A 72,089-nucleotide genomic window follows, 5' to 3' on the forward strand; every position below is an offset into this window, starting at 1 on the left:
CGTGACCGTCTCTCAGACCCTCAGCACACACACACACAGCCCGTTCCCTTTACTCTCTGTGCATCCGTGACCGTCTCTCCGACCTTCAGTACACTCGCACACCTCGTCCCATGTCCTCTATGTGCACCCATGACAGTCTCTCCGACCCTCAGCTCACTCACACACACACCCCGTCCCCTTTACTCTCTGTGCACCCGTGACTGTCTCTCCGACCCTCAGCACACACACACACCCTGTCCTCTTCACTCTCTGTGCACCCGTGACCGTCTCACCGATTCTCAGCACACTTACGCACACCCTGTCCCCTTCACTCTCTGTGCACCCCTGACCGTTTCTCCGACCCTCAGTACACACTCACACACACCCCATCCCCTTTACTCTCTGTGCACCCGTGACTGTCTCTCTGACCCTCAGCACACTCACACACACACACCCTGTCCCCTTTACTCTCTGTGCACACATGACTGTCTCTCCGACCCTCAGCACACTCACACACACCCCGTCCACTTTCCTCTCTGTGCAGCCATGACAGTCTCTCCGACCCTCAGCACACTCACACACCCTGTTCCCTTTACTCTCTGTGCACCCATGACCGTCTCTCCGACCCTCAGCACACACTAACACACACCCCCACAAACCCTGTCTCCTTTACTCCCTGTGCACCCGTGACCGTCTCTCCGACCCTCAGCACACTCACACACCCCGTTCCCTTTACTCTCTGTGCATCCATGACTGTGTCACCACCCACAATCCAATCTGCTAATTAAATTCGCTGACTGATTGGCCTCATCTCAAATAATAACGAGGCAGCCTGCGGAGAAGTCATCACCCCAACACAAGAAAATAATACACACATCCCACCCTGTAAAAACTCATTTCAGGGAGGTAGCACCATCAATTTTCGGGCGACTTCCGGGAGAGGTGGGATGTCTACAATAGAGCAGCTCCTTAGCAGCTGGCTAGCCAGTTTGAATAATGTTAGCTATGCTAATGAACGAATGACATCTGTTAAACTCACCTCAACATATCTTTCACAGTCTTCACCCACCATGGGCAATAGAAAAATCACTGTTGCAAACAGTGCCGCGAGCAACACTGTCATTATTTTGACCCCTATTAGGCAGGGGTACACTTTAGTGTGGTCTGGGGTGATGTACGTTTTATTTTTGTTGAACACTCTGCCATGGCGTGCTCTCGCTCTAGCTCGCGCTCAAAAAAATTGATTTCTGTGATATTGTATATAATTTGCGGGCATCGGGGAGCCACTATTAATATGCGGGAGATTCCAGGAAGTTCCGGGAGAGGTGGAATGTCTGATAACCTCTCCCTCATGGTGACAAAAACAGATGAGCCGGTTGTGGATTACAGGAGGAATGGAAACAGGGACCAAATTCAACATTTCCAAGTCTGTTATTGACACAAATGCACATTTTAATATTGATCTTAACACAATGTATTTTACATAAAACATATTTATAGATTGTGACTGACAGAGAATCGTATAATTTGTGTTCCGTGTGTTATCTGAATGTACTTGCCTGTGATGCTGCCACAAGTCAGTGTTTCTCTGTACCTGTACCTTCCCGTACTTGTGCACTTGGCAATAAATTCAACAGGAGCTGAGAAATCTCAGTGAGATTTGATTACTGATGATCATCTTGGCAGCTCGGTAGGTCGAATGTATGAGACGGTACACTGTTAAATGTAAAACCCTGAACAGTGTTGATGATCAGAGGGATCTTAGACTCCAATTTCATCGCTCCCTGAAAGAGACTGCACAGATTGATCGGGTGGTTAAGAAGGCAAATGACGTGGTTGTCTTTATTAGTTGAAGCACTGAGTTGAAAAGTCGGGAAGTTGTGTTGCAGCTGTTCCGAGCCTGCGGTTGGACTGTGACTGTGTCTTTAAGAGCGCCGGAGTGAGGAGGCGGGACTATGACGTCAGATGTTTGTTTCTGGAAAGGATGAGTAGCTTCAGGGTTACAGGAGGAAGGCAGGAATATGGTGTTGGAATAAAAATCAGCCACGGTTGCGCGGTGGGGGCAGACCAGATGGATCGAATCACCTGATTCTGTTCCTGTGTCTGATGTCTTACCATGACTGAATGATGGCTCCTTCTTATCCCATATCGCTGTGTGAGACAATAAAAGGTTGTTCACTGAGATCCTTATATTTGCCTTCAACATTTAAATTTCAGTGAGTTTTGTTCTTAGTAACATTGAGCAGAAATGTTTGTTTCTTCTTTTTATTGTTAACGTGCTTCAATAGCTTTCATGTTAAAGTTAGACCTGCGGTGAGAGAGTTATTGGAAGAAAAACCCCAACTGGAAGCAAACCACGACTGAAGACGAGGGAACAGCAACAAGTGAACCAGCCCGAGGATTGAGAGCATCAACTGGAGAGAACCCATCTGACTCGGAGAATCCAGTGATTCAGTCAGGAGAAAGTTTGGTGAGTCTCATTTACTCAAACATTGGTCCTTTAGACATTACATACCTGTACAATGGAAGGTAGGAATGTCCCCAGAAGTTATGCCTCTGTCAGACCCAGTTGCAATCACTCCAGGTCTGGTAATGTGCTTCCAGCAGCCCAGCCCTTTAAAACAACTCCAATTCTGTGGAAGCCGAATCCGGATAAAGTCACTCAGAGACCGTATAAGTAGAAACTCTTTATTCCAAGCACCCGGGGCCTACTCAGCTAGTCACTCAAACAGGAACAGTCTTTGACTGTTCCCGCCCAGTCCACTAACTGACTCACAATTCCCCTTACACCACAGATATATCTGTCCAGATACCCCCTGACACAAGACAGGCTGGAGCCAGTTATTTACTACATGACAGCCCCTAAAGACAAATTACAAAATAGTCATAATGGCTTTCACACACAGAACGGACTGAAGCTGTCCTATCTCTATGCATGAGTGCACAGGGAGATAAGCATCCTGAAACTCTAGCTAGCGACCCTGAAGAAGAAATATGGCTCAGCATGGCTAAGCACATCTGTTGATCATCAGCAGTTTCTTTCAGAAAAACAGGCTGCTATTGTTTAACAAAGTGTTAACCCTTTTACATACTTTATCATTCCCTCCTTTTCATCATTACATGATCAACAAAGCAGTAATTTTTTACAGAGAAGGCAACCGAGTACAGCATTGACTTATCAGTTGGTAAAAACAGTGTAAACAGTAATTATAACGATGATTAGGCCATAATGCAATATCTCGCCCCACATACTACCGAACAGGCCTTTGAAGACCACCATTTCAACCCTTCGGTGAACCCGTGTAAATCCTGCCCTACTGTCTTGATGCTTTCAATCTCCTTGGCAGTGTGCTGAGAGAGGGATGTAATGTTAGTAGAGTCATCAGGGGTATAGGTGCAGCATTCTGTGTCAATAACAGCACAGGTTCCCCCTTTCTCAGCTGGGATAAAATCTAAAGCCATACGATTCTGTAGGGCTGTTTGCCAGATTGCAATCATTTCAGTGGATATTTCTGTTACTTGGGCCTGTGTTTCTGTCAGGGCCCCTGCAGTATTGTGGCCAGCTCCTCAAGTGCTGTAGCCAAATTGATTATCTCTCATGAATTCCTGGCTACTCCATAGGAGAGAAAAGTGATCATCCAAAATCGCTCAGTCTCAGTTATTCCCCTCCGCTGCTGGGCATCTGCAAGTATGGCCAGGATGCATGTTTCCCAGTATAGGAAGTTCTGTTTGGTAGGGACCTGAGACACCATCCCTCAAAACACTGACAGCCACAGTCATCTCTGACTGGACCACAGTTCCTCACCTCACTTCCCCGGGTGTTATTTGAGAAAGCCCAGGCTGAGAGTTCCTCACTCTGGTTGAGCGGGATTACTGACATTGGAATCATAGTTTTACCATGCTGGGGAATTTCGGCACAAACCCAGCAGGTCCCTAGTTCTACCTGTTTGGCACAGGTGTGACAGAGAGACAGGAAGGTGTTAACATGGGGGCCCCCGGATGCTGGGGTGAGTCCTCTCAAAGTCATAAAATGAACACCACTATCAACCAATACATTTTTCTTTAGTCCGAGAGAGTCCTTCTACTCAGTTCCTTCAGTAACACGTTTGCAGTCTCTTCGATGTATCCACCGAGATTGCCCCTTCAGTTTCACAGCTGTGGTAGTGGTCAGTAACACCTGACATGGTCCTCTCCACCGAGGTCCGAGTTTCCCTCAATCCCAGTTCTTGATCAGCACAAAATTCCCAGGTTCTATGGTGGGATATTCACTCCTCTCTGTGGGGTAGTTCTCTTCCTTGTAAGCCTGTTGTACCTGTGAATGTAATGTTTAGAAAATTTTGGTTAGTTGGCATATGTATTTCCCCATCTCTTCCCGGAGGGTATGCATGTGCAGTTTTGCTGGTAGACTTTCTGGGAGCTATGGTAAACAAAGTCTTGGTCCCCAGGGTGTCCTCATGGGCCGTCCATAAAAGAATTCAGCTGGTGACAATCCTGTTTTCCCCTGTGGGGTAACCCTCAGGGGTAACAGTAGGACCTTCAACCAAGTGAGTCCAGTCTCTGCTGTTAGTTTGGCCAATTTACTATTCAGAGTGCCATTGGATCCCTCCACTATGCCAGCGGCCAGTGGGTGGTGTACACAGTGGAATTGTTGCTTCATAGCTAGTTCGTTACATACCTGTTCGTTTACTTTCACCACAAAGTGTCAGAGCTCAGCATCTCTGGCAGGCTATACCTGGGAATTATTTCCCCTAATAATACCTTAACAACAGTATTATTGGTAGTTGGAATAGCTTCAATCCATCTACTAAACACATCGGCAGTAACTATGCAGTATCTATAACAATGTACTCTTGGCAATTCAATAAAATCAACTTGCAGACATGATAAAGGTCCACCTGTCAAGGGAGTTGTACCTGGTGTACAGGGTACAGGTTACCAACCATTCCCTCCTTTCCCAGGTGTGTACAATTATGTATATAATCAACCAAAATTGGTAAAAACTGTGTATGGACACAAACCTGTCCCGCTGGGGTGATACAAAAACCAAGGTCGGGGTCTTTTTGGCACCCCATCTGGGAACACAGTTTGTGCTCCTCCTCAGAGGCGTCCCCCTGAAAAGTACGTACCTCCCGCATGTCTGGCAAATCCGTTCTGCTTCAGTCACACAGTGTTGTTTGACGGGAATCCAAGGGGACTACAACTACCAAAGATTGACTTTTTGCTGTCTTATTTGCTAAAGCATTGCCTTTAGTGACCTGGTTGGACATGCGTGTGTGGGCTGCACATTTAGTAATAGCCAAAAATCAAGGTAGCTGTAGAGCGGTGAGTAAGTTGTTTACAAAGGTGGCATTACTAATGGGGTGGCCAGAGGAAGTCAGGAATCCCCATCTTCCCAGAGAGCCCCGTTGTCATGTACAATTCCAAATGCATAACGGGAGTCTTTGCAAACGTTCGCACTTTTGTCTGTTGCTAGGATACAGGCATGAGTCGGAGCAAGCAGCTCAGCCTTCTGGGCGGAGGCAGCTGCCTCAAAAGAGGCCTGCTCAACTATTTCACTGTCCGTCACTATCGCATAGCCAGAATATCGTTTTCCTGCTGGATCCACAAAAGAGCTTTCATCCTCATAAAACGTTGCCTCGGGCTTGAGGGGGTATTGCAGAATGGATGGGAGAGTCTGCCCGTTTTTTACGGTGATCCGGACAGGGGGGCAGTGGTGCGGCCGACTTCATGGCCTGAAATTGCCCAGAGATGGGGAACAACATCTTGGATTCGGTCAATATTAAAAGAATGCCTTGCCAGATGTTCCATCTTCACCTCCAACTCCTTTCAGTATTGAAGTTGGCCCGCGGCCAAGTCTTGCCAGTCTCCCTTGGTGCTGGAGGCTTGTTTCATCAGGGTGTTGGCAAGGAACTCCAGGTTCTTTGGCTTGAACCCAAGGCAAACCCTAACAGTGGTATGGGGAACCACCACTCCCGTCTGTCGCCAAAGGAAATCCGGAACTTTGGCCAGTAATGCACTGCCCTCTCTTCTTTTCACCTCTCCAATCACCGTGACCGGGAACTTCTGTCACTCAAAGGGTGCATAGTATTGGCTTTCCTCAGTTGAGCACCCCGTAGGGTCATAGCACAGAGTCACATGAGAGTCAACCGCTGGGCAGAAGGGGTTCAGAGGCAGTGGAGTCCAGATTAATTGCCCACCACTGGGGGGGGTCGGAAACTGGGGAAGCTGTCGGTTGTTTGCTCGTCCCAGGGTGATACCCTTGGCCGTGCATAGAATCTCAACTTCCAATGGACAGAGAAAGTCTCTCCCTGCTAGATTACACCCCCGACTGGTGGTGACTGCAAATGAAACCTCACACTGGTTCCCCTGGAATTCCACCTGCAGTAGCTGGGTACGTGAATACGTACGTTCCACGCCTTTGAACCCAGACAGAGTGATTGTGCCATCTGAAGGCTGGGATCTCTTTCCCGATACTCTTTCCTGATCGAGAGTAGTTGTGGATGCCCCCGTATCAATCATAAATGGAATTGGAATTCCAGAAACCTGCAATATTACATTTCCTGAGGGGTGGCACTCTCAGTAGGAAGCATCCTTGCTTGTCAATTTCTAAACAAGTTGTTGTCCCCGCCTGTCCCTTGGTAGGTTTTTGTTCCCATTTCTGATCCCCAGATATAGTCCACTCGCATCCTGCTTCCCACTGAACATATTCCCCTTCAGTTCCCTTCAGGGTTGATCGGGTTCGGAAGCCGGGTCCCAATAGTATGTCCAAGCTTGTTGCATTCGATTTCGTTCACTGTCAGGCCAATCCATATTAATTGTTTTAATCATGTTGGCTAACTTGGTTGGTAAGCATTGGAGCAGTAAGGCATTAAACTGGGGGGACGGATTCCCATCATTAAAGGCTTGGTCTCCTGCGAAAGTGCCGTAGCAGGCCACAAATCGCTCCCGATAGTCTAGTCCCGATTCCCCAGGCTTAGGTTTGTATTCAAGTACTTTAGTGATGTTTACAGGTTGTTGGAGAGCCCTTTCCAAGGCTTGAACCATCCTGTCTGCCTGTTCATTCTCATTATGGTTTCCCACTGGTAACTCCTGATAGGTTTGGTATCTCAATTCTGCCTTTCATTTCCCCCTCCTCAGCTGAGAGAATCGTGCAGCAGAGACCCCTCATCACGGTGACTGTCCTCAGACAGGGTCGGTGTGCCAGACATGGGTTCGGGATCCTTTCATTTCCCCTTCCTCAGCTGAGAGAATCATACAGCAGAGACCCCTCATCACGGTGACTGTCCTCAAACAGGGTCGGTGTGCCAGACATGGGTTCGGGATCTTTTCATTTCCCCCTCCTCAGCTGAGAGAATCATGCAGCAGAGACCCCTCATCACGGTGACTGTCCTTAAACAGGGTCGGTGTGCCAGACATGGGTTCGGGATCCTTTCATTTCCCCCTCCTCAGCTGAGAGAATCATACAGCAGAGACCCCTCATCACGGTGACTGTCCTCAAACAGGGTCGGTGTGCCAGACATGGGATCGGGATCCTTTCATTTCCCCCTCCTCAGCTGAGAGAATCGTGCAGCAGAGACCCCTCATCACGGTGACTGTCCTCAAACAGGGTCGGTGTGCCAGACATGGGTTCGGGATCCTTTGTTTCCCCATCAGTTCGAAGTTTAGACCGACGTTCCTGCCCTTCTCTCCTATCTAGGCTGCCCTTGGTTTGCTTACATTGTTTTCCCTGCTCTCGTTTTCAGCGCCCATCCACCCGTTCACGCTCCGGTTTTAGCCTCTCCCAACCTTTGGCATTCCTTTTGCAGTACATACCTCTATCCCTTTGTCACATGCATTATTCCTCCAACTTCCACTTTACATCTGCCTTTTCCTTCCGTTCCCTTTTCAACAGTTTCCACTTCTTTCCACAGTTCTTTTTCCATATCGAATTTACTGCTTGTTCTCATGAGGTAATATCCCACCACAGTCTGCTTGGCACTCCCGATATTGGGATCCTGTTCATGACTCCAAATGTTAAAGTTGAATCTGAATAAAACTCAGGAGACCAGCTTCTTATCATCACCACAGTTTAATGCACATTCTCCTGCAGGAGATTGAGACCCAGTTTTCAAAGGAAAGGCATGTAAACATTGCCACAAACTGACAAGTGGAATGACTTAGGTTACAGCCGAATATTTATACATAGTAAGCATACATTACTATTGGAAGATGTTATTTGAACTGTTATGCCCACAAAGTCTGTTGGTGCAAAATTTAATTAATTAGATAAGAGAGTTCGCTAAATCAATGTTTTAGTTACAGATGGATGTCCAGTCTTTATCAGTCATTCCCTTTGCAAGGCCCTGATTTACTTACCAACAGATGTTCATTCCTGTTCTTATTGGCGAGTCCTCCTCTCTTTACTCAAACGAGGGTGCAATGTATAATGTTATCAGCTCTCAGTGTGTCTGTCTACAAGCCGCAGAGAACTGGTAATGAACCTGTCTTAGCTAACCGCTGAGGACAGAGTTTACTTCAGTTCAAACATTCCGATTCAGTCCCTATTATTCTTTTACCCAGAGGTTGCATAGGTTCAAAATGATTTTTTTATATATCCTCAATTCCTCTGGAGGGTTGAGGGGAAATATTTATGTCCAATATAGAAACTGGTGTTACCTGTGTGTATTGTGGCGACGCAAAAGTTGCTGCAGAATCTACAAGTGGGAAGAAGTGGAGTGATATTTGGAAATCCGACTATTTGTTTTTTTTTTAAATTTTATTTTTATTTGGATAAGGAATTCACAAATATGTACTTTTTTCACATGTATAACCTTTTCCATTTTTTATATGTATAAAACTATAATTATTTATACATTCTTAAGTACACATTGAGATGATATAAAAGGAAATTAGACACTTAAATAGATAATTATGTACTGTGGTAATTCTAATCTATTAGGCTAAGTAATGGTATTAGTTGTTGAGAAAAATAGTAATAATAGTTTCCATATAACTCTTCTGGACCATTTCCACTGGTCCAAAATGTTGTATGTAAGCCTATGTAACAACCATTGTAGGTGTTTATATCCTAATTTGTTCACGCTTGCTCCTGCCCGCAGACATAATTATCCAATCCCTATGTACTTATTTACTTAATTTTTTCATTTTTTATCTCTTTCCCAAATCTTTCCCTTTACTTATGTTAATTCTCTATTTTCCAAAAGAAAACAAAAAAAAAAGATATTTAGACTAGGGGTGCTTACGTTAGCAATATTACTGTGTTGATGAGAAGAGCAGTATAAATCATTAGGAGAGTCATCTAAAGTCTGCTCGCATTGGGGTTATATATTCAATCCATTTAGTCCAGATTTGATAAAATTTTTCTTTTTGAATTCTCAGGGAGTAAGTCAACTTTTCCATTTTAAATATTTCCAAGATAATTTCGTGCCAATCTTCTAATGTAGGTGGTATTGGATTTAGCCACTTTCTAGTGATTGATTTCTTACTTGCCGCTAAAAGGGCCTGCAGCAACTTTATATCTTCCTTCTGTTCAAGAAACAATACATGCCCCAAATAGAGTGTCTCAAAGTTCAGAGGTATCTGGGACCTAAGTACCTTAACTAATGTTCTATGAATACCTTCCCAATATAGACTTAATTTAGGGCAATCCCAGAAAATATGAAAATGATTTGCCTCCTTGGAGCCGCACCTTCTCCAACACGTCACGTTTGTATCTTTATATTTTTCCTGATATGGGGTCTTGAAGTATCTTATAATGTTTTTCCAACAATGTTCTCTCCAAGTCAAAGAATTAGTCGAGGACCATTGAAAGCTGCAGATTTTCCCCGAAGCCTCCTCTGAAAGTACCAACCCCGCTTCTTTCTCCCACTTCTCTTTAATATACAGTGTATTTACATTTTTAGCATGGGAGAGTGCATTATATAATCGAGAAACTGATTTACTAGGTATTGAACTGCAAGCCGAATTCAAAATCTTGAAAAATTCTAATTCTACTGTTGATAGGTCTGTATGTCTACAACTCTGGTTAACATAGTTTCGTACTTGAAGGTACCTAAAAAAGTCATTGTGTTCTAGGCCATGTTTGTCCTGCAGGATTTGGAAACTTTGTAGTACTCTTTTATCTATAAATGAGAGGTAGGTTGTAAGACCTTTCCTTATCCATAGCTCAAATCTTTTATCTCCTCTGTTGGGAAGGAATTCGGTATCATATGCACACCATCTAAAGAGTTTTAACATGTTATTAATTCCACATGAATTAACCACCTTCTGCCATACTTTTAATGTAAGATTTATCCAACTGTTTTTAAATTTTTCCAACTGGGCCATCAATCCTTTGTCAGCTATTGAGGCCTGTAGAGGAAAACTGTCAACTAATCCAAATTCTATTTCCTTCTATCTAGCCTTATATTCCCTATTACACCAATATAACAGAGGAGTTATCTGTGAGGCATAAAAATAATTTCTCAGGCAAGGAAGAACCATACCTCCTCCTTCCTTCCCTAACTGTAAGGTGTTATATCGAATTCTAGGTTTCTTTCCTTGCCAAATGAAGCAGGAAATCCATTTGTCCCATTCCCTGAATTGATTATCATCCACCTCCACCGGTAAAGTACGGAAAAGATACAATAACCGAGGAAGAATATTCATTTTATAGTATTTATCCTTGAATTTAAACTTAAAAAGGGGATAAGATTCCATCTATGCATATCTGCTTTTATCTCTGAGATTAATGGCCCATAATTTACCTGTGACAGTGTTGAAAGATCCTTCGGCAGGGTTATTCCTAAATATCTTAATGATTTAGCTTCCCACTTAAGATCGTACGTATCCTGCAATTTTTTTGGATGGTGTATAATTTTGGGACATAACCTGCGTTTTCTTTACATTTATTTTATAACCTGATATTTTCCCAAAGTCATTCAACAGTGTAAACAATCCTATAAATGATTTTTCTGGTTCATTCAGATAAACCAAAACATCATCTGCGAATAACGCCACTTTCTGTTCAATCCCTGCCACCCTGATACCGTTTACGATTTCGCTCTGTCTTATTAGTTGGGCAAGCGGTTCAATATATAGCGCAAAAAGGAGAGGAGAAATTGGGCATCCCTGTTTAGTGCCTCTCTCTAAGATGAAGGAGTCAGAGAGGTCCCCATTTATCTTAATTCGGGCTGTAGGGCTGTCATATAGAGTCTGAATTACTTTAATAAACTTTACTTGAAAGCCGAATCTTCCTAACACTCTGTTTTGGAATGCCCAACTAACCGAATCAAAAGCTTTCTCAGCGTCCAACCCTACTACCATTGTCCCTGTCTCTGTCTCGTTCTTATTAACCTGTTCTAATATGTGCAGAGTTCTCCTTATGTTGTCCTGTGTTTGTCTTTGTTGAATAAATCCAGTCTGGTCTAAGTGGATTAGGCCAGGTAAAAGCTTTTCCAATCTGCGCGCTAATATAGATGTAAATAGTTTGTAATCTAAATTAAGAACACTAATTGGCCGATAATTGCCACATTCTAGTTTATCTTTACCCTCTTTAGGAATAACTGAAATAATCGCTTCTCTCCAGGAAGGTGGAGTTTCTCCTCTCTGCAAGATCCAATTAAAGGTGTTAAGTAGTAATAGGGCTAACTGTGTCTTCAGGGACTTGTACCACTCTAGGTAAACCCATCAGAACCCGGGGACTTTCCAGCCTTTAACCTAGAGATGGCCACGTTCAGTTCTTTGACAGTTACTGGTTCTAATAAACTTTCATTTTGTAAATCTGTAAGTTTTGGTAGATCTAAAAAATTCAGTACACTGTCTATATAGGGCTCATTGGGGGCCCGGGGTTGGGAGTACAGCTCTCGATAATATGTTTCAACACTCTCTTGAATTTTCCCTATTGTACTCTCCACAAGCTTTGTCTTTGGATTCTTTATTTTATGTATTGTCTGCTTGTTGTTTTCGTAATTTATATGCTAATAATCTAGCTGATTTACCTCCTACTTCATAATTCTTTTGTCTCAGGTAAAGAAAATTTCTTTGAGTTTCCAATGTATAAATATCGTCAATTTCACTTTGCAATTTCCTAATTTCCTGTTTTCGATTTGAATTACTTTTGTTGCTATCTACAACTTGAAGTTGTTTTAATTTTCCTTGAAGGTCTGCTAATTTTTGTGCATTGATTTTTTTCATGTGAGTGGTAATGGAAATAATTTTCCCTCTCAGTACAGCTTTCAATATATCCCATAAGATCACTGGTGATGTTTCTCCCGTGTCATTAAGGTCCAGATATTCTTTGATTTCTCCCCTTAATCTCTCCATTACTTTCGGGTTATTGAGTATATGTGAGTTTAGCCTCCATAGTGTTTTCCTCATTTTCCTTTCCAGGATTAGAGACATAGAGACTGGGCTATGATCCGACAGATCAATTGTTGCAATATTACAGTTTTTTATCCTGAGTCTATCTGTATTAAAGATAAAGAAATAGTCTATCCTTGAATAGGCTGAATGAGGGAAAGAGTAATGTGTATAATCTTTACTAGTCGGGTGTAATTCCCTCCAGACATCTATAATTCCCAACTCCTCCATCAATGAATTCATTTTCCGAGTCAGAGGTTTATTCTGAGTAACTATGCTTGAAGAATCTAATACAGGATTTAATCTAATATTAAAATCCCCTCCACAGATTACTACCCCTTGAGAACTGACCATTTGGTCAAAAATGTGTCTATAAAATGACCATTCACAACCTGGAGGAGCGTAAACATTCAGCAATGTTATTTCTGTACCTTGTATTCTTCCTGTGATTTTTACAAACCGTCCTCCTTTGTCTTTAGTCTCTGAAATATGTTCATAATTAAGAGTACTTGATATTAAAGTAGCTACCCCTTTTTTGTGGCTCAATTCATATGATGAATAAAATACATGCTTAAAGCCCATTCTTTTTAATTTTCCATGTTCAGATTGGCTGATATGTGTTTCCTGGAGGAAAGATAGTTGTGCACTCTTTTTTCAATTTAGACATAATCTTATTTCTTTTAATTGGATTCAAAACCCCATTAACATTATAGGAAATTATTTTTACCAATTCAGTTTGCATTTTTCTCTAATAGAAAAAAAACACTGTCCTTTTCTAACCAAACAGTAAGCAATCCCTTCTCAACAGTAAACCAAGACATATAACCACACCCTAGACATTTTTGAATGTGTAACATTTGAAAATTTTTCTTGACTTCCCACAGTGAGGCCTGAGCACCGACCTGCCTCAGTTCAGAGGGATAACCTCTATCTTCACCCTGTGTTAGAGGGCCCTCAGCAGTTTGAATAATCATAGAGAATTTTCTCCTATTTATGTCTCGACCATATTGCTATCATTCAAGTTATTCCGTCTAGTTTATTTTCTGTTACCAGCTTTCATTTTACCTTTAAGTCTGATTTACTCTTTCCAGTCATTTCTCTTAATTAATCTGTATTCTCTGTACATTCGCGTCTGAATATTTGCAGCTTTTCCTTGTAGTTTGACGCTCTGGTTCGTGTGGAGCGTCCTCGCCCCACTAACTGCCACGACTTCTGCCGAATCCTCTCCAGTAGCGACTCCGGTTGGGTGATAACTTTAATAGGTAGTCCCCGGTCCGCCAGGTCCGACGTTGCCTCCTCCACCGTAGCGTAAGTTTTTGTCCCTTCATCGTAAAAGACTCTCAGCCGAGCTGGATACAGGGTCTGGAATCTGATGTTGTTTTCCTTCAGGACTCTCCGTGTTTCCGTATATTCCTTCCGTCTGGCAAGAATCCCCGGTGCGTAGTCATGGTCTAAACTGATTTTACGGTTGTTCCACATGAAACCTTTATTTTGCCATGCCCTTTTAAGCACCTCTTCCTTCGTTCTGTAACTGAGAAATCTGACCAGAATCGATCTGGGCTGGGCGCCTGCCGGGAGCTGTGGTGCCAACGCGCGGTGAGCCCTTTCTATCTGTAGGTCTTTTGTGGCCGGTATAACAAGGTTCTCTCTAAGCAGCTTCTCTATGAAGGGAATCATCAATCCGGGTTTGCCTTCAGTTCCTTCGGGGACTCCGTAAATCCTCACATTTTCCCTTCTTGAGCGGCCTTCTTGATCTATTAGTTTCCACTGGAGCTGGTCTTGCAGCTTCAGCATTTCTGCTATCACTTCCTCGGCGTTTGGTAGCTTCTCTTCAATTCCAACAATCCTCGCTTCGGCTTCATCTATCCGCGAGTTAGTTTTTACTATTTCTCCTTTAATATCTTCCAGCTGTTTGCTGTTATCTTGTCGGAGCTCGCGAATCTCTCCGAGAATCAAAGACAGAGTCACCGATTCCCCCTCATTATCTCCGTCCTGGCTTGCTGTGGGGGAGCTAGGCCCGTCGCCTTGCTGTGTCTCTTTATGTTTATCAGCCTTCGGAGTGGACTTTTTAATCTTGTTCATAGACATCATCCTTGCCCCTTTTATGAATATAGTTATGCAATATTAAGTATTTGTCTAAATTCGATTTTGGGGCAATTTACCTTCTTTTTTGTCAAGAGACCTTTTTCTTACGCCGCCATTCCCTTGATGACCCGTAAGTCCGGAAATCTGACTATTTGAAGCTTAATTTAGCAAACAAACCACATACGGACGGTATGCAAAAGCTCTGGTGAGAAAATCCTTCATTACCTGTTACAGGCCTGCTACATAGGCTGTGTGAGAGTGCAGATTAACTCCATCAAACCCAGAGGAGATCAAAGTGCTTTTCGACAGTTATTTGCTAGCTGTTAAAATGAATACCACCCTATATAAAATTCACTGTGCACATGTTATCACTGGGTATAAAAATGCACAGTACAAGATTTATGTGCACACTGGTCATTACAAATTAGAAGGGACATTGGTGAGAATGTGGGGAGACCTCTAGTGTCCCTGATGCCCTCACCAACAAGATGTGCATCCAGCTGCAGCTTGTAACCCTGCACTTTAAGGAGTTGGAACTTGAAATGGATGAATTCCGGATCATCCAGGAGTTGGAGGGGGTGACAGAGATGAACATGAAAAGAGGTGAGTTACACCCAAGGTGCAGGACACAGGAAACTGGGTGAGTGTCATGAAGGGGAATGAGGTTAAATAGCCACTGCAGGGTACTCTTGTTGCTATCGCGCACAACAACAGGTGGACCTCTTTAGAAACTGTTGGCGGGGGGGATTACCTGGCAGAGGAAAGTCAAAGGGGTGATAGGGGATTTGTTAGTGAGGGGAACGGAGCAAGACGGGACTAATATCCCAGTGGTAAGGTTTGCTAGTGCTCGTGTGGTGGGAGGGGTGATGTGGTTAAAATACGTTTTTGGGGGAATGGGAGCCAGAATGACAGAACAGATATTGGAGAGGGTGAATTGAATTGAGTTGACTTTATCACATACATCCTTCATATACAGGAAGAGTAGAAATATTTACGTTACATCTCCATTTAAATGAGCAATGTGGAATTTATAGTAATTCATAATAGATAGTTTGTACAAAGAACAGTCAATATAACATAGAAATCAATTCATCAGTCTGATGGCCTGGTGGAAGATGATATCCCGGAGCCTGTTTGTCCTTTTACTGTGGTACCGTTTCCTGGATGGTAGCAGTAGGAACAGTTTGTGGTTGTGGTGATTCGGGTCTCCAATGATCCTTCTGGCCCTTTTTACACACCTGTCTCTGTAAATATCCTGAATAGTTAGAAGTTCACAACTACAGATGCTCTGGGCTGTCCGCACCACTCTCTGCAGGTTCTTGCAATTAAGGTAAGCACAGTTCCCATACCAGGCAGTGATGCAGCCAGTCAGGATGCTCTCCATTGTGTCCCTGTAGAAAGTTTTTAGGATTCTAGGCCCCATCCCAAACTTCTTCAACCGTCTGAGGTAAAAGGGGTGCTGTTGTGCTCTTTTCACAGCACAGCCAGTATGCACAGACCATGTGAGATCCTTGATGATGTTTATGCCGAGGAATTTAAAGCTGTTCACCCTCTCAGCCCCAGATCCCTTGATGTCAATAGGGGTTAGCCTGCCTCCATTACTCCTGTTGTCCACAATCAGCTTCTTTGTTTTTGTGACAATGGGCGAGAGTTTGTTTTCTTGACTCCAGTCAGATGTTCTTCAGACCTCAGAGTCAGCAATCAAATGTTTGAGCATGGTGTGATGAATGTGCTGAGCTGTGTATATCACACTGCAAGAAGCATCATAGGAAAGCCAGATGAGCTCAGGACAGGGAATTATGATATTGTAGCCATTATTGGGACTTGGTTGCACCCAACAGTCTGAAGGATTTGGAGGAACAAATTTGTAGAGAGATCGCAGACCATGCCAAGAAACAAAGGTTGATTTATTAAGTGATTTTAACTTTCCACACATTGACTGGGACTCCCATACTCTAAAAGGGCTAGATGGGGTAGAGTTTGTCAAATGTGCCCTTAATCAGTACGTAGAATTCCCAATGTAGAAGTGTGCAATAAGCTGTTAGGAAATGATCCAGGGCTGGCGACAGAAATTAGTGATCATAATGCCATGAAATTCAAAGTAAATTTGGAAAAAGAGAGGTCTGGACCACGGGTTGAGATTCTAAATTGGAGAAAGGTCAATTTTGATGGTATCAGAAAGGATCTGACAAGTTGGTTTGGGACAGGCTGTTTTCTGGCAAAGGAGTACTTGGTAAGTGGGAGGCCTTCAGAAGTGAAATTTTGAGTGTGTAGGGTTTGTATGTGCCTGCCAAAATAAAAGTTGAAAGGTAACTGGTGCAGGGAACCTTGGTTTTCCAGAAATATTGAGGCCCTGGATATTTTGTTCCTCTAAATGCCTCAGACTGTTGGCTGCTATCAAGACTCATTAATGACTGCAATATCATAATTCCACCTCCTGAGCTCATCCGACTTTTTTTTTTAGTCGTCTTCTGTTGGTTTCTAAAAGCTTCCCGATAGTTTTTACTCTATTATTTTCCCTCTCTTTGGCTGTTATATTAGATTTGGCTCCTCAGTTCAGCCACAGTTGTGTCCTCCTGCCTTTCCAATGCTTCCACTTCTTTGGGATGTATCGATCACTCAGCTCCCGAATTGCTCCCAGAAACTCCAGCCATTGCTGCTCCATTGTCACTCCTACCTTTTCTCTTCCAAACAAGTCTGGCAGGCTTTTCTGTCATAGAAACATGGAGAAGTTCAGTACGGAAACAGGCTATTTGGCCCATCTAGTCAATGCTGAAAAAAGATTTAAGCTGTCTAATGCAACTACCTGTACTGGGACCATTGCCCTCCATACCCCAACCATCCAGGCTCCCATCCAAACTTCTTTTAAATGCTGAAACCAAGCTCATATTCACCACTTGTGCTGGCATCTCATTCCACACTCTCATGACCATTTCAGTAAAGAGCTTTTCCAAACGTTGCCGTTAAATTTTCGCCTTCCCCACTTACCCATGACCTCTGGTTGTCATCCCACCCAACCTCAGTGGAAAAAGCTGCTTGCATTTACCCTATCTATACCCTGATAATTTTGTATACTTCTAACAAATCCTCAAAGCCATGTATAATTTTCTTTTTTTATGTTTAGAGCCTTTTTTTACGTGTATAAGATGATGAGGGGCATTGTTCGTGTGGATAGTCAGAGGTTTTTCCCAGGGCTGAAATGGCTAACACGAGGGGGCATGGTTTTAAGGTGCTTGGAAATAGATACTGAGGGGATGTCAGGGTAAGTTTTTTACACAGAGAGTGGTGGGTGCGTGGAATACACTGCCGGCTGTTTGTGTGAGAGTGTTTCGGTTACTGTGGGGCCAGGAACCCATGCAGCTCAGTGGGAACAGGGAATAATACCAGTTGAGAGAGTCAAACTGAGCCAGGTCACAGATTGGAGATGGCAGAAATTCCCCATTCTTATAGAGACAGGAAGAGCATCAGAGAGTTTGATGGTCATCCCAGATACCAGCACTGTGCCCAGTTAGAAGATGATTTCTGTCTCCAACTTAGGTTGAACTTCACTATAACAGTGCGATGTCAGATCACACCTTGACAGCTCAAGTGATCTCATCTGACATACTGTCCTACAACCATTGATGGATTTTGTAAATCTTTTTACAGGTTAAAAATGACAAGGAATTTGTCTACGGGAATCTCGAACACAACACGCCAGTTTTGCTGTCTCTGTCCAGATATTTAAGAATTGGAGTAAGAGATTCAATCGACCATCCTTCCTGCTCAGACTGTGGGGAGGGATTCCCTCGATCATCTGACCGACTGGCACACCTGTCATTTTACATGGGGGGGGAACCCATTCATCTGTTCAGACAGTGGAAATGGATTCAATCGGTCATCTCAACTGAAGGTACATCAGCAAGTTCACACTGGGATGAGGCCCTTCACCTGTTCTGTGTGTGAGAAGGGATTCAATCAGTCTTCCCACCTGTGGACACACCAGTCATTCACACTGGGCAGAGGCTGTTTATGTGCTGAATTTGTGGAGAAGGATTCGCTCGGTCATCTGACCTAATGGCTCACCAGCGAGTTCACACAGGAGAGAGGCCATTCGCCTGCTCAGACTGTGGGAAGGGATTCACTTTGTCATCTCAGTTACTGAGACACCAGTCAGTTCACACCGGAGAGTGGCCATTCACCTGCTCAGACTGTGGGAAGGGATTCTCTGAATCATCTCAACTGAAGGTACATCAGCGAGTTCACACTGGAGAGAAACCATTCACCTGCTCGGACTGTGGGAAGGGATTCACTCAGTCATCTCAGTTACTGAGACACCAGTCAGTTCACACCGGAGAGTGGCCATTCACCTGCTCAGACTGTGGGAAGGGATTCTCTGAATCATCTCAACTGAAGGTACATCAGCGAGTTCACACCGGAGAGAGGCCATTCACCTGCTCAGACTGTGGGAAGGGATTCACTTGCTCATCCAAACTGAAGGTGCATCAGCGAGTTCACACTGGAGAGAGGCCATTCTCCTGCTTGTTGTGTGGGAAGGGATTCACACAGTTAGCTAGCCTACAAGCACACCAGTCAGTTCACACTGGGGACAGGCCGTTCACCTGCTCAGACTGTGGGAAGGGATTCACTTTGTCATCTCAACTGAACATACATCAGCAAGTTCACGCTGGTGAGAGGCCGTTCACCTGCTCAGACTGTGGGAAGGGATTCACTTTGTTATCTCAACTGAAGGTACATCAGCGAGTTCACACAGGGGAGAGGCCATTCACCTGCTCAGTCTGTGGGAAAGGATTCATTCAGTCATCTAATCTGAAGCTACATCAGCGAGTTCACACTGGGGAGAGGCCATTCACCTGCTCAGACTGTGGGAAGGGATTCGCTGAATCATCTCAACTGAAGGTACATCAGCGAGTTCACACCGGAGAGAGGCCGTTCACGTGCGCAGACTGTGGGAAAGGATTTACTCTGTCATCTCAACTGAAGTTACATCAGCGAGTTCACACAGGGGAGAGGCCGTTCACCTGCTCAGTCTGTGGGAAAGGATTCATTAGGTCATCTCAACTGAAGGTACATCAGCGAGTTCACACTGGAGAGAGGCCATTCACCTGCTCAGACTGTGGGAAGGGATTCACTGAATCATCTCAACTGAAGGTACATCAGCGAGTTCACACTGGAGAGAGGCCATTCTCCTGCTCAGACTGTGGGAAGGGATTCACACAGTTATCTAGCCTACAAATACACCAGTCAGTTCACACTGGGGAGAGGCCGTTCATCTGCTCAGACTGTGCGAAGGGATTCACTCGATCATCGGAACTGAAGGTACATCAGCGAGTTCACACTGGAGAAAAGCCTTTCACCTGCTCAGACTGTGGGAAGGGATTCACTTCGTCATCTCAACTGAAGGTACATCAGCGAGTTCACACTGGAGAGAGGCCATTCACCTGCTCAGACTGTGGAAAGGGATTCATTAGGTCATCTCAACTGAAGCTACATCAGCGAGTTCACACTGGGGAGAGGCCATTCACCTGCTCAGACTGTGGGAAGGGATTCACTGAATCATCTCAACTGATGGTACATCAGCGAGTTCACACAGGGGAGAGGCCATTCACCTGCTCAGTCTGTGGGAAAGGATTCATTAGGTCATTTAATCTGAAGCTACATCAGCGAGTTCACACTGGAGAAAAGCCTTTCACCTGCTCAGTCTGTGGGAAGGGATTCACTCAGTCATCTCATCGACTGAGACACCAGCGAGTTCACACTGTGTAGAGGCCGAACACCTGCTCCAACTTTGGGAAGAGATTCTCTCAGCCAAATCAACCAAATGTGCATCGTTAAGTTCACACTGAGGAGAGGCCATTCACCTGCTGTGAATGTGGGAAGGGATTCACTCAGTAATCTAACCTTCGGCTAGCAGCTTAATATAGGAGGTAATAGCCCCCCAGCCCGGCCAAACTTAAGAAATCTCATTTGGGTGAATGCTGCGCGATGTGTCCCCTGTTGCAAATCAGTACCCTGACATAACAAACAGTACACAATGTGTGATTAAATGATTGAGCTTTATAATTCTTACTTTGTCTATATGGTTTGGGAAGTAAACACAAGAAAAAAATGGCCCACTCTCTCCATTCATGTCTTCTCATCTCTCCTGAGCAAAAGACCATGAAAATCTCTCTTCCAGACTCACAACAAAGAACATTTCTGCCATTGGATAGCCCTGCACTCCAAAACTCTGTTATCTCTAGTCGTAACCTAAACGTTGCTGTTACAGGGAAACCATTACCTCAGCAGTGAAACATTGCTGAGAGGCCGTTACATTAGCAGTAGAACCTTACAGCATGTTACACTTGTGACAGACTACCGGGTTCACCCTGGGGAGAAAGTTTCAATAAGCTGCATGCTGGATATTTGTCCGTCACCATTGCTGAATGCAATTTCGAGAGTGACTGTCGGTGCTGAACTCTGCAATTATAGCTGCTGCTCACCACACCCAGTTCTGCACCCTAGTCACTGGGCATGGGAGGAGTTTCTTCTGCTGCATATTCACCTTTAATGGAACTGGAGTTTTATATTCTGGATCTCAGACACATAAATCAGTTCTATTTTAAACTCTGTCTTCGGTAGTAGTGAATTTATAACACACCTAGTGTACAATAGAGAGTCGACTCACGCCATCTGGACCCTGCCAGTGATAATGTTCCACGACAGTCCGTTTAAATCCTCCCCTGTTGTTCATCTCTCGCTCTCCCTGTGATGATGGGTTCCAAACAGTCACCACTGTGTGGGTGAAGAGGTTTCCCTTGAATTTTCTGCAGACTGAAGAAGTCGAGCTGACTGCAGTTCTGTCTGAGATGCTCTTTGTCCCTCTAATCTCTGGGCTGAGGAAGAATGACATTGGTAGTTGACTTATTTCCACATAATGGGTCATTTTCCCTGCTTCTAAAGGGTTGTTAGAAAACACCACTGTCCTCTAAAGACTGAATGCAGAATGGGAAACCATCAGATGGATGTTCAACAGAGCAGGGTCAGAAACCAGAGGCAGAGTTTGGGGTCTGGACGATGGTCGGGGTAAGAACGTATGATGATGAGAATTGAATCAGCAGTGGGGCGTGGCAACAAATGTCAGAGCTGCAACATTTGGAAGCTGATTGACAGAGAAAACAATTTGGTTGTCTGACTGATGACACAAACAATGCCTGTTGTGAGGTGCTCCATTGGTCGAGGAACATGTGTGTGATGGGAATGGGTATATCTCTTCAGGGAGTTGTTCCTGCTTGTTTATCCTGTAATATTATTTCTGGATGGTTATTATGAATTGTCCTTAATGTAATAATGTATTGATTATCATATAATTTGTAAGATTTTGACTCTAAAGCTGGACCAGGCTTGAATTTATGGTACCTTAATGAAGTTAAGGTGGTCATTCTTGAGTTTGTATTTTAAAGCAAGACTCTGGTGAACGATGTTTGCCACTTGATTGTACCTTTGTAAGTGATCAGATTGAGTTAAACTGCTGCAGGATCCTGGAATGTCTTCGATTGTGTCTGGTTTCTCTTGGCATTTTCTGCATTTATTGCCTGGTCTGTTTGTCTCTTATGTATTTTTGATATATGTATGGCACATGGCCAAGTGGTTAAGGCGTCGGTCTAGTGATCTGAAGGTTGCTGGTTTGAGACTTACCTGGGCAGCATGTTGTGTCCTTGAGCAAGTCACTTAACCACACATTGATCTGTGACAACACCGGTGCCAAGCTGTATGGGTCCTAGTGCCCTTCCCTTGGACAACATCGGTGGCGTGCAGAGGGGAGACTTGCAGCATGGGCAACTGCCGGTCTACCAGACAACCTTGCCCATACGGCAGTCATCATCGAAAATCGATGAACAGCTGAAGAAATTTTTTATATTTTAAAACGTTAACCACCTTGTTCTGTATTTCCCCAAGGAAACCCTGTTTCTGGGAAGAGGTCTCCAACTCTGAGTCAGGCTCTCAATGTTTCCCTGTCACTATCTAGTCTGCTCAGATCATTGGGATGTCCCCCATGGAAGGTCATACTCATTCCACCGGTTAACGTGTTCTTCATAGTGATGATTCATTTTTCTGAGTTGGCCTCTCATTTAAGTTTTCTGGTCTGTATTTCTGCATGGAGTGCTGAATCCTGTTTATTTTGTATGAAAATATATACTTTAGAAATATTATCAGATAGTTGGGTGATTTTTTAAATGTCTTTTATAGCTCTTTCTCCTTCTGTTCTCAGTAGTGTTAATCTAATTGTGTTTGAGTGTAAATAGGCTTTTCTAAATTTGCCATTTAAGTTCTTGTTTTTATTTGTGAAGTTTCCAGATTGGAATGCGACCATGATATTTTGATGAAAGAATACACTAAATTGGGTATAACAAAGGTGTATATTACCTTTGTTGTATTTGATATGCCATACAGATCTGCTTGGGAAATCTTATTGAGCCCTGAAGTAAATTTTGTCAAAAGTTTTTTTTTCATTTTCGTCCTATTTTCTATTTTCTTTGCCTGTTAATATTCCAGCTACCTGGGCCAAAACGTTGATTCCCATCGATAGATGCTGCCTGACCTGCTGAGCTCCTCCAGCACATTGTGAGTATGGCTTAAGACTTCCAGCATCTGCAGTATCTCTTGTGTCCCATATTCTTGTATTTTTCTGAAAAGGGCATGCACGTAGGCAGAGAGGGTGCTGTGGCTCTGTTGGTAAAAAATTACTAACATTTGTAAATCAAATCATCAGAAAGTTGACATGGTGTTGGAAGGTGTTGAGTCATCGTGGGTAGAACTAAGGAACAGTAAGGGTGAAAAGATCTTGATTTCTTTGGAGACCCCAAACAGTAGTAAGTATCTTGTATGCAAATTAGAACGGGAGAAAGAAAATGCATGCCAAAACAGCAAAGTTACAAGAGTCATGGGAGGTAGTCACGCAGATATATTGGGAAAATCAGGTAGGCACAAGATCCCAAGAGGGGGATTTCCTAGAATGCCCACAAGATGGCTTTTTAGAGCAGCTCCTGGTTGAGCCCAGCTGGGGATCAGCTATTCTCAACTGGGTGTTGTGCAATGAACCGGAATTAATTAGTTACTTAATGAAGAAGAGCCTATAGGGGCAAATGATCTTAATATAATGGAATTCACCCTGAAATGTGAGAAGGAGAAGCTAAAGTGAGATGTACCAGTATAACCATAGAATGAATAGAATTACAAAGTCATGAGAGAAGAATTGGCTGAAATTGATAAGAAAAGAACATGGCCTGGGATGACGACAGAATGGCTGGAATTTCTGGAAGCAATTCAAAGGCACGGGATATATACGTAAAAAAGAGGAAGATGTATTCTAAAGACAAGCTGAAACAACCATGGCGAAGCCAACATAAAAACCAAAGAGAAGGCATATAACAGAGCAAAAATGGTGGTAAGTTAGAAGATTGGGAAGCTTGTAAAAACCAACAGAAGGCAACTTTAAAAGAAGTAATTAAGAAGAAAAAGATGGAATACCAAGTTAAGCTAGCCAGTAATATTAAAGAGGATGCCAAATGTTTCTTCAGATGTGTAAAGGAGAGGCGAGAGTGGATATTGGACAACTGGAAGCCGATGCTGGACGGGTAGTAATGGGGGACATGGAACTGGCGGATGAACTGAATAAGTATTTTGCATCAGTCTTCACTCTGGAAGACACTAGCAGGATGGTGGATGTCCAGATGTCAGTGGTCAGAATTGTGCAAATTTACATTACTCAGGAGAAGGTTCTTGGAAATAGAATGGTCTGCAGGTAAATAGGTCACCTGGACCAGATGGTGTACATCTGAGAGTTCTGAAAGTGGTGACTGAAGAGATTGTGGAGGGATTAGTAACGATGCTTCAAGAATCAGTGGGTTCTGGTATGGTTCTGGAAGACTGGAAATTTGGAAATATCACTCCACGCTTCAAGGAGGTAGAGAAGTAGAGGATACAAAATTATGGGCCAGTTAGTCTGACCTCAGTGGTTGGGAAGATATTGGAGTCGGATGTTGAGGATGTGTTTTCAGGGTGTCTGGGGCACATGATAAAATTAGCCATTTTCAGCATGTTGTCTTCAAGGGAAAATCTTGTCTGACAAGCATGATGACATTCTTTGAATTCATTGAAGAAGTAACAAGCAAGACAGACAGAGGAGAATGGGTTGATGATGTGCACCCGGACTTTCAGAAGGTCCTTGACAAGTTGTCACCCATGGGTCTGCTTAAAAGTTATGAGCCCATGATATTACATGAACGATTCTTGCATGGATAAACAGTGGTGTGACTATTGGTGTTCCACAGGGATCTGTGTTGGGACCGATTCTTTTCATATTATATGGTAATGACTTAGATGGCAGAATTGATAGATTTGTTGCAAATTTTGCCGATGATACCAAGATAAGTGGAGGGACAGGTAGCTTTGAGGAAGTAGAGAGACTACAAAAGGACTTTGACAGATTGGAGGAATGAGCAAAGAAATAGCAGATGCAATACAGTGTAGGGAAGTGTATAGGCATGCACTTTTGGAAAGGAAATAAAAGTGGCAGATGAAATACAGTGTAGGGACTGCAGGTCTGCATTCAGGTACTCGGGTTCCCTCAGGATTATGTTGCCGAACGTTATCAGCCAAACACTCCGATACAATACGTGCTTCATTTTGTTACAGACAAAAATGCCATTTTGGAACTAGAGGTAAAGTACATTTCCACAGTGGTGGAGAAATGCTCAAACACCCCTCAGCATCTGTGAAAACCCTTCCAACCCCTTCACCATACCCCATCTCTGTAAACCCCTCTGACCCCGACAGCACTCGTTATCTCTGCAAAACCCTCCGCCATCCACCCTGGTGCATTCAGGCGACAGCTGACCCGAGAAAGACACTGCCCGTGGCAGTAGGCAGGGCTCATAAAACACCCTCACACTTTCTCTTTGTAAACCTTTGGATCTGTAGGGTTATCTTGACTAAACCTCTTCCCACATTGTCTCCTGTAAAAAAAAAACACTATTCCCTTTTCTCAGTTCATTTGTCCACACCATATCTGCTCACAGGGTGAGATTTTCCTTTCTGGGACACCAGAATGGGTTTCCCTTCCTCCAGCATTGAGGCTGATCTCAGTCCAATCGATTCTATTTCCTGAAAATCCACCTTCACTCCATCTTACAGTCACCTTAACATTGACAGAGTCCCTCTTGTCCTCACCTGCAGCCCCATGAGCCTCCATATCCAAGGCATCATCTTCCACAACTTCTCTCATCTCCAACAACCAAACACTCCTTTATCCCACCGCCCGGCCCCACCCCCGCCAACACTCTGCTTTCCAGAGAGATTTCCCTGTCTATTCGCCCCTCCTCACTAATCCCTTTCTTGGAACGTGTCCTTCCAAGCGAGGGAAGTGCTACACCTTCCTGTTTACCTCCCCCCTCAGCTCCATTCAGGATCACCATCAGCCCTTCCAGGTGAGGCAACACTTCACCTGCGGTCTGTTGGGTTCATCTACTGTATCCGGTGCTCCCGGTGCGGCCTCCCGTACATCAGTGCAACCTTTACTGTAAGTTCGTGTTGGGCTTTTTTTTAATGCAAAAGACTAAAGTAGCATTTTTGCCGATTTGGTCTTGAATGTCCCCAGAACCTGTCTGGCTTTCTCAGACCGAGAAGGGTCTGGCGGTGACGAGGGCGGGAATATGGTGGAAAGCTGAAAATAAAAGGTAGGATGAGTTTAATAATCGGTAGGAGAGGAGGTGGCGGGGTGCGGGTGTCGTAGACTCTGTTCCTGTGCTGTGTTTCTCTTGGGTGCTAAACCAGTTTTACTCTCTCCCGCTGCCACGTTCTCCGATTACCGCTGGTTCTGTAAAGTCAAGATCGAAAACATTGCGACCGCCTCCGAGAAGAGCTCAGATTCTTTTTATTAATTAGTTGAATAATTGATGTGAGCGGATATTTTGCTGTGTTGATGAACTGCTCTCTGAACTTGGACTGCTTTACTCCATAAATAAACGTGTTTGTGCAACAACATAATATCATCAGCATGTCTCCGGTGTGTTGAAAAATGTGATCAGAATCATTTTAATTATTTGTGTAGCCCCGCCTGGCCAGCCTCAGGGTCGCTCAGCTCGCCGTCGTCTGGGGAAACAGCCCTCAGCCCCGCCAAACTAGATGATTGGTTTGTGTGGATGCAGTGTGATGTACCCCACCCCACCCAAATGACAGACAAGACACCAGATACGATTAAATGAATTACAGTTTTATAGATATTACTGGAACTACATAATTAATAGAGAATAAAATATAAAAGGAAAATAAAAGGCACCACACCTATCAAAGTTCTATCTCTTAGCGTACAAACAGTTGGAGCTCAGGACCCTCCTCGTTCACCCTGCGTCTCCCCTCGGACCACCTCGACCTGCCGCCTGGGACCAACAACGATGGTCGACTAGACGCTCCACACGTGTCCGTCTCCTCTCCTCGCTGAACACCCTGGACCTCGGACTGCTGCGCGGGGTTCGACCCTGTTAGCAGACTCACAGCAGCTTGTCCATCCTCTGTCTCTCTCTCCCGCCTTCTCCCAAAAACCCGCATCACGATAACTTACAGACACACAAAAAGAATAACCTCCATCCCAATTGGTTTGTTCACCCTCTTATCTGTACGTAATCCAATCAAACTGCTAGCGGGAGGACTTTCTCAGCAGTTAACATAATAAACAAGCCATTTCAATTATAACATAACAAAGAAGAAACGCCTTGCACTCTTCCCCACCAAATAAAAGTCATGTCCTCATGACTTTAACAGAGTTCACCATTTCTCCTTACAAAACACAACCGAGGTGCATAAAGCAGTGACATAACTTCCCAGGGTTGTAAAGATCACACCCTGTTCTCCCGGCACTGTATAAGTCAACGCCGGGGGGTGCCTACTCCTCTGAGACCTCTGTACTTCCTCAGCTGACTCTTCCGGTTCAGACTCCACAGGTGACACCCCGGGCCTACCTGTCGGACCCTCACCCTCACTGGGACCACTCGGCACCTGTGAGCCCTCTGCCTCGGGCTCTGGTTCCACCCTCTCTTTCCCCAATGCTGGCTGTATTTCAGGTGGCTCCTCAGCACCCTCCCTCCTCTCCCCTAACTCAGTGGAGGAAGGGCCAGGTGCCTCTTCTCCCGGCACCGGGGAATCAGTGAACGGAAAGAGGTGCCACACGACCGAATCATCGTCTTCCGATGACGTACCCCTTTTCGGGGTGGGGACCAGCCCCATCCCTTTCGCAGCAGGCTCTTCCCCCCCGCCCGCGTCCTCACGGAGTCCTCGTACTAGGTGTAAACGCCCATTCGGGCTCTGGGTCTACCTTCACCTCTCGACCCAGAGGCAACAGGTGGTTCCGATGGAGTACCTTGACAGGCCCCTTCACACCCTCTGGCCTCACCCAGTAAACAGGTAGGTTCGGCATCTGGCTCTCTACCACATAGGGGGTGGCCGCCCAGCGATCCGCCAACTTGTGCTTACCAGGTAGTCCTAAATCCCGGATAAAGACCCGCTCTCCTGGCCATAGTTGGGAGAATTTCACTTTCTGATCATACTTCTTCTTATTCCTCTAATTCTGCTTGGTGGCCGCCGTCTCAGCCAACTCGTACACCCTTTTCAACTCTCTCCTTATATCGGACACATACTTCAGATATGGCTTCAAAGGTAATTCACCCGCTTCAGTCCCAAAACACAGGTCAATGGGCAACTTCGCTTCCCGCCCAAACATCAGATAATAGGGCGAGTACCCCGTAGGGTCATTGCGAGTACAATTGTAACAGTGAACCAAATGGCTGATGTGCTGACTCCACTTACTCTTCTGACCGATCACCACAGTGCCGAGCATGTCCAGCAGGGTCCGGTTAAACCTCTCGGGCTGAGGATCACCTTGCGGGTGATAGGGGGTGGTCCTGGATTTCTCAAACCCAAGCATACCCAGTAATTCATGGATAAGTCTGCTCTCGAAGTCCCGTCACTGATCACTATGGATCCACCCGGGGGAGGCCATAATGAACAAAGTACTTCTCCCATAACAGTCTTCTGTGTCTGCAGGACTAGCTGGCGGAGTTTGGTGCAATGTGAGAAAAATGACCGGACATACCAGTTGAATTTCCTGTTGATAGAACATATGGCTGGGAACCAGGGGCTTTTGGCGGGGAGTTGGAGGACAGACCGTGAGGAGAAACGGAATTCCGAGCCGACACTATGGTCATGTACTGATGAATTAATCCAGAAAAGATTGGAAGACTTACAAGTTGGGGAAGATCAAGGAAGTGGTCTGACTAAGGCGAACAGAAAACCGAGAGCCCAGAGAGGGGAGTTTGACTACACGCCAGCGGAGATGAAGCAAAGGAGGACAGACCTTGGAAAAGATACTATCGACAGTTTAAATGAAGTGGAAAAACTGAAAGTTGACCAAAAAGAAGTCATCAGGAAGAAAAAAACCAGAGGCTGAACATCCTTTACCTGCTGCTTTTCAGGTCAGGGTGGAAGATGCTGGTGGGGTGCGAGAGGTCCCGGGTTCAAATCCCGGACGAGCCCCCAAATGTAGCCCCCATGGCCAGCCTCACGGTCGCTCAGCTCGCGGTCGTCTAGGGAAACAGCCCTCGGCCCTGCCAAACTAGGTAATTAGTTTGTGTGGATGCGGTGTGACGTACCCCACCCCGCCCAAATGACAGACAATACACCAGATACGATTAAATGAATTACAGTTTATAGATATTACTGGAACTATATAATTAATAATAGGGAATAAAATACAAAAGGAAAATAAAAGGCACCACACCTATCAAAGTTCTATCTCTTCGTGCAGAAACAGTTGGAGCTCAGGACCCTCCTTCTTCACCCTGCGTCTTCCCTTGGACCACCTCAACCACCCGCCTGGGACCAACAACAATGGTCGACCAGACGCTCCACACGAGTCCGTCTCTGTCTCCTCGCCGAACACCCTGGACCTCGGACTCCTGTGCGGGGTCTGACCCTGTTAGCAGACTCACAGCACCTTGTCCATCCTCTGTCTCTCTCTCTCCCGCCTTCTCCCAAAAACCCACCCATCACAATAACTTACAGACACACAGAAAGAATAACATCTATCCCAATTGGTTTGTTCACCCTCTTATCTGTAACATAATCCAAACAAGCTGCTAGCGGGAGGACTTTCTCAGCAGTTAACATAATAAACAAGCCATTTCAATTATAACATAACAAAGAAGAAACGCCTTACACTTGGATCCAGTCCGGCGATGGTGTTGTAAAGGAATTCGGCAACATTCACCGACCACAGGATGATGAAGCTTCCGGAGATGGTGAGAAGTAAGATCACAGACCTCCTCCTGCTCTCCATCTCCGGGTCACTGCGGTTCTCCGCCTTGCTCTGACCCCTCAGCCCCTTACGGACACGACTAGTCACCAAAATGTGTCTGACTGTCAGAGCGTTGAATGGGAGTAATGGTGTGAGGACGGTAGAAAGCCTGTCATATCCCACCCACCCGGGATCCATATAGTAGCCCGGTATTTCAATACAGTCCCAGGGTATATTGTCAACCACTCTCACAGAACGATATATAAAGAAGAAGGGCACATTATTAAAGCAGAGCAGAACGCCGGTTGTTGTCAGAACCAAAGCCGCAGTTTTCCCGGTGCAATGTTTTATTTTCCGCTTCTGGCAACAAATGGCGACAAACCGATCAAAAGTAAAAGTGACGGTGAAACAGACAGAAATTTCTGTGGCTGCCTGTACCAGGGCAGAGATCACACTGCACCCAGGGGTGATGTCCAGGAAAGTCTCGGGGAGGTAATAATAACTGAACCGCCACAATATCACCGCAATCACGATGGTCAGTAGATCCGCCGCTGCCGTAGCTGTCAGCAAAACAGAAAATCTGAAGCAGCACTTCAACACTACACATGCTGCCAGTTTCAATGCCAAATACCCTGCAAAATCAGATCAACACTAACAAAACATCACAAATATAATAACAGCATAAAGCACTCCATTTCTACCAGCTATAAGTCAACATCTGCACAACAGAGCACAACAGCTGCATCATTGCATGTGTCATGGGATCTTGCCAAAGCTAAGAAGCCATTCGCTGATGCCGAGTTGATTGAAACGTGTGCAATTGATACAGTTGGCGAAGTTTTAACTCATGATGAGAAAACGGTTGTGGAGCTATTAAAGACAGTGCCATTGTCGGCTAACATGGCAACAAGAAGAGTAGAGGTTTTAGCGAAGAAGTGTACATGTGAGTCATTGTTTTCTTCAAAGAACTCTATCAAGAACCAGGACAGAAACAGACTCTCCAATGCACATCTCGGCCAGTGCCTCAGGATTTCCACAACAGAATACAGGCCCGACATCAGAAGGATTACCTCATCCCGTCACGGTCACTTCTCTCACTGATTGGTGAGTCAATCAATTTATTTTTCCATTTGTCAATCTTATTGTGGTATAATAATATTACAATAACAATAATACTGATAATTTCATTTATAGCAACACTTCATACTTCAAATGCTACATAGCTTAATTTAAAAGAAGAAATAGATTAAATGAGAGAAGAGAAACAGTGGAAAAGGCAGTACTACCAAAACTCCGTGTGGAAGATGTGTTCTTTGTGTGGAAGAGAAGTGGTGAAGACTACCATGTTTAGTGTGTGTGTGTATTTTAACTCCCAGATGAGGTCTCGTTATGGCCCGGTCCGTGAAGTCTGCATTCCAGTTCGCAGTCCGGTCCGTGGACTCAGGACTCCGGGTCTTCCAGCTGTCCCTTGTTTTGGTTGAATTATTCATAGGCACCTGATTCTCAACTTGCGGCTTGGAATATAAGTAGCCTTGGGGTTGAGTGTGGGCTGCTGATTTGTCTTGTCAAGATCCCCTGGGAGCAACCTGCCGATGGAGGCTGGAGCGGCCACTTGCCATCTTTAGGCCGCGATTGGGGAACCATCCCCTCATTGAGCCTTGCTGTCAGTAGTCGGAGCTGTCTTTGCGGTATGGATTCAGCCGTTTCCTGAGCCAGCCGAGTGGCCGTCAGTCACTCCGAGCTAGATAGAGATCCGGCTGTTTCCGTAGCCAGCCGAGTTTACTGGCCGTAACTGCTACTCGGAGCAACCCCGATGCAGAGATGGAACTGTCTGTTATTCTTTGGTGTTTGTCTCTTCGTGTCCTCGCCTCCGTGGGGTAAGTCAGGCCATTCTGCCATTGCCCTGCGGGGTGATGTCATGTCTTGTCCTCGCCTCCATGGGGTAAGTCAGACCGTTCTGCCGTTGCCCTGCGGGGGGGATGTCATGTCTCTTCGTGTCCTCGCCTCCGTGGAGTAAGTCAGACCGTTCTGCCATTGCCCTGCGGGGTGATGTCATGTCTTGTCTTGTCCTCGCCTCCATGGGGTAAGTCAGACCGTTCTGCCATTGCCCTGCGGGGGGGATGTCATGTCTTGTCTTGTCCTCGCCTCCGTGGGGTAAGTCAGGCCGTTCTGCCATTACCCTGCAGGGGGGATGTCATGTCTTGTCTTGTGCTCGCCTCCGTGGGGTAAGTCAGGACGTTCTGCCGTTGCCCTGATGGGGGGACCTGTCTTGTTTTGTCTTTGTCTCTGTTGGGTGAGTCCAGCAGTTCTGCCGTTACCCGACGGATGGTCCTGTCCCACCTTGGTGTGGAGAGGTTGATTCCCAGCATGTCTAAGTATAATCCCGGCTCTATGTCTATGTACTGTCTTCTCTCATGTTGGTGTCGTGTTAAAGATAAGTCCTGGCTTTTCGAAGGATAACTCCCGGCTCCATGTTGATGTACATTTCCCAGTCTGTCTCTAAGCTCCAGCCTCCGAGATATCAGCTTCCACATTCCAAGTCCCAAGACCCCTGCCTGCAGCCTCGAGACCCAAGACCCCTGCCTGCAGCCGCGAGACCCAAGACCCCAGCCTGCAGCCGCGGGACCCAAGACCCCAGCCCGCAGCCGTGGGACCCAAGACCCCTGCCTGCAGCCGCGGGACCCAAGACCCCAGCCTGCAGCCGCGGGACCCAAGACCCAGGCCTGCAGCCTCGAGAGCCCAGACCCCAGCCTGCAGCCTCGGGAGCCTATAGCCCAGCCTGCAGCCGCGGGACCCAAGACCCCAGCCCGCAGCCGTGGGACCCAAGACCCCTGCCTGCAGCCGCGGGACCCAAGACCCCAGCCTGCAGCCGCGGGACCCAAGACCCAGGCCTGCAGCCTCGAGAGCCCAGACCCCAGCCTGCAGCCTCGGGAGCCTATAGCCCAGCCTGCAGCCTCGGGAGCCTAGACCCCAGCCTGCAGCCTCGGGAGCCTAGACCCCAGCCTGTCTCCAAGTTCAAGAGCTAAGACCCCAGGCCCAAGCGTCAAGAGCCAAGACCCCAGCCACGTCCTGTCTGGTAGCCATGTCATGTCCTTGCCTGGTACTGGGGTCCGAGCCCGAGGCAAGACCCAGGTTCTGGGTCCTTGTCCAGTCTCTGGCTCGGAGTCCAAGCCTTGTCTCCTAGTCCATAGTTTCTAGTCGTGGTCCCGCTCTCCCTAGCCCAGGCTCCTAGTTCATAGTTCCTTGTCCGGTTTCCCTGTTTCTTGTCCATGTCTCAGCCCAGGTCCTGCATCCTTGTCCTGTTCCTAGTACTTCAGTGTCTGTGTCTTGCATTTGGGTCCGCTACCATCTCAATGTGACAGCTGACAGTTGCGAGAGCTACAGTCATAATTAAATGGTTGGTTTTGGACTTATTTTGTTTCAAGAGTGCATTTTTTTCTTGTGTGACCCACAACACAAGCTTTCAGAATCCCAGGGCTATATTACTACTACTACTACTAATAATAATAACAATTAATGATTAATGTTAATAGCAGCAGCAACATCTGCTCATAAAACAACTTACTGGCGCAATGAAAAAATCCTGGACGTTATGGCCCTTGGCTTGGCATGGTTGACATAATTTGGCCCTTGTGGAAAACTAATTGGGGAATCCTGGCTTAGATCACATGAATTTATCCCTCTCCGACGTGTGTTATTTTTCCAGCTGGTCTGCATTGATTTATTTGTTACTTCCTCCACGTGGATATTAAAGTTTTCCATTTAGTCCCTGTATTACATTTCCAAATTGCCTCTTCTGCTTTTATACATTTATTTACATCCTAAGTTCCCTGTATTGGGCAAATTTCATTTCTCAATTTTTAAATTTCAGCATGGCGACAGGCATCTGAACCGTTCCTCATCTTTGGGGTTATCCTGACATAACCGATACAAAGGGGTTCCGACACCCGGCTTATCCAATGTCTGTCCCAATCTTAAAGTGCCAACTCCTTAACTTATCTCTATGTACTAGCCCAGTGTCTTTGCTCTCCACACACACTTCAGGGTCCTGATCTTTGCGTGAGGGACTTCCCGTCTTAACAACCAGTCTGAGGCCGGGTGGTTGAGACGGACACTGTAATTAACCTTATTTTCGGGGACTCGAACCCCACTATCGGAGGACTCTCACCTCCTTTTCCGAAAACTTGCAGCTCTGAGGACTCTAACCTCCGAACTCCGGGGGACTCGAACCTTCCTGAGACGAATCCGTCAGCGTACTAGTGCGTAAGGTATCCCAGGGATTCCATCACTACAGAGCTCTATGGGACGGGGGGTCGACTGAGTGATAGGTTAATGAGAGAGATCAAGGTAAATCTTACCTTGTGGGCCCATCCGTCTCACGTCACCGTCACACAACTGATCACTTATTCATTCCGCCTAGGAGCTCCGTTTACGTTATAATCCCATCCTCGTCGCCACATGTCATGTCGGTTTGTTTTCTTGAGATTCTTACACAGTTGATACAAATGCAATACGCCAACTTCTGTGGATAGCCAGGATTCTTTATTTAAGCAAGTACAAGCTTTTTGGAGGATCGCTTAACAAACTTCGCAGTACTTGCAGAGCCCTGTCAAGCGATGCTCTCTGAACAGGGGAACAGTCCTCCCTTTTTATAGGGTTTTACACCACATCGGTCACGTATGCAAGATACAATTTTTAGCTACTCCCACAGTCACGTGCCTGGCAACACTAATAGTACGAGACAAAGATACTTCAGCACCTAAAGCAGAAGCAAAGGTCATCCACCCAAGTACAATGTGTGTGATTAGTATCAAAATTCTTGCATGTCATCAGCACAAATTAACCCTTTAAAATCTCAATAGTACTTGACAAAGACCACGTAATCACCTGAGAGCATCTAATTTCCAGCAAGTTAACAGGACAAATTATCCTTTAACATCTCATCTGTTGGGTGGAAGAGTGAGGGAATCCTTTCCCACAGTCTGACAGGTGAACGGCTTATCTGCAGTGTGAACTTGCTGGTGACTCTGTAGGTGGGATGATCGAGTGAATCCCTTCCCACAATCTGAGCAGGTGAACGACCTCTCTCCAGTGTGAACTCGCTGATGTACCTTCAGTTTAGATGACGATGTGAATCCCTTCCCACAGTCTAGGCACGTGAATGGCTTCTCCCCAGTATGAACTCGCTGGTGTCTCTGTAGGTTGGATGACCGAGTGAATGTCTTCGCACAGTCTAAGCAGGTGAATGGCCTCTCCCCAGTGTGAACTCGCTGGTCAGCCATTATGTCAGATGACCGAGTGAATCCTTCCCCACAAATTCAGCAGATGACCAGCCTCTGCCCAGTCTGAACTGACTGGTGTGTCCACAGGTGGGAAGACTGACTGAATCCCTTCTCACACACAGAACAGATGAACAGCCTTGCCCAGTGTGAACTTGCTCATGTACCTTCAGTTCAAATGACTGACTGAATCCATTCCCACTGTCTGAGCAGGTGAATGGGTTCCCCCCTGTGTAAAATGACGGGCATGTCAGTCGGTCAGATGATCAAGTGAATCCCTCCCCACGGTCTGAGCAGGAAGGATGATCGAGTGAATCCCTTGCTCCACTTCTTAAATATCTGCACAGAGACAGCAAAACTGGCGTGTTGTGTTTGAGATTCCCATAGACAAATTCCTTGTTATTTTTAACCTGTAAAAAGATTTACAGAATCCATCAATGGTTGTAGGAGAATATTTCAGAAGAGATCATTTGATTTGCCAAGGTGTGATCTGACATCACACTGTTACAGTGAAGTTCAACCAAAGTTGGAGAGAGAAATCATCTTCTAACTGGGCACAGTGCTGGTATCTGGGATGACCAACAAACTCTCTGATGCTTTTTCTGTCTCTATAAGAATGGGGCATTTCTGCCGTCTCCAATCTGTGACCTGGCTCAGTTTGACTCTCTCCATTGGTATTATTCCCTGTTCCCACTGAGCTGCATGGGTTCCTGGCCCCAGTAACTGAAACACTCTCACACAAATAGCCTTTGTTGACGTGCAGCTGGGATTTTCTTTTATGTACTGTTAATTTAAAGTGCCACAGTTTTAACGCCATGTAAATATCTCCTACTGAGATGTATGGTTGGTCTGCACGGCTGTTAAATGGAATTACAGTGAATATCAGCACAAACACGAGGAATTCTCCTGACGAAGGGTCTCAGCCCAAAACGTCGACTGCACCTCTTCCTAGAGATGCTGCCTGGCCTGCTGTGTTCACCAGCAACTTTGAGAGTGAATATCAGTATTATTTAAGATTCTTCTCACAGTCATAGAAAAGAACAACACAGAAACATGTCTGGCCCATCTAGCTGGTGCCGAGCTATTCAAGCTTTCTACTCCCATACCCCTACCATCCAGGTACCGATACGAAGCTCTGAAATGTTGAAATTGAGCTTGCATTCACCACTTGTGCTGGCTGCTCATTCCACACCCGGATGACCGTCTGTGTGAAGAAGTTTCCCCTCATGTTCCCCTTAACGTTTCATCTTTCACCCTTAACCCATGGCCTCTGGTTGTAGTCCCACCCAATCTCAGTGGAGAAAGTCAGCTTGCATTTACCGTATCTACGTCCCTCTATCACAATCAAATCTCTCCTCAATCTTCTACATTCCAAGGATATAAAGTCCTGAGCTGTTCAATCTTTCCTTATAACCCAAGGAACCCAATGCAACATCCTTGTGAATTTTCTCTGAACTCTCCAAACCTCTTTTGCATCTTTCCTGTAGGTAGGTGACCAAAACTGCAACAATACTCCAAATTAGGCCTCACAAATGTCTCGTACAACGTGAATAAAACATCCGTCTCCTGTACTCAGTACTTTGGTTTATGAAGGCCAACGTGCCAAGATCTTTCTTTCTGTCCCTATTTAACTGTGATACCACTTTCAGTGAATTATTGACCTGTATTCCCAGATCTGTTTCTTCTACAGTACTCCTCACTGCCCTCCCATTCACTGTGTAAAATCAAGGTCGTACCAAAATGCAACACCTCGCAATTGTCTCTATGAAATTCCATTCTCCATTTCTCAAACCATTTTTCCAGCTGGTCCAGATCACACTGCAAGCCATGATAGTCTTCCTCACTGTCCACTACACCACCAATCTTGGTGCCATCCATAAATTTGCTGATCCAGCTAACTACACTATCATCCAGATTACTGATATAGATGACAACCAACAACAGATCCAGCACTGATCCCTGTGACACACCACAACTCACAGGGTTCCAGTCAGAGAGGCAACCATCTGCTACCACACTCTGGCATCTCTCAAAGCCAGTGTCTCATCCAATTTACTATCTCATCTTGAATGCTGAGGGACTGAACCTTCTTGACCAACCTCCCATATGAGACTTTGTCAAGTGCTTTGCTAAAGTCCATGTAGACAACATCCACCGCATTACTTTCACCCACTTTCCTGACAACTTCCTTGAGAGACTCAATAAGGTTGGCTGGACATGACCAACTGTGCACAAAGCCATGCTGCCTATCCTTAATCAGTCCACATCTATCCAAATACTAACATATCTGGTTCCTGCACATATGTTCCAATAAGTTTCCCACTACTGATGTCAGGCTCACCAGTGTGTAACTTCCTAGTTTATTTTTAGAGCATTTCTTGAACAACGGAACAAAATTGGTTGCCCTCCAATCTGCCAGTACCTCTCCTGTCACTAAGGATGATTTAAATATCTGTGAATGGGCCCCGACAATTTCTGCACTTGTCTTCCAGTAGGTCCCAGGGAACAAATTCTCAGGCCCTGAGATTCCATGCTAATTTGCCTTCAGACAGCAAACACCTCCACCTCTGTAATCTGTACAGGGTCCACAAAGGGTCCTGCTTTGCCTCACTTCTAACGACTGTGTCCCTCTCTAGAGTAAATACAGTAAAATCTCCCCCATATATTTTGTGTCCTCGTATGGGTTACCATTCTGATCTTCCAGAGGACTAATTTTTCCCCTGCAATCTTTTTGCTCTTAACATATCTGCAGAATCCCTGAGGATTCTCCTTCACCTTGTCAGCTGGGGCAACCTCATGCCTTCTTTTATTTCTTTCATAAGTGTTCACTTGAATTTCCTGTACTTCATAAGTACCCCATTTGTTCCTATCGCCTGTACCTGGTATGCACCTCCTTTTTATTGATCTGGGAGATGACAGCCAAAGGGGTGATAGAGCTGCATGGTGGGAGGTGGGGGTAAGGGGGTTAAATTGAAGTTGCAGGGGGAATGGGAGCCTGAATAACAGAACAGATAGTGGAGGGGTTGTGGAGACAAATATTGTTCAGCACTCTGACAAAGTCAGGAATGAAAAAGTTGAGCATGGTGCAGTGAATATGCTGAGCCCTGTATATTTCAATACAGGGAGCAGCGCAGGAAAGGCGGATGTGTTCAGGGCATGGATCAACACCTGGAATTTTGACACTAGGATCTGGCAACTGTGGACTGGGACAGGCTCCTTTATGGCAAAGGTGTGCTTGGTAAATTGAGACCTTTAAAGCAAAATTTTGAGAGTACAAAGCGGGTATGTGTTTGTCAGAATAAAAGGTAAAGATAGAAATTGTAGGGAACCTTGGATTTCAAGAGATATTGAGACCCTGGTGAAGCACAAAATGGAGTTGCAGAACAGGGATAGGCAGGTAGCTTCTTATGGAGTGTAAAAAATGCAAGAGAACACATGAGAAATAAATCAAGATGGTTAAAAGAAGGCATGAGGTTGCCCTCGCAGAGAAGATGAAGCATTATCCTAATGGACAGATTAAGAGCAAAAGGATTGCAAGGGGCAAAGTTGGTCCTCCAGAAGACCAGAATTGCAATTCATGTGTGGAAACAAAGCAGATCGGGAAGATCTTAATTTTTTTTTCATCTCTATTTACTCAGGAGATGGACAGGGTCCATGGAAGTGTTAGAAAGCGGCATTAAAATCGTGGACCCTGTGCAGATTAAAGAAGAGGAGATGTTTGCTATCCTGAGACAGATTAGGGTAGATAAATCTCCAGGACATGACAGGGTGCTCCCTCAGACGCTACGGGAGGTAATTGCAGAAGTTGTTGGGTCCCTAGCGGAGATAAATAAGTCATCCTTAGCGACAGGGGGAGGTACCAGAGGATTGAAAAGAACAGTCGATGTTGTTCTGCTGTTTAACGGAGAACATAGAAACCTACAGCACATTACAGGCCCTTCGGCCCAGTGTTGTGCCAATCATGATACCTCCTCCAGAAACTGCCTAGAATTTCCCCTAGCACATAGCCCTCTAATTTCCTAAGCTCCATGTACCTATCTAAGAGGCTCTAAAAAGACCCTATTATATCCGCTTCCACCACCACTGCTGGCAGTGCGATCCACACACAAGGTATTCTGTCAAAAACTTACCCCTGACTTCCCCTTGGTACCTATTTTCAAGCACCTGTGTCCCCTCGTGTTAGCCATTTCAGCTCTGGGAAAAAACCTCTGGCTATCCATATGATCAATGCCCCTCATCTTATACACCTAAAATAGGCTCTAAACATAAACAAGGAAATCATACATTGCTTTGAAGATTTGTTTGAAGTATACACAATTATGAGGGTATAGATAGGGTAAATGCAAGCAGCTTTTTCCACTGAGGTTGGGTGGGACTATAAGCAAAGGTCATGGGTAATTGCCTCCCACATATAACGAAAATTTAATGGGAACCTGTGGAAAAACTCTTCACTGAAATGGTTGAGAGAGTGTGGAATGAGATGCCAGCACAAGTGGTTCATGCCAGCTCGATTTCACCATTAAAGAGAAGTTTGGATAGGTACCTGGATGGTAGGGGTAGGGAGGGCTTTGGTCCTGGTGCAGGTCTTTGCATTTGTCAGCTTAAAAGGTTTTTCAGCATTTACTAGATGGGCCTAATGACATGTTTCTGTACCGAACTTCTTCCTGTTTCTATTGTAGAAAAGCTGGCCAAACTTCATTGGTAGGGAAAACTGTTGGGAATGACAAAGGAGCAGCAATGGCTGGAGTTTCTGGGAGCAATTCGGGAGCTGAGTGATCGATACATCCCAAAGTGGAAGCATTGGAAAGGCAGGAGGACACAACCATAGCTGAAGTGAGAAACCATAGCCAATATAAAAGCCAAAGAGAAGGGAAATCATAGCATAACAACTATTGGAAAGCTTTCAGAAACCAACAGAAGACAACAAAAAAAAAAGAAAACGGATGAGCTCAGGCGTGGAATTATGATATTGTAGTCATTAATGAGTCTTGGTTGCACCCAGCAGCGTGAGGCACTTAGAGGAACAAGATATCCGGGGCCTCAATATCTCTGGAAAAGCAAGGTTCCCTGCACCAGTTACTTTTCAACTTCTATTTTGGCAGGCACATACAAACTCTACACCCTCAAAAATTAACTTCTGAAGGCCTCCCACTTACCAAGTACTCCTTTGCCAGAAAACAGCCTGTCCCAATCCACTGTTGTTAGATCCTTCCTGATACCATCAACATTGACCTTTCTCCAATTTAGAATCTCAACCCATGGTCCGGATCTTTCTTTTTCCATATCTAGATACAAAGTGTTCCCATACACTAATTTCTGTCACTAGCCCTGGATCATTTCCTAACAGCTTATTGCACACGTCCATGTCAGGAATTCCATTAACTGAGGGCACATTTGACAAACTCTACCCCATCTAGTCCTTTTACAGTATGGGAGTCTCCCAGTCAATATATGGAAAGTTAACAAACTTTGTTTCTTGGCATAGTCTGTGATCTCTCTGTAAATGTGTTCCTCTCAATCCCTCAGACTGTTGGGTGCAACTAACTCCCAGTAATGGTAACAATATCACCATTCAATGCACTGAGCTCATCTGGCTTTCCTACGATGCTTCTTGCATTTGATAAACACAGGTCAGCACATTCACCACACCATGCGCAACCTTTTGATTGCTGACTTTGTCTGAAGTCTGAACAACATCTGACTGGTGTCAAGCAAACAACCACTTCCTCAATGTCACAGAGTAAAAGGAGCTGGTTGTGGATTACAGAAGGAATGGAGACAGGCTAACCCTCATTGACATCGATGCATCTGGGGATGAGAGGGTAAACAGCTTTGAGTTCCTCAGCATCCACATCACCAAGGATCTCACGTGGTCCGTACATACTCTCTCTGTGGTGAAAAAAGCACAACAGTACCTCTTTCACCTCAGATGGTTGAAGAAGTTTGGAATGTGCCCCCAAATCCTAAGAACTTTCAACAGGGACACAATTGAGAGCATCCTGACTGGCTGCATCACTGCCTGGTATGGAAACTGTACTTCCCTCAATCGCAGGACTCTGCAGAGAGTGGTGCAGACAGCCGAGCACATCTGTAGATGTGAATTTTCCACTATTCAGGACATTTACAGTGACAGGTGTGTAAAAAGGGCCTGAAGGATCACTGAAGACCCGAGTCACCCCAGCCACAAACTGTTCCAGCTTCTACCATCTGGGAAACGGTACCACAGCATGAAAGTCAGGATCAACAGGCTCTGGGACAGCTCCTTCCACCAGGCCATCAGGCAGATTAATTCATGCTGATACAATTGTATTTCTATATTATACTGACTGTCCTGTTTTAAATACTATTTACTATAAATTGCACATTTAGATGGAGACGGAACATAAAGATTTCTACTCCACATGTACATGAAGGATGTAATTCAATTCAATGACCCCACTATCTGTTCTGGCATTCTGGCTCCCATCCACCCTGCAACTTTAGTTTAACATCCACTAGCACTAGCAAGCATGACCACTAGGATATTAGTCCCCTTCTAGTTCTGTTCCCCAAACTAAGGAATCCCCTATCAGCCCTTTGACTTTCCTGTGCCAGCTAATTCCCTGCCAACAGTTTCTAACATGGTCTACCTGTTGTTGTGGGGGTTGGCCACAAGAGTACTCAGCGATGGCTATTTAATCTCATTCCCCTTCCTGACCATCACCCAGTTTCCTGTGTCCTGCATCTTGGGTGTAACTCACCTCTCTTCATGTCATATCTATCACCCCCTCCGACTCCCGAATGATCCGGAATTCATCCATTTCCAGCTCCAACTTCCTAACGTGCAGATTTACAGGGAGTCAGGTATGTGAGGGTATCAGGGACACTGGAGGTCTCCCCTCCTTCCCACCAATGTCCCCTCTAATTTGCAATGACCAGTGTGTGCAAAAATCTTGTGCTGCACAATTCTTGCCCAGTGACAACAACATGTATAAACTGTATTTTATATACAGAGGTATTCATTTCAACAGCAAGCAAATCACTGGAGATAAGAACTTCAATCTCCTCTGGGTTTGATCACGTTCATCTGCACTCTCACACAACCTATGTAGCAGGCCTATAGCAGGTAATGAAGGATTTTCTAACCAGAGCTTTTGCACACCACCTATATGTGATTTTCTTGCTAAATGATGCTTTAAAAAGTCAGATTTCCAAATATCACTCCACTTCCTCCCACTTGTAAATTCTCCAGCAACTTTTGCATTGTCACAATACACACAGGTAACACCAGCTTCTGTATTGTACATAAATATTTCCCCTGAACCCTCCCCCAGGTGACTGATGGTGGTGAACTCATTGATGGCAATGCCAATGAATAAGAAGGGAAGGGCAGTCGTCTGTCTCATTGGAGTCTGGCACATTTGTGATGTGAAAGCTACTTGTTGTCCAGGGCAAAAGTGTTTGATATCATTATGTACCCAGAGAGAATGGGGCAAAACATGTCCTCACGGGTAGAAAGGTCCAGAACAAGAGGAGGTGGAACAGGCAACACACACAAAATGCTGGAGGAACTCAGCAGGCCAGGCAGCATTTATGAAAAATAGTACTAATGCTGAGTTCCTCCAGTAATTTCTGCGTGTTGCTTGGATTTCTGCAGATTTTCTCTTGTTTGTCATTGGAATTAGAACAAAGGTGATTTTCTCAACTGCTGATGTAAAAGATTTTGTTCCCTTTCTCCGAGTTCCCAATCCTTGCATTTAGACAGCTGGAGCTCAGCTCTGTCTGAGAGACCCATCGGTTCCCATTCCCTCATCAGCCGGAAGCTCCCCGGGGCCCGTGTACGGATGCTGGGGCTGAGAGAGAGGGAAGAGAGCAGGACTGTCCCGGGATTGTGGGCCACGGCGCCCGCAGGTCACAACAATTGTCCCTCAGTCGGTGTTGAAAATTATCGTCCCGAGATGCTCGCTTACCTGCGTCCGATGCTGCAGCCGTGATCCGGAGGGTTTTGTGTACTGCGCGCATGCGTGATATTGCAAATCTAATCAACCTTTACGCCTGCGCATTTGAGCGGTGCTTCAGCGCCGGCGGAATTTTTAGCGCAGGTCTATCTGCGGAATCAAGGTGCCATTAATAGTTTCTGCAACCACCGGTTCCATGTCCAGACCTCAGTTTTTTTTGTGTATATAGAAACCTCAGCAGCTGTTTTAGCGCAGAAAGCGGCTCCCATAAACAATACACACAATATCAAACTGTATGTACAATCCTCTTACTAAGGCAGATATAAAACACAGCTGCAGTTGCTGGAAATACAGAGACGCACACACACAAAACGCAGGAAGAGCTCTGCAGTTCAGACAGTAACTAAGCAGAGTATACAGTCTAGGCATGCTGAAGGGGCTCGGCCTAAAGGTTGTCTACATATTCCTCTCCACATTTGCTGCCTGATCTGCTGATTTCCTCCAGTGTTTTGCATTTTTTTCAATCAGTTTCCCTATGTTTCTGATCTTTCATCTGTAGGAACATCCTGCGGGCCTGATTCCTCTTCCTCCTCCTCCTCGTAAACTCTCGACCCCATATCTCTCTGGAGTCCCAAAGCCCTGACTCAGGCTGGTGCTTCTTTGGTTTCTGACTCTGCTCCATCGAAGATTCACTCACTAGTCTGCTGTCAGACTTTAGAGGCGCATTGCAACAATCCAGTTGTCTGAGGCACAGTCCTTTGAAATGAGTGAAAATGACACAAAGCGTTCAAAAGAGCAGGGAAGAAGTTTAACCACCTTAGTCCGGAGCCCTGGGGAATGTCAAAACCACAGTGAGCTCATCGTCATATTCAAGCTAGAGAAAGTCATGCAGGAAATCCATACAGATGATGATGAGAGATATTGGTCATGGAATAGCCAGAGGCTTTTTTCCCCACGACTGAAATGGCTAACACAAGGGGGCATAGCGTTAAGGTGTTTGGAAGTAGTTGCAAGAGAGTTGTCAAAGGTAATGCTTTTACATAAACAGTGGTGGGTGTATGCAATGCACGGCCAGTGGCGGTAGTGGAGGCGGATACGACTGAGTCTTTTAAGAGCTTAGATAGGTACGTGGAGCTTAGAAAAATAGAGGGCCATCTGTGAGGGTAATTCTAGGCGGTTTCCAGAGCAGGTTACATGGTGTGGCACAACATTGTGGGCTGAACAGCCTGTAATGTGCTGCAGATTTCTATGATTCTATAAAATTAAAGGGAAATCTCTTCTCCGACGGAGTGGTGACTAGTTCCAACTCATCATCACAGGGAGAGAGAGAGAGGAACGTCGGAGATGGATTTTAAAATATGGAACAGAAACATGGGCAGGGACCAGATGGACTGAGTGGCCTCTCTAGTTTACATTGTGAGTTTGGTAGAGAGAGTAAGTACTTGTGACACGGGATTTGACACAGAACTGATTTATCTTTCACAGATCCACGATGTTAATCACCGGTCTAGTTTAAAGCTTATAACAGCAGAACAGGCTCCTCCAATGCTCAGTGACCAGGGTTCAGTCCTGGGTGCGATGAACAGCCGCAAGAACTGCAGAATCTGACAGCAAGAGTCCCTCATGAACCTGATCGAGTCAGATAGGTTATTACAGAGTAAGGGAATCAAGGGTTATGGGGAAAAGGCAAGTAGATGGAGCAACTTGCTGGATGATCTTGCATCCAGCATCATTTTTCAGTGGTCCGATATCCACTTTCACCTCTCTTTTACACTGCATGTACCTGAAGGAAAATTTGGTATCCTCTTTAACATTACTGGTTAGCTCACCTATGTATTCCATCTTTTCCTTCTTAATTATTTTAGTTGCATCCTGTTGGTTTTTAAAAGCTTCCCAATCTTGGAGGAGAAGATGGCAGCAATCCGCTGAATGATATCTGTAATCTGTCAAGTAGGGTGCCGTGCACAATTCTGATTTGATGGAGATAGACGTGAGAGAACGGAGGAACATCTGGAGAAACTTCTGAGATGCCTTTTTTGCTGCCGCTGTTACTGTGTGGTCCTGAATCTCCGGAGTCCTCGGCTTTGCTTGCCGCTTGGCGGCCGGGATGGGGTCGAGGTGCTCGGCAGAGATGGTGCTCGATGCTCGGTGTTGAAGGGCTCGTTGGAGGCTCGAATTTTTTGGACGGACTCAGAGTCGGCTGGGGTCGGATGCTTCCAATGCATCAACAGTTGTCGGTGCCTGGAGGTTTATGACAGAGAGAGTTCCTCACTTCTGCCGCCTGCTATCAGGACTATTGGGAGTCGATGGGAACTTTGCATCTGTTTTTTTTTACCATTCCCATGGTCTGTTCTTTATCAAATTATGGTATTGCTTTGCACTGCTGTAACTATATGTTATAATTATGTGGTCTTGTCAGTGTTAGTCTTTGGTTTGTCCTGTTTTTTTTGTGGTATCACTCCGGAGGAACATTGTATCATTTCTTAATGCATGGATGCAGTTCTAAATAACAATAAATGAGGACTGAGCGTCCTCATAATCTAATCTAATCCTCTAACTTCCTAGTAATTTTTGCTCTATGCCCTCTCTTTGGTCTTTATGTTGCCTTTGATTTCTTTTATCAGCCACGGTTTTGTCACCTTTAGAATACTACTTCCTCTTTGTGATTTATATATCCTGTGCCTTCCGAATTCCTTCCAAAAATTCCAGCCATCGCTGCTCTGTTTTCATCCCTACCCATGTTCTTTTCAAATTAAATTTTGACCAATTCTTCTCTCTTGCTCTCAAATTCTCTTTATTCCACATCCAACTTCAGCCTCTCCTTCTCTAACGTCAGGGTGAATTGGATCATATTAAGATCACTTGCCCCTAAGGGATATTCGATCTTAAGTGACCTAGTTAATTCCGGTTCATTACAACACCCAGTCCAGAATAGGTGATCCCCAACTGGGCTCAACCATGAGCTGCTCTAAAAAAAACTTCTTGTAAGCATTCTAGGAATTCCTCCTCGAGACCAACACCATCCTAATTTTCCTAATCACCTGCATGACAATCCCCCATGACTATTGTAACATTGCCCTTTTGGCATGCATTTTCTATCTCCCATTGTAATTTGTGGACCACATACTCACTACTGTTTGGACGTCTCGATACAATTCCCATCAGGGATTTTTTTTATTTTTACATTTGCTCTTCCTTAATTGTACCCACAGAGATTCTACACCTTCCAGCCCTTTGCCACCCCTTTCTAATGATTTTATTTAATATTTTACCAACAGAGCCACGCAACCCAACTACCGGCTTGTTATTTCAAGAAACATACAAGTATCTGTGAAACAAGAGGATCTGCAGATGCTAGAAATCTAGAGAACTACACACAAAGTGCTGGAGGAGCTCAGCATGTCAGGCAGCATCTATGCATGGAAATCAACATTTCGGGCCAAGACCCTTCTTTGGGACTCCTGATACCCACATATCTGGAAAATCAGCAAGCAAATACAATAGAAAGTAGTGCAAAATCGAGAAAACCTTTGACAAAATTTAGTTCAAGGCTGAAAAAAAACCTGCCAAGCAGAGCTGAATAGTTGACAAATACAACAAAAGCAATAAACAGTTTCACCAATACCGACACTGACTTTTTTAATGAAAATATCTTGGTCCCATTTCAATCAGTAAAATTTACAAAGATAAATAAGAACTGAAATGACAACTTTAGAAAAGACTATTTAAACTCAACCCACTTAGATTAACACTACCTTGGACAGAAGGAGGAAGAGAAAAAACACACATGAAAACAAAAATCACACAACAGTCAGATAAAACTTCTAGGTATATATTTCCATCAAAAATGAACAGGATTCAACGCTCCATGTGTGTATATGCAATCGTGATAAGAAATTCAGACCAGAAAATTTTAATGAGAGACCAACTCAGAGAAATGAATCATCACTATGGAAGAAAACATTAACCAGTGGAATGAACATGACCCTCCATGGGAGACATCCCAATAATCTGAGCAGACGAGACGGTGACAAGGAAGCATCGAGCACCTGACTGAGAGTTGGAGACCTCTTCCCAGAAACAGAGGGGGTCCTTGCAGAAATACAGGACAATGTGGTTAACAAAAGGAAGAAAAATTGAAAATACATGAAATACAAACAAGCAAGACAGTAAGTGCAGAAAATGCTAAGAGAAACCAGACACAATCCAACACATTGCAGGATCCTGCAGCAGTTTAACTCAATCTGATTACTTACAAAGGTACAATCAAGTGGCAAATATCACTCACCAAATTCTTGCTTTAAAGTACCTACTCATGAATGCCCTCCATCACTTCATAAAGGCACCATAAATTCAAGCCTGATCCAGTTTTAGTCAAAATCTTACAAATTATATGATAATCAACACATTATTTCAGATAGGACAATCCATAATAACCATCCAGATATAATATGACAGGATAAACAAGCAGGAACAACTCGCTCAATAGATAAAACCATTCCCAACACACACATTGACCAGTGGAGCACCTCACCACAGGTATTATTTGTGTCATCCGTCAGACAAACGAAAGATTTTCTCTGTCAATCAGCTTCCAAATGTTGCTACTCTGTCATTCGTTGCCACGCCCCACTGCTGATTCCCTTCTCCTCATCATACGTTCTTACCCCGACCATTGTCCAGAGCCCCAAACTCTGCCCTGTGCAGACCTGCCTCTGGTTTCTGACCCTGCTCTGTTGAATGTCCAACTGATGGTTTCCCATTCTGCTTTCAGTCTTTAGAGGACAGTGGTGTTTTCTAACAACCCTTTAGAAGCAGGGAAAATGACCCATAATGTGGAAATGAGTCGTAATTAAGAAGGTTAACTACCAGTGTTATTCTTCCTCAGTCCAGAGATTTCAGCGGGAAGAACATCTCAGGCAGATCTGCAGTCAGCTCGACTTCTTCAGTCTGCAGAAAATTCAAGGGAAACCTCTTCACCCACAGAGTGGTGACTGTTTGGAACCCATCACCACAGGGAGAGCGAGAGATGAACAACAGGGCAGGATTTAAAAGGACTGTCGTGGAACTGAATCACTGGCAGGGTCCAGCTGGCCTGAGTTGACTCTCTACTGTACAGTAGGTATGTTATAAATTTACTAAGTACCGGAGACAGAGTTCAAAATAGAACTGATTTATTTGTCTCAGATCCGGATTATTAAACTCCAGTCCCATTAAAGGTGAATATGCAGCAGAAGAAACTCCTCCCATGCCCAGTGACCAGGGTGCAGAACTGGGTGTGGTGACCAGCAGCAATAATTACAGAGTTCAGCACCAACAGTCACTCTCAAAATTGCATTCAGCAACGGTGATGGACAAATACCCAGCATGCAGCTTATTGAAACTTTCTCCCCAGTGTGAACCCGGTAGTGTGCCACAAGGTTAGATGACTGAGTGAATCCCTTCCCACATTCACAGGTGAACCACCTCTCCCCAGTGTGAACTGAATGATGCACATTTGGAGAAGATGGCTAAGAGAATCTCTTCCCAAAGTCTGAGCAGGTGATTGGCCTCTACCCAGGGTGAACTCGCTGGTGTCTCAGTAGATGAGATGATCGTGTGAATGCTTTCCCACATTCACAGCAGGCGAATGGCCTCTCCCTGGTGTGAACTCGCTGGTGTATCTGTAGATCAGATGGCCGTGCGAATTCCTTCTCACATTCACAGCAGGTGAACGGCCTCTCCCCAGTGTGAACTCGCTGGTGTGCCAGTAATTTGGATGACCGAGTGAATCCCTTCCCACATTCACAGCAGGTGAATGGCCACTCCCTGGTGTGAACTGACTGGTGTGCCAGTAGTTTGGAAGACTGACTGAATCCTTTCCCACATTCTGAGCAGGAGAACCGCCACTCCCCAGTGTGAACTGACTGGTGTGCCAATAGGGTGGATGATTCAGTGAATCCCTTTCCACAGTCTGAGCAGGTGAACGGCTTCTCCCCAGTGTGAACTCGGTGATGTCTCTGTAGGGTAGATGATTGATAGAATCCCTTCCCACAGTCTGAGCAGGTGAATGGTCTCTCCCCAGTGTGAACTCGCTGGTGTATCTGTAGGTTGGATGATCGAGTGAATCCCTTCCCACAGTCTGAGCAGGTGAACGGCTTCTCCCCAGTGTGAACTCGCTGATGACTCTGTAGGTGGGATGACCGAGAGAATCTCTTCCCACAGACTGAGCAGATGAACGGCCTCTCCCCAGTGTGAACTCGCTGGTGTCTCTGTAGGGTGGAAGAGTGAGGGAATCTCTTCCCACAATCTGAGCAGGTGAAATCCCTCTCTGCAGTGTGAACTGACTGGTGTCTCAGTAGCTGAGATGACTGAGTGAATCCTTTCCCACAGTCTGAGCAGGTGAACGGCCTCTCTCCAGTGTGAACTCGCTGATGTACCTTCAACTTAGATGATTTAGAGAATCCTTTCCTACAGTCCGAGCAGGTGAATGGCCCCTCCCCGGTGTGGACTCGCTTGTGAGCCATTAGGTCAGATGACCGAGTGAATCCTTCCCCACAAATTCAGCAGATGAACAGCCTCTGCCCAGTGTGAACTGACTGGTGTGTCCACAGGTGGGAAGACCAACTGAATCCCTTCTCACACACAGAACAGATGAATGGCCTTGTCCCAGTGTGAACTTGCTGATGTACCTTCAGTTGAGGTGACTGAGTGAATCCATTCCCACAGTCTGAGCAGGTGAACGGCCTCTCCGCTCTGTAAAATGACAGGTGTGCCAGTCAGTCAGATGATCCAAGTGAATCCCTCCCCACAGTCTGAGCAGGAAGGATGGTCGGTTGAATCCCTTGCTCCACTTCTTCAGTACCTAGACAGAAACAGCAAAACTGGCGTACTGCGTTCGAGATTCCCACATTCCGTGTCATGTCTAACCTGTAAAGAGATTTACAAAATCCATCAATGGGTGAAGGACAACATTTCAGATGAGATCACTTGATTTGTCAAGGTGTGATCTGACATCACACTGTTACAGTGAAGTTCAACCCAATTTGGAGAGAGAAATCATCTTCTAACTGGGCACAGTGCTGGTATCTGGAATGATCATCAAATTCTCTGATGCTCTTCCTGTCTCTATGAGAATGGGGCATTTCTGCCATCTCCAATCTGTGACCTGGCTCAGTCTGACTGTCTCCATTGGTAATATTCCCTCTTCCCACTGAGGCTGCATGGGTGCCTGGCCCCACAGTAACTGAAACACTCTCACACAAATAGCCTTTGTTGACGTGCAGCTGAGATTTTCTTTTATGTACTGTTAATTTAAAGTGCCGCAGTTTTAACGCCATATAAATATCTCCTACTCAGATGTATGGTTGGTCTGCACAGCCGTTAAAAGGAATTAGAGTGAATATTGGTATAATTTAAGGTTCTTGTCACAGTCATAGAAAAGTACAACACAGAAACAGGCCCTTTGGCCCATCTAGTTTTTGCTGAACTATTTAAACTTTCTACACCCATACCCGTACCATCCAGGTACCCATACAAACCTCTTAAGTGTTGAAATTGAGCTTGCATGCACCACTTGTGCTGGCTGCTCATTCCACACCTGGTTAACCGTCTGTGTGAAGATGTTTCCCCTCTTGTTCCCCTTAACGTTTCACCTTTCACCCCTAACCCATGGCCTCTGGTTGTAGTCCCACCCAATCTCAGTGGAAAAAGCCAGCTTGCATTTACCCTATCTATACCCCTCATAATTGTGTTATAACTCCATCAAATCTCCCCTCAATCTTCTACGTTCCAAGTAATAAAGTCCTGACATGTTCAATCTTTCTTTATGACCCAAGTTCTCCAGACCTGGCAACATCCTTGTGAGTTTTCTCTGAACTCTTTCAACCTCTTTTACATCTTTCCTGCAGATTGCTGATCAAACCTGCACACAATACTCCAAATTAGGCCTCACCAATGTCTTGTACAACATCAACATAACATCCATCTCCTGTACTCAATACTTTGGTTTTAAAGGGCAATATGCCAAAATCATTCTTTCCATTCCTATTGAACTGTGACACCACTTTCAGTGAATTATAGACCTGTATTCCCAGATCCCTTTCTTCAACAACACATCTCAGTGCCCTACCAGTCACTGTGTAAGATCTACCCTGGTAGGTTCTACCAAAGTGCAACACCTCACACTTGTCTGCGTGAACTTCCATTTTCCATTTCTCTACCCATTTTTCCAGCGGGTTCAGATCACATTGCAAGCCATGATAGTATTCTTCGCACTACACGCCTAGTCTTGGTTTCATCCACAAATTTGCTGATCCAGCTAACCATGTTATCATCCAGATTACTGATATAGATAACAAACAACAACAGATCCGGCACTGATCCCTGTGACACACCACTAGTCACAGGCCTCCAGTCAGAGAGGCAACCATCTGCTACCACAGTCTGGCTTCTCCCAAAGACAGGGTCTCATCCAATTTACTATCTCATCTTGAATGCTGAGTGACTGAACCTTCTTTCTAACCTCCCATATGAGATTTTGTCAAGTGCCTTGCTGAAGTCCATGTAGACAACATCCACTGCCTTGCCTTCATCCACTTTCCTGATAACTTCCTCGAGAGACTCTATTAGATTGGTGAGACATGACCTAATGTGCACAAACCCATGCTGTCTATCCTTAATCAGTCGACATCTATCCAAATACTTATATATCCGGTTCCTGCACATATGTTCCAATAACTTTCACACTACTGATGTCAAGCTCACCAACATAGAATTTCCTCGTTTATTTTCAGAGTCTTTCTTGAACAGTGGAACAACATTGGCTGTCCTTCAATCCTCCAGTACCTCACCTGTCACTGAGGATGATCTAAATATCTGTGCTTGGGCCCTGACAATTTCTGCACTTGTCTTCCGCAGGGTCCCAGGGAATAACTTGTCAGGCGCTGGGGATTTATCCATGGTAATTTGCCTTGAGACAGCAAACACCTCCACCTCTGTAATCTGTACAGGGTCCATGAAGTTGATGCTGCTTTGCCTCACTTCTGTAGACTCTGTATCCACCTCCTGAGTAAATACGGCTGCGAAAAAAAATCTCCCCCATCTATTTTGTCTCCTCATATGGGTTACCATTTTGATCTTCCAGAGGATTAATTTTGTCCCTTGCAATCTTTTTGCTCTTAACATATCTGCAGAATCCCTGAGGATTCTCCTTCACCTTGTCTGCTGGGGCAACCTCATGCCTTTTATTTCTTTCATAAGTGTTCACTTGAATTTCCTGTGTTTCTATTTGTTCCTATCGCCTGTACCTGGTATGCACCTCCTTTTTATTGATCTGGGAGATGACAGCCAAAGGGGTGATAGAGCTGCATGGTGGGAGGTGGGGGTGGGGGGGGGGTTAAACTAAAGTTGCAGGGGGAATGGGAGCCTGAATGACAGAACAGATAGTGGAGGGGTTGTGGAGACAGATGTTGTTCAGTCCTCAGACAAAGTCAGGAATGAAAAAGGTGAGCATGGTGCAGTGAATATGCTCAATCCTGTACATTTCAATACAGGGAGCAGCGTAGGAAAGGCCGATGTGTTCAGGGCATGGATCAACACCTGGAATTATGACACTAGGATCTGGCAACTGTGGACTGGGACAGGCTGCTTTATGGCAAAAGTGTGCTTGGTAAATGGGAGGCCTTCAAAGTGAAATTTTGAGAGTACAATGCGGGTATGTGCTTGTTAGAATAAAACGTAAAGTTAGAAACTGTATGTCTTGGTTTTCAAGAGGTATTGAGACCCTGGTGAAGCACAAAATGGAGTTGCATAACAGGGATAGGCAGGTAGATTCTTATGGAGTATAAGAAATGCAAGAGAACAAGTAAGATATCAATTAGGATGGCTAAAAGAAGGCATGAGATTGCCCTTGCAGAAAAGATGAAGGATAACCCTCAGGGATTCTACAGATAGATTGAGAGCAAAAGGATTACAAGGCACAAAGTTGGTCCTCTGGAAGACCGGAATGGCAATCCACGTGTGGAAGCAAAGCAGGTGGGGGAGATCTTAAACATTTTTTTTCTTCTCTGTTTACTTAGGAGATGGACACAGGGTCTATGGGAGTGTGGAAGAGCGGCATTAAAATCGTGGACCCTGCACAGATTAAAGAAGAGGAGATGCTTGCTATGCTGAGGCAGATTAGGGTGGATAAATCTCCAGGGCATGACAAGGACCTAGGACCCTACCGGAGGCAAGTGCAGAAATTGACAGGGCCCGAGAAGAAATAATTAAATCATCCTTAGTGATGAGGGAGTTATCAGAGGATTGTAGGAGAGCCAAAGTGATTTCGCTGTTCAACATAGAACATAGAAATCTACAGCATATTCCAGGCCATTCAGCCCACAATGTTGTTCCAACCATGTGACTTACTCGAGAAACTGTCTAGAATTTCCCTAGCGCATAGCTCTCTATTTTTCTAAGCTCCATGTACCTATCTCAGAGACTGTTAAAAGACCCTATTGTATCTGCCTCGACCACCACCGCTGGCAGTGAATTCCACGCACCCATCACTCTCTGTGTAATAAAACATACCCATGACATCCCCTCGGTATCTATTTCCAAGCACCTTAAATCCATGCCCTCTGCTGTTAGCCATTTCAGCCCTGGGAGAAAAACCTCTGGCTATCCACACGATCAATGCCCCTCATCATCTTATACACCTAAAAAAGGCTCTAGGCATAACTAAGGAAATTATACATTGCTTTGAGGATGTTTTGGAAGTATATAAAATTAGGAAGGTATCAATAGGGTACAAGCAAGCAGCTTTTTCCACTGATGTCGGGTGGGATGACAACCAGAGGTCAGGGGTAAGTGGCCCATCTAACGAAAATTTAATGGGAACATGTGGAAAACCTCTTCCCTGAATTGAATGTGAGAGTATGGAATGAGAAGCCAGCACAAGTGGTGCACGTGAGCTCGATTTCACCGTTTAAGAGAAGTTTGGATAGGTACCTGGATGGTAGGGTATGGACGGCTATGGTCCCAGTGCAGCTCATTGCATCAGACAGCTTAAATGTTTTCAGCATTGTCTAGACGGGACAAATGGCCTGTTTCTGTACTGAACTTCCCCATGATTCTTTGACAGAGAAGCTGGCCAAACTTGATTGGAAGGGGAAACTGGTATTAATTCATGCTGATACAACTGCATTTCCATGTTATATTGACTGTCCTATCTACAAACGACTTAGTACAAATTACTACAAATTGCACATTGCACATTCAGACAGAGACAAAACGTAAAGATTTTTACTCCTCAGGTATATGAAAGATATAAATAATAAAGTCAATTCGATTCAATTCACCCTCTCCACTCTCTGTTCTGTCATTCTGGCTCCCATTCCCCGTGCAACTTTAGTTCAACCAGCCACCCACCACCGCGCCCCCCCCCCCAAACACTAGCAAAAGCAAGCCTTACCACTAGGATATTAGTCATAGTCATACTTTATTGATCCCGGGGTAAATTGGTTTTCGTGATAGTTGCACCATAAATAATAAATAGTAATAGAACCATAAATAGTTAAATAGTAATATGTAAACTATGTCAGGAAATAAGTCTAGGACCAGCCTATTGTCTCAGGGTGTCTGACCCTCCAAGGGAGGAGTTGTAAAGTTTGATTGCCACAGGCAGGAATGACTTCCTATGACGCTCTGTGCTGCATCTCGGTGGAATGAGTCTCTGGCTGAATGTACTCCTGTGCCCACCCAGTACATTATGTAGTGGATGGGAAACATTGACCAAGATGGCATGCAACTTAGACAGCATCCTCTTTTCAGACACCACCATGAGAGAGTCCAGTTCCATCCCCACAACATCACTGGCCTTACGAATGAGTTTGTTGATTCTGCTGGTGTCTGCTACCCTCAGCCTGCTGCCCCAGCACACAACAGCAAACATGATCGCACTGGCCACCACAAACTCGTAGAACATCCTCAGCATCGTCCGGCAGATGTTAAATGACCTCAGTCTCCTCAGGAAATAGAGATGGCTCTGACCCTTCTTGCAGACAGTCTCAGTGTTCTTTGACCAGTCCAGTTTATTGTCAATTCGCACCCCCAGGTATTTGAAATCCTCCACCATGTCCACACTGACCCCCTGGATGGACACAGGAGTCACCGGTACCTTAGCTCTCCTCAGGTCTACCACCAGCTCCTTAGTCTTTTTCACATTATACTATCATTTTCCACTATCAGCCCTTTGAATTCCCTCTGCCAGGTAGTGCCTCCCGACAGTTTCTAAAGTGGTCCACCTGTTGTTGTGCGGGACAGCAACAAGAGTACTCTGCAATGGCTATTTAACCTCATTCCCCTTCCTGACTCTCACCCAGTTTCCTGTGTCCTGCACTCTGGGTCTAACTCACCTCTCTTCATGTCATATCTATCACCCCCTTCAACTCCCAAATGATCTGGAGTTCATCCATTTCGAGTTCCAACTCCCTAACGTGCAAGGTTACAAGCTGCAGCTGGATGCACATCTTGTAGGTGAGGGCATCAGGGACACTGGAGGTCTCCCCACCTTACCACCAATGTCCCCTCAAATTTGTAATGACTGGTGTGCCAAAAAATCTTGTGCTGTGCAATTTTTACCCAGTGATAGCAACATGTGCAGACTGAATTTTAAATAGAGGGGTATTTATTTTAACAGCTAGCAAATCACTGTTAATAAGATTTCCTCTGGCTTTGATCAAGTTCATCTGCACTCTCACACAACCTATGTAGCAGGCCTGTAGAGGGTGATGAAGGATTTTCTCACCAGACCTTTTGCACACCACACATATCTGATTGGCTTGCTAAATGATGTTTTAAAAAGTCAGATTTCCAAATATCACTCCAGTTCCACCCACTTGCAAATTCACCAGCAACTTTTGCATTGTCACAATACACACAGGTAATACCAGTTTCTGTATGGTACATAAATATTTCCCCTGAACCCTCCCCCAGGTGACTGACAGCCGATGAATATGAAGGGAAGGGCAGTAGTCTGTCTCATTGGAGTCTGGCACATTCGTGATGTGAAAGCTACTTGTTGCATAGGACAAAGGCATCTGATATCATTATGTACCGAGAGAGAATGGGTCAAAACATGTTCTCACGGGTAGAAAGGTCCAGAACAAGAGGAGGTAGAACAAGCAACACACACAAAATGCTGGAGAACTCAGCAGGCCAGGCAGCATCTATGGAAAAGAGTACTAATGCTGAATTCCTCCAGGATTTTGTGTGTGCTGCTTGGATTTTCAATATCTGCAGATTTTCTCTTGTTTATCATTGGAAGTAGAACAAAGGTGATTTTCTCAACTGCTGATGTAAAAGATTTTGTTCCCTTTCTCCGAGTTCCCAATCCTTACATTTAGACAGCTGGAGCTCAGCTCTGTCTGACAGATCCATCGGTTCCCATTCCCTCATCAGCCGGAAGCTCCCCGGGGCCCGTGTACGGATCGTGGGTCTGAGAGAGAGGGAAGAGAGCAGGACTGTCCCGGGATTGCGGCTCACGGTGTCCGGAGCTCACAGCAATTGTCCCGAGTTCGGTGTTGAAAGTCCGCACCACAACCGGGGAATATCTCTTACCTGGAGCCGATTTCGCGAGAGGCCTTTTATGTACTGAGCGCATGCGCGATATTCGAGGACAGCCGCAACTCTGACGCCTGCGCATTCGATCGGTGCTTCAGCGAACATTGCCGCGCAGAGCTTTCTGGGTAATCAGGGTGCCATTAAAAGTGTCTGCAAGCACCGGTTCCATGTCCATACCTCAGGTTTTTTTTGTGTAGAAAACTCAGCAGCTCTTTTACTGCAGACAGCAGCTCCCATAAACGATGCACTTAATATCAGCAAACTTTCCGCGTGTCTAATGCCAAAGTAGAACTATCATGTTTGTTGTTGCGTGCTGGGGCAGCAGGGTGAGGGTAGCAGACACCAACAGAATCAACAAACTCATCCGAAAGGCCAGTGATGTTGTGGGGATGGAACTGGACTCTCTCACGGTAGTGTCTGAAAAAACAGGATGCTGTCGAAGTTGCATGCTATCTTGGAAAATGTCTCCCATCCACTACTTAATGTACTGGGTAGGCACAGGATTACATTCAGCCAGAGACTCATTCTACCGAGATGCAGCACAGAGCGTCATAGGAAGTCATTCCTGCCCGTGGCCAACAAACTTTACAACTCCTCCCTTGGAGGGTCAGACACCCTGAGCCAATAGGCTGGTCCTGGACTTATTTCATAATTTACATATTACTATTTAACTATTTATAGTTCTATTACTAGTAATTATTTATGGTGCAACTGTAACAAAAACCAATTTCCCCCAGGATCAATAAAGCATGACTATGACTATACGAGGAGGCAAAATAGATAGAATAGATTTTACATAGCATTTTTGCATCTGTATTTACTCAGGAGACAGATACCCATTCAAACTTCTCATCAATGGTGGAATCGAGCTCACATGCATCACTTGTGCTGACATCTCATTCCACATAAAGTAAAGTATGACTATGACTATGAACCTTGTTACAATTGCAGATATATAGCACAAGAGATTCTGCAGTTTCTGGAAATGTAGACACATGCACACAAAATGCTGGAAAAACTCTGCAGTTCAGGCAGCAACTAAGCAGAGGGGTACACAGTCTAGGCATGCTGAAGGGGCTCGGGCTAAACATTGTCTATTTATTCCTCTCCACATTTGCGGCCTGATCTGTTGATTTCCTCCAGTATTTTGCACAAGTTAACCACCTTTTTTTCAATCAAACAGTTACAGAATGTTTCTGATCTTTCATTTGAGCCACATCCCGCTTGTCTGATTCCTCTTCCTCCTCTTCCTTGTAAATTCTAGTTCCCATCTCTTTCTGGAGCCCCAAAGCCCTGATTCAGGCTGGTAACTCTTTGGTTTCTGACTCTACAGCATCGAAGATTCACTTGCTCGTCTGCTGTCAGACTTTAGAGACGCATTGCAGCTGTCTGAGGCACAGTCCTTTGAATGAGTGAAAATGACACAAAACGTTGAAAAGAACAGGGAGGAAGGAGCTTAACCACTTTAGACCAGAGCCCTGAAGAACATTAAAAACCACAGTGAACTCATTGTTTTATTCAACCTGGAGAGATGCCTGCAAGAAATTCTTTATTTTCAAATCTTTTCATTGTTATATTATGCAAAAGAAATAACATGAGCACATTGAAGTAACACCTAAAATGTCTCAAAAAAGACATTATCTTAAAGATTGAAAAAAAATTGTGATAACAGAAAACCTTCTAAGCAGAAAAAGTGAGGAAAAAAAAAGAACCCATTAGGTGTACAACCCCGGAGTCATACGTCATACAAAAAGCTTCTAAAAGTGAACATCAAACCACCAGCCAGAAAAGAAAATATGCTAAAAAAAATTACAATTAGATCGTGGAAAAAATCTATCAATTAGCTCAAATGATAATAACGAGCAAATGAGCCCCACCTTTTCTCAAAATCAAATAAAGGTTCAAAGGTTCGACTTCCAATTTTCTCCAAACTAAGAAAGAGCATCACTTGAGAGAACCATTGTGATAAAGTGGGAGCTGATGTATCTTTCCACTTCAACAGAATGGACCCCCCTAGCTATCAGTTTAACAAATGCAATAACATGTTGATCAGACACAGAAATACCATGAATATTTTGAGGAATTATTCCAAAAAGCACAGTTAATTTATTAGCTTGTAGATTGATTTTAAGTGCTTTAGAAATTGTTGAAAAAACCTACTTTCAGAACTGTTCCAATATAGAACAAGACCAAAATATATGTGCCAGTGTAGCTATCTCAGTTTTACGTCTATCTCAATGACTATCATCATTAGAAAAGATTTTAGAAAGTCTCTCCTTCGTCAAATGATAACGCTGTACAGTTTTAAATTGAATCAATGAATGGCTGGCACAAATTGAAGAAGAGTTAACCAACTTCAAAATCCGCACCCAATCCTCTATCATAAAAGTCAAATTAAGTTCCTCTTCCCAATCCTGTTTAATCTTAGATAAAGGACGCTTATCCCATTGTAATAATAAATTATAAATTCTTCCAATAGAAATCTTGATCGAAGGGTTCATACTCATAATAGTACCTAACAGGTCAGCCTCCAATATGTAAGGAAAATTACTTAAATATTTTTGTAAAAAATATCTAACGAAAGTATTGCAGAAAGTGTGAGTATGAAAGAGAATATTTATCAATTAATTGTTCAAAAGACATCAATATATCTTCTTTAATTAAATCCAAAAAAGAATTAATTAATACCTTTATTTTCCCAAAGTAAAAAAAAATGGATCACTCAAAGAAGGCTTATAAAAGTAATTTCGATAAATTAATCTACAAAGTATAAATTTTTTAAGATTAAAAAAAAATACAGAACTGGAGCCAAATTTGTAAAGAATACTTAATCACAGGATATAGGTTTAAATTAACAACTTTAGCTAATTGCATAGGTAAAGCAGCTCCCAATAACGAGGTTAAATAAAACTGTTTTACAACTTTCAGTTCCAGATCTACCCAAATTGGCCGATCACTCTTATCATCCCAATATAACCAAAAAGACATATATCGCACATTAACAGTCCAATAATACATTCTTAGATTAGGCAAAGCAAGACCTCCATCCTTTTTCAATTTTTGTAAGTGACATTTACTAATTCTTGGTCTTTTATTATTCCAAATAAAAGATGAAATAATAGAATCAATCTGATCAAAAAACTTCCTAGTAAAAAAAACAGGAATATTCTGCAAGAAATATATATTTTTTTGTAAAATCATCATTTTAACTATATGAATATGACAAACAAGTGAAAATGTAAGTGGACTCCATCTACTAATAAATAAATACTTCATAGAGTCTACTAAAGGAACAAAATTGGCTTTATAAAGATCCTTATAATTTTTAGTAATTATAATACTTAAATATCTAAAAGAATCTGTGATTTTAAAAGGAGTATTATCATATATAGAGATGGAATCATTTAAAGGAAACAATTCACTTTTACCAAAATTTATTTTATATCCTGAAAAACCTCCAAATTCATTAAATAATTTTAGCAAGGCAGGAATAGATTCGTTAGGATTAGACATATAAACCAATAAAGCATCAACGTAAAGAGAGATCTTATGCATGGTCTCATTCACAAAAATTCCATGGATATTTTTAGCCTCACGAAGAGCAAAAGCAAGGGGTTCCAATATTAAATTAAACAACAAAGGACTTAATGGACAGCCTTGCCTCGTCCCCCGTGAAAGCTGAAAAAAAGGAGACCTACAATTGTTAGTGACAACGGTAGCAATAGGGGCTTTATATATCATTTTAATCCAATTATTAAAATTAACACCAAAACCAAATTTCTCTAAAACATTGAATAAATATTTCCATTCAACTCGATCGAACACTTTTTCAGCATCCAAAGATATAACACATTGTGGATTTTTAAAAGAGGACGAATATATAATGTTAAATAGTCTCCGAACATTTGAAAAAGAATAGCGACCCTTTATAAAGCCTGTTTGATCTTTAAAAATAATTTTACTCAAAATATTCTCCAACCGATTGGCCATTATCTTTGACAAAATCTTAGCGTCAACATTCAGTAATGAAATAGGTCTATATGAAGCACAGTCAGTGGGATCTTTATCTTTTTTAAGAATTAAAGAAATAAAAAAAATAATAAATAATAAATAATAAAGGTGACTTAAAAAGTCATAAAAAGTAGAGGGTAAGTCACCTTTCACAAAAGAATCCTTAAACATTTCCAACATATACGGAGAGAGTAATGTTCCAGTATTTTTTTAATATATTCTACAGGATAGCCATCGAGTCCTGGGGACTTAACAGATTTCATTGAAAAAAAGCTTTATGAATTTCGGCTTCAGTAATTTGAGCATCAAGAGTCTTTTGATCCTCAGCCGAGATTTTAGGAAAAACAACATTTCGTAAAAAAAAAGCATTCATTTTAGAGGAATCTAACGGACATTGAGATTTATATAGCTCAGCATAAAAATCTTAAGAACAATTTTATCAATTTCTTCATATTCCTGAGCTAAGGTACCATCTTTCCTACAAATTTTCATGATTTGTCTTTTGGCTGCAGCCAGTTTAAATTGAGATGCAAGCAGTTTATTATTTTTTATCTCCAGACATGTAAAATTGGCTCTTTAGCTTAAGCAAATAACCTTCAATGGGATGAGTTAATAACAGGTTATATTGTGATTGAAGTTCCACCCTTTGTTTAAAAAAATCAGTGTTGGAGGAAATTGCATAAATATTATCTAAATATTTAATTGGTTTTGAAATTCTATCTAATTCAGCTTTAGTTTGTTTTTTTTCAAGTTTAGCTGATTAAGAAATAATCTGACCACGTAAAATTCTTTAAGTGTATCCCATATAACTAATTTAGACATACCTCCTATATCATTAAAAAGAAAAAAAAATCTTTTATCTGGGTTTCAATGAAACTGACAAAGCCAGAGTTTTGCAATAATGTCTGACACATGCGCCAAGGTGGGCGGGCAAGAATGACATCATCATATTCAAAAGACAAACTCAGAGGCGCATGATCAGATATAGCAATAACGTCATATTCGCAAGTTTTAACACTAGGCAAGAAGCGGGGATCGATTATAATATAATCGATCCTCGAATGTTTTTTTATAAACGTGTGAGTAGAAAGAATATTCTCTATTATCGGGATGAAGATACCTCCACAAATCAATCGACCCAAAATCAATCAAAAAGGAATTAAGAAATGACGCGGATCGATTTGGAAGTTGCTGATTGGTTGAGCTCTTATCACTCATAGGGTTTAAACAACAATTACAATCCCCACCCATTATGAGCATATATTCATTTAAGTCAGGCGGTAAAGCAAATACCTTCTTTTTTTAAAAAGGAAGGATCATCCAAGTTAGGACCATACAAATTAATCAAAACAACTTTTCTGTTACAGATTGTTTCTTTAACAATTAAAAATCTACCATTAAAATCTGATTCAATATCCTCTTGAATAAGTATATTAGGTTTAATGAAAATAGACACGCCCTTTGTTTTACTCTGAGAAGTAGAGTGGAATTGCAAACCATTCCACCATCTAAAAATCTATTTTGATCTCCCGCCCTGATACGTGTCTCTTCAGCAAAAATTATATCAGGTTGGAATCGGTTAATACTTTTAAAAGTCTTCTTTCGTTTAATAGGATGTTTCCAACCACGTACATTCCAACTTATTATATTAATCCGTTTGAACAGCATACTGTAATTTCATTCTACTTTATATTCACAAAGCACATACCAATGCAGGATGATCAAAGATGGCGGTGATGAATAATACAACCAAATAAAAAAGAACACGCATGCTCCGGAACCACCCAATGGGAAAAAATCTCCTAACTCTAAACCCACCCACCCACACCTGAAAACCCGAAAAAAGCAAGCGATCTACGATAGAATTCAAAGCTAATGACTGCTCTGTCTGTGTTTTCTTTCCCTCCCCCCAGTTAAGTAGAGTGTCCTTGTGAAAAAGACAATAAAGTCTCAGGAAAAAGGTATTTACACTCCATCGACTAATAAACAAGATCCAAAATAATGTTACCTCTTCGAGAGAAAAAATAGCGCCATGTTTAAGTTTAATATTATTTCCCTAAAAAGCTTTAAATTCAATTATAAAATGTTATAATAAAACAGAAAAAATAAATAAAAAGCCCTAGTAGTAGGAACATAGCTACCAATTAGCTGCCAATTATTAAATTAAAGGAACAAATCGCCTTATCTTCTTCCCTCAGTCATAAAATGTCCAGAGATCATTTGAGCAGAGATACTTAAACCATAAATCTTTTCAAAGGAAAACCAATAATACGCAATAAAGAACAACTCTCCGTGTTCTTTAATTAGTCTCTCGATGAAGTATACAAGTGACCTTCATAAATCTTCTTTGCAAAATGCGAATAATATACAAATAGCTGAACAGCCTTTCAGATGGATCATTCAACAGCGGCGTCGGTGACAGCGGCAGGTAAAGCCTGAACAAAATCCAGTGCAGCTTTTGGATGAAAAAAAGTACGAGGAGGAGAATTAGCAGGGAAAAGTTTAATTCTTGTCGGGTACCTCAAAGACAGGAAAAGATTCTTATCATATGTTTGTTTCATTACCAGGGCAAATTTTGATCTTTGTTCCATTATCTCTCTTGCATAATCTTCGTAGAAACGGAGCTCAGATTCCATAAATCTAAAAACTCTGTTTTCTTGCCTGTCGCATTATTTGATCTTTAATTTTAAAGTTACGAAATCAAACCAGAACAGATCTTGGTTTACTAGAGTCCTTCGATGTCGAGATAAACGGCCTGTGTGCCCTTTCTATAGCAGGTGGCTTTGAAAAAATGGTAGGAAATAAAGTGTGGAAAAGCTTACCAAAGTAAGCCGTTAGATCTCCATCTTCAGCTCCTTCCTGCAGCCCAACAATTCTTATATTCCTTCGTCGAGACCTAGTTTCCAGGTCTATAATCTTATTTTGATATCTTTCCAAATGAGTTGTAGCTTCAGACAACTTTTGCTTATTTATCTTCAATTCCTCTTCGTGTGAAATAACTTGAGTTTCCAGGCCTTTAAGTTTTCCCAGAAATTACTTCATTGCATTACTATTCTTTTCCAGTTGGTCTTTAATCAATCCATTCTGATCCTTAATTGAATTCAGTGTCCGAACGATATCTTCATCCCACGATGGCATATCTGATACAGTTTCTGATACATCCTCGAAATTCGAATCTTGATTTGAACGATCATGGGTAACAACTTCATTCTTTACATCAGTCTTGTTAGCCATAGCTCTTGTTACAACACAGGAAGAATCTGTGTTAGAATCCCTCTGTGGTTCCTCAGAGTTTGAATTTACTGTCAAATGCATTTCAGGAAAAACCTGTCCACCTGCTAAATCATTCCCTAACAAAAGAGAAACATCGTTCACAGATAAACTGGACTGTATTCCTACTTTAACAACCCTTGTAACTAATCCTGACCTTAAATTTACTCTATGTAAATGTACTGGCATAAGGGCACTCCCAACTCCTCTTACATAATTCACCTCACTAGTGTCAGACTCACCACTAACCTTTAGCTACTGTCTAATATTAGTGATTGAGAAGCTCCAGTAACTCTAAGTATCCTTATTGGTACTGAATTGGATCCCTTGTTCAAGGATACAAATCCTTCTGTTATAAAAGTTTCATATCCCTTCTTAACTCGGTCAGACTCTGACACATCTTCATTAGTATTTTCTGAACCCTGTTGCTTTACAGGTTTTTCAATATGCTGCAGACAAGCATCGGGGATTACTTCTTTCTCTTACTTTTCAATCGTAAGCAATGAGCTACTGCATGTCCAGGTTTCCTACAATAATTACTAATAATACCAAAATGTTTTTCCCTCACATGTCTCCCTGCATCCTTACTTTTCTCACTAACTTCAGGTTTAATTTCTGGTTTACCTTGACTCTCTGTGCTATTTTTCCTTTTAAGAATTTTACCTGGAGAAAATTTATTCTTGTGAATTCAAAAATACTCATCAGTTAATTTAGCAGTCTCCTGCAATGTAGCAGTGTCCCTTTCATATAAATATGTTCTCACTTCAACAGGAATGCTTCTTTTAAATTCTTCCAGTAAAATCAACACTTTTTAATTGATAATGCTCCCCATTCACATTTCTAGAGGAAACCCATCTCTCAAAACACAATGATTTCTCATAGGCAAATTCCCAATAAGTTTTTTCCACCGATTTCTTTAAACTTCTGAATCTTTCTCTATACGCTTCTGGAACCATATCATATGCCTTTAATATATGCTGCTTAACAATATCATAATCCAGTGCTTGCTCAGCATCTAAAGCTGTATAAACTTGTTGTGCCTTACCTTTAATTATGCTTTGCAACATCACAGGCCATTGGTCTTTCGGCCACTTTAAACTCAGAGCAACAGTTTCGAACTGCTAGAAATATTTGTCCACTTCAGCTTCATTAAATGGAGGAGACAAAATAACCTCACGACTAGCAATAGATTGTTTCGTAGAACCAGAAGACTGATTCCCGTACTTTAATTTCTGCATCTCTAGCTCAAACTTCCTCTGTTTTTCAGCTTCTTTTTCTTCAAATTCCCTTTTTTTATTAGCCGCTCTTTCTTTAAATTTCCTTTTTTATTAGCCTCTTTTTCTTCAAATTCCCTTATTTTAATAGCCTCCCTAGCCTCGAATTCCTTCTGTTTATTTACAGCTTCTGACCGACACTTTTCCAAATCAGCTTCTAATTGCTTTAAATTTATTTGTTCAAGATGTAACTGCATTTCCAGCTTACTCATTGGAAACTTATCTAACGCCTCCTCATCAAACAATTTCAAATTAATATAACGCTCAGTGATTTGTCGTTGTATGAAATACTTCATGGAATTCTTGCTAATTCCTTTAATAACAAACTTCCTAGCAATCTCCAATACCTCAGGTTTTCTCGCATTCTCTAAAGACCCCCGAGTCAGACGTCTCCATAAACCCGTCAATATCCATTGTTGTCGAATACCACTCACACACCAATCAAACCAAAAAAAAAATCTCATATTTCCCTTTGCCAAATCAAAATGGCAATTACCAGCACTTTAACTCAAAATCGGAACATCTCCCGTGAGCCCCCACAGATTTTGTTACGTAACCGGCAAGAATGAAAATCAATCGAGACAAGTTATATAAAAGCAACCAAACATTTATTAAACACGGATAAACGGTTAAAAAAAGAGAAAACTTTAACTGGAAGTTAACCGCTACGCAGCTGTTCAACAAATCGTCATTCGGTCCTGGTTCTTAAAGCATTAAGTGTGAAAACAGTTCTTAAAGCGATAAAGTCAGATATACTTCTTAAATTGGTAAGTTCGAAAGTCCAACAGATTTATAAGTTCAATTGCGAGAGACTTCTCTGGAGAAGGATTTCTTCATAGACGCGGCTTTCCTGCTGGTTCTGTCCACAGCATTCACGATGCAGTAAATAAACAGTTTAAAACAACTGACTTTAATTTCTTTTAGAGAGAGCAAACCTTTGCATGAACTCTTTGCTCTTTTGACAAGAGTTACCCTGGATGCAGGTCTCTACTCCTTCAACGAAGACTCAATAAGGTCGATCCTTTGTTAAACTGCCGAACGATGCTGACTCCTCTCGATCCTTCGGTCCTGTACTACGATAAAGTCTTCACTCTCCCTTCTACTGCTGGAATAGGGTAAATCAATAGATCTAGCCAAAATTTTCCAGTCCAATATTATTGAATCTTGCAACAGAACGTACAACCGTTTTAAAAAGTGAAACTGTGTCATAAAATCACATACGCAACAGAAACGGAGTCACTGTACGTTCTACCTGGAAATCAAAAAACTAAAAACTAACCGCGTCATTTGGGGTCTTCCCTTATATAGTCATGGTGCACATGTCATCACGTGACCTCACATCGGCGGGAAAATTACATCAGGTGACCTCCAAAAGACCATTACGTCATGCGCACAGAAAAAAAAAATCAGATCTCCTTGAGGCATGTAACATTACGAACTTCTTATACCTCTGAGGTAGGATTAACAGATTGTCACCAATTGAGCAAGAAAAGCATTCACTGACTCCCACAACAGATGGACCTGTATCTGTCGTTGACAATCCGGGCAAGCCTGTCAGTTCGCCTTGAGGCTTCCACATGGGGATATGTATACTGTCAGCGTCCGGTCCGTTGACTCCTCATTCCGGTTAATTTCCTTTTTCCCGTGTTGCACCTGTCTCCTTGATTAAGAACCTGTTTTTCATCCAAACCAACCGCATAAAAAACTCCAGCTTGCATTTACTCAGCGCTGGACCGTCACCTCAGCGAGAGCGACAATGCACTCTCCGAGCCGCCGAGAATAGTGGACACTAAGTTGCTCCGATTCCTGGAGAGTTTTGAGGATTTCTGTATTTTTCTGTCCAGTTGAGCATTGCCGGCCGTTTGCCGCTACTCCGAGTCTAGATATGAATCGTTTGTCGTTGTTTGCTTTGTTGTCTTGTGTCCAGCTGAGGATTGCAGGCCATTTGTCGCTATTCCCAGTCAGGATACTATTTACTTGTCGTTGTTTGTTTTGTCGTTACATGTCGGAGCCCCGGCTCCGTGTCCAAGTCTGGGTCCCGGCTCTGCGTCCAAGTTCGAGTCCAGGCTCCGTGTCCGAGTCCGAGTCCAGGCTTCGTGCCCGAGTCCGAGTCCAGGCTTCGTGCCCGAGTCCAGGACCAGGGACCAAGTCTAAGTGCAGGTTCCGTGTCCTACTCCAAGTCCAGGCTCGGTGTCCAAGTCCAGGCTTCGTGTTCAAGTCCAGGCTCCATGACCAAGTTCCGGGTCCAGGCTCCTCCTGTTTGTTGTCCAATGTTCAGGTCGATGTAAGCATTTAATCCTCGCTCTCCGTCCTTCCTTGCAAATATTAATAAACATACTTCTGCTAATGCTACCTACGTGTCTATGTCCTGCACTTGGGTCCGTTTCCAGTCGCTGATTGTAACAGAATCATTCAGAAATAATTCACACGGAACATGTTTTTGGTGAAAATGTGGAAATAAAAATAAAATCATCTCTACTCGTAACTTCAGCAGGAGTAACATTCAGCACAAAAATAAACAAAAGTGTATCACGTCTTGTGGTCTGCTCCATATAATGATGGATTTTACACGAACGAGAAACACTCTGTAATAACGCAATACCTCACAACGGTGGTGCGCCTCAAAATAACACAGAAGCTGTCACACTTCACCAATCAGGCTATTTCAGCTTCTGGAGTGGTAGTAACATATCAGCAAATTTCCAGAAATTTATAATCAGTGTCCCACAGAGCAGGGTATCAGACCCTAATGCAAATAGCAATGCAGTGCGACAAAGCAATGGCGACCAGACGGAGCAATGCCGAAAACACTTTTAGTATCTTCAGCTAAAAATATTCCTCCAGCACCGCGGACCGATAAAACGTATCTGATTATGGATTATTTCAGTCCAGCTTTGAACACGAAAATAATAAAACATCACGGAACAACAAACAAAAACGTGTTATGTTGAAGAACCAACATATCCCCTTGCCACTGAGAACTTGGATCAAACTTCCCAAATGTCCAATGGTTCTTTTCCTGCCACCCACTGTCGAAAGTAGCGCTGCGTTCAATTCAAATGGCCCATTTAGAAAACAAATCATATCTGGAGTGATATCTAGAATATGAGGGAATGTTTTCCACAACTAGAAATTTCAGCCAATTTTCTAGCTAGCGTGCAGGGAAGTATTTTGCAACAGTAACTGTAAATTATGGGCAAATCACCCTGAGTTTCTGATGTACAAGTTAACATAATTTGCATTCGAGGTAAAACTTGCGAATGACTGGACTAGTAGATTGGGCAGAGAACCAATCTGGATTGTAAACGGCATAATCCGTGTCGCAAATACATTTGTCCGTGTCCCACTTCCGCTGTAACGACGCGGGATACATGAAACAGGGGTCAAATGAATGGGGTGCATTGGAGCCAGTTGGATACGAACATAATACCACAATGTTCAAACCAAGCAGGCAGTATTTTCATTATATTTAATAGTCAATCAGATATAGGTTTGAGGGGGAATCTCTTCACTGTGAGAGAGTAACGGGAACCCCATATTTCACACAGTAAGTTTCACTAGGGGACCAGAAATTTCTGTTTTGGCCCGATTAGTTCCGAGGGTGGAATTGTCCACAATCCAGGCACCCATCGCATTAGTTTCATCATGTGATGCCCGAACTCAGGTGCCTGATTCACGCTCCATGCGGAAAAGCACGGAGAGAGTTGGTCGAAAGTAAAGTCGGTGCATCATACCAACTTCACCCCTGTCTACACATTACAGACAGTCGATTATTCTTCTGTGGCTTTTCTTTACTTTCACATTCTACAATCCCGACTCCAAAAGTGACAGGATTTCCTGAACTATTGGTACTGTAGGTCGATTCCTTGTTTTCCCGGTCACAGCCTGTAATTCAGAGAGTATCCTGGTGAAGATCTCTTTCAAAAGTTGCCGCATACTCGTTTGCCACAGGAGTAGTACCAGACGACTGGAGGGTGACAAATGGTATTCCTCTGTTCAGGAAATGTGGAGAAGATAACACTGAGAATTACAGACCAGAGTCTTACTCCAGCGGAGGCTGAATTACTGGACAGACAGGATTTGCCAGTATTTGGATAAATATAGTCTGATTAAGGATAGTCAACATGGATTTCTAAGGATCAAGTCACGAAACACGAGCCTGACAAATTCTGTGATGATGGGAGCAAGCACAATGATGAAGGTGGAGCAGTGGATGTGGTGTATATGGACTTTAGTAAGGTGTTTGATAGGGTTCCCATTGTAGAGTCATCATAAGTTCTGGGGGCACGCGAGCCGGATGTCTGGCTGTGTGTATACAGAATTAGCTTTCACAGAGAATTCCGAGGATAGTGGTATTTGGAGAGTATTCCACTTGGAGGTCTAAGACCATTGGAATCAGGGGAATCAGGGGAATCTGTTCTGAAACCACTGTACTTTGCAACTTTTAAAAATGGCTTGGTTGGGGTAGTCGGGGCGAGACTCGAAGTTTGCAGACGATACAAATGTTGACTGAGTCATCGTTGGGGTGGAGTATTATTTTAGTTGGACCGGAATATTGCTGATCGTTTAGAGCATCAACGGATATGGCGAGAAGACAGGTGAATGGGGTTCAGTGGGATCTGGGATCAGCTATTATGGAATGGCAGAGATCACTCAGTGAGTTGAATGACTTGATTCTGTTCCCATGTCTTATGGTCTTGTGGTCTATACAGGTCTGTTAGAGGCACGTTCGGTGCACAGAGAATGGTGGGAGCATGGAACGTTCTGCTGGGCGTGTTTGGAGAAGCAGATACATTGGGGGTATTAAAAAAACTCTTAGTTAGGCAGATTGGTTATATAAATGGTAGGCAAAAGACGGCAACTTAATTATGAGCACAGAATAAATCCTAAACATATGGACAGAATACATAAAAGAACATTTTGAAGACCGAAGAGGAGAAACACCGAACATAAAGAAGAATCTTGAAGGACCTAACAATCTAAAATCAGAAATTCGAACAGCCATAAATAAAACAAAACATAACAGAGCAACTGGTCCAGACAGCATCGCTGTTGAAATGATACAGGCTTTAGAAGATTTTGGAATAGAGAAAATAACAGAAATAGTAAATGAAATCTATGATGATGGGGAGATGCCTGATGATTTAAGTAAATCAGTGTTCATTACACTTCCAAAGAGTAAGTTTGCATAAGCGCCGGGAAAAAGACGTAATATAGCTCACGGGTAACGGAAGGCACTGTGTAGCGATCCTGCAGGTGCCTGAAACCCATACATGGTCATGAATTCCTGCCACCCTTATTATGTGTTTGTAAAGAGAATGTGATGTCCCCAATCACACCTTACACCCCACCAAGAATACATGTTGACGTCACAACACAGAGGATCAGCGAGTGACAAAGACGTCATTGATTCCTGCACATGTATAAGAGACCATGACGTACAGCACACATCTTGGATTCAGCCGATGTTTTTTTTACATACAACAAAATGATAAGCAAGTCAGGCACCATCTATGGAGAGGAATTTGCAGTTGTGACTCCCGACCTCATTTGGAATGGAAAAGAATTTAACAGAGGTCAGACTAATGCAATGTGGTTGGATTCGAGACCACATATTGTAAGGTTGTATTGCAAATATATGCATAAAAGTTCCCCCAGATTCGGCAGTTAAACTTTTACAAACTTCTACAGGACACAATGGTTTGTACATTTTGTCTGCTTTTGCATGTTCATTGTCGTATCTCGTGTCATTGGCGTACCTATTTTATAAAATTACTTTCATATTTGAACTTCATCATTCTTAGTTCTGAGTTTCAGTTCTTCATCTACCACACAGGACTTTAATCTAATGTTATACGTATGAACAGACACGTGGTGCGCAAAGATAATAATCGCATTGTTGCTGCTGGTAAAGTTTCTGTGCAAAACAGCAGGTTATAGAGTGAAAGCTGAAATCGGTGCGCCACTAAACAGAGATACAAAACAGAATTCTACATATTTATGGCAAAACACAATTAGGGATGATTGCATTTGTATTTTATCTACAGAGCTTTCCATTTAGAGTAAACAGGAATGTCGCCCCATTCTTCAGCTCCTCCCTGAATTTCCTCTGTGTCAGTCCATAGATACACGTGTTGGTGCAGGAACTGAGCAACATCAATATATACCCAGACCCTTGTAGGATAAATGTAGGTGTGCTGTAATATTTGTCAGTGAAAAACACGTTTACCGCTGCCCAGGTCATGGACTGCACAATATTGGTTATCCACAATAATACGAAATTGGCAGATAGAGCGAACATCAAAACCATTGACTTTCTCCGGTTCTTAACCTCTGGATCGCTTCGGCTGTCAGTATTTCTCCGAAGTCCACGGCGAACCATATTCGCTGTTATAATATATCTGGTGGTTAAAACATTGAACAGCAGAATTAAACCAAGTGGTAATAATGGGTTCATGATGGTGTCAAATAACTCGTAACCTCTCCACAGGGATGATGTATAGTACTCGAGTTTTGGAATGCACGTCCCTGGTTGCCCTGCAAAGTAAAATGGAAATGACTGAACACAGCTCCCTATGACCACTGCCACGATCACCACGGTCGCTGTTCTTTCCGTACAATATCGCGTCCGCAGCTTCTGAAGACAGATCGCGACATAGCGATCGAAAGTGAAAGTGACAGTCAGCCAAACGGAACAATCCATGGCGGCAGTCGACAGAATAGGTCCCACACCACACAGCGGGGGTTTCACCAAAAAATCAGCATACGGATAGAGAGCATTGATTTTATCCAATGCAACACCAAAGACAACGACCATCAGATCTGCTGCCGCCATGGCCATGAGGTAGCGAGTGATACATTTGGACAGCCCACAATTTCTGCGAGACAGGATCACACTTGCCGCTAAATTAACTGAGAAATAACAGAAAAAAAAACAGACAGTTATTTCTTAATGTGTCTCGAATAATCAGTGTGACTTTTGCTTGCATGGGAAGGCTGGCAG

The 72,089-nt window shown here is 43.7% G+C and overlaps 1 protein-coding gene and 1 pseudogene across 2 annotated transcripts; one reads left to right on the plus strand and one right to left on the minus strand.

Moving 5' to 3' along the window:
* Window positions 1-1,738: 1,738 nt before the first annotated feature.
* Window positions 1,739-46,432, plus strand: LOC140207120 (uncharacterized). Of its 2 annotated transcripts, XR_011888501.1 has the most exons (3): window positions 1,739-2,449; window positions 22,939-23,007; window positions 46,226-46,432. XR_011888501.1 is itself a non-coding variant. In XM_072275450.1 (2 exons), the coding sequence occupies exon 2, from the start codon at window positions 18,460-18,462 to the stop codon at window positions 20,167-20,169; it is 1,710 nt and encodes a 569-aa protein (XP_072131551.1). In that variant the 5' UTR covers window positions 1,739-2,449; window positions 18,052-18,459; the 3' UTR covers window positions 20,170-21,205. The 2 variants fall into 2 exon arrangements, 1 of the variants encoding a protein (XP_072131551.1); XM_072275450.1 differs by lacking the exons at window positions 22,939-23,007; window positions 46,226-46,432 and adding an exon at window positions 18,052-21,205.
* LOC140207121 (uncharacterized) lies at window positions 34,287-56,556 on the minus strand (annotated as a pseudogene).
* Between the last annotated feature and the right edge of the window lie 15,533 nt (window positions 56,557-72,089).

The sequence above is a fragment of the Mobula birostris genome, chromosome 13 (assembly GCF_030028105.1).
Source record: "Mobula birostris isolate sMobBir1 chromosome 13, sMobBir1.hap1, whole genome shotgun sequence".
Taxonomy (NCBI): Eukaryota; Metazoa; Chordata; class Chondrichthyes; order Myliobatiformes; family Myliobatidae; genus Mobula; species Mobula birostris.

Excerpts from the sequence above, each read along its gene's own strand:
- LOC140207120 (XM_072275450.1), top strand. The coding sequence starts at position 18,460 with ATGGCTCACCAGCGAGTTCACACAGGAGAGAGGCCATTCGCCTGCTCA.